Source organism: Sminthopsis crassicaudata, chromosome 3 (genome assembly GCF_048593235.1).
Source record: "Sminthopsis crassicaudata isolate SCR6 chromosome 3, ASM4859323v1, whole genome shotgun sequence".
NCBI lineage: Eukaryota > Metazoa > Chordata > Mammalia > Dasyuromorphia > Dasyuridae > Sminthopsis > Sminthopsis crassicaudata.
In genome coordinates this window covers 644,484,853-644,556,941 of record NC_133619.1, presented here as the reverse complement: position 1 = coordinate 644,556,941, position 72,089 = coordinate 644,484,853, and the positions used below count along the sequence as shown (strand labels likewise).

Sequence of the window (72,089 nt, the reverse complement as noted above, 5' to 3'; positions counted from 1 at the left end):
CCCTGTACAATTTTAATTGTAGCTTTAGCGTATTTGAATTTTTTGCTTGTTTCTTGAAAAATTGTCTTTGATCAGGGGATTTTGAAATTTGGCAATAATATTCCTATCTGTTTTCCACACAGGATCTCAATGAGGGTTGAGGGTGATTGGTGGATTTTTTTTTAACTTGCCCCTCATATTCTATCACTCCAAAACAATTACCTTGGATTATTTCTTGCATAACTGTGTCAAAGTTCTTTTTTTGGTCACAATTTTCAGGATGTCCAATTATTTTAAAATTATTTTCTTATTTATTGGTTCTCCAGATCTTTCATTTTTTCTTATAAGCTGTTTCACATTCTGTTGTAATTTTTTCCCATTCTTTATAATCTGTTTTGTTATTTTTTGTTCTCTAATTATTGGCTTCCCCTTACCCAATTCTAATTTTCAAAGACTTATTTTCATTTTTGAGATGCTGTATCTTTTTTTAGTTGATTAACTTTTTTTTCCCCCATAATCTTGTTTTTCTTGGATGGTTTTTATGTTGTTTTTTGTTTGTTTGTTTGTTTGTTTTTTACTTTTTTCTCAATGTCTGTCATTTGATTTTTAAATTCTTTTGTGAGTTCTTCTATAAAATCTTGCTGAGTGGGGAACCAATTCACATTACTCTTTGAGATAGAAAAAGCTCTTTTTACTTCACTATCCTCCTTTGAAAATGAATCCTGGTCTTCCCTATTCCCATAGTAAGTTCCTATGGTGGGGTTCTTTCTTTTTTGTTTTTGTTTTTTTAAATAAGAGATATTAGTGTAAGCATCTCTAATCATGGAGTCGGAGGTCGGTGTCTCTGACTTCACTCCAGCTCTTCACTCTGACCAGGAACCCCAAACTAAGTGTTCCATCCTCCAGCAAGTAATCACAGTCAGCAGGCTCCCTTCCTCCTGGTCTCTGCACTCCCAGTGTGCTGGTTCCTTCTTTCCCAAGGCCATTTCTGCAGCACAGCTGTTCTTTAACCTACTCAACCTTTAGGATTACATCAGTTTCTGGTTATATTAAATAGATGCTTCCTTGGTGCTTTATAATATGTAATATTGACTCTATTATGTTATGAAAAGAGTGCCTTTAATATTTCCTCTTTTCTACATTTGGTTGGGAGTTTTAATGCCCTAGTACATATTTGTAAATTTTCATGAGATGATATGTAAAGCCAAGAAAAAGGTATGCTTCTATTTTCATTTAGTTTTTTCCAGAAGTCTATCACAACTTATCCTAAGATTGTATCCGTCCCTTTAACTTCTTTCTTGTTCATTTTATGATTCCCTCCCTTCTGAGAGGGAAAAGATAATGTCCCCCATTATAATAGTTTTATTATTATTTCCTTTTCTCATGGTCTATTTTTATGCATTTAATTTTTTTTCTTTTCTTCCAATATAACTGAAATGAAAACTACACTACAATTCTGTAGTGTACCAAGTGTCTTTTTCAATTTACTGTATGCAATCTAACAACAAATTTGGTTATAATTTACCGGATATACATAAATGATTTAAGTAGTAAAAGAAGATTCACTTTCAAGAGAATTAGTTCATACCTTGAGGAAAAAATTACATTAAGAATAAAAAGCCAGGTCCAGGTTCTATGCAGTATATAAGTGAGCTATCCTCTAATAAAGAAGATTTAGGTGATTTTCATATCTATATCTATAGATATAGATATCTTTTTAATCTACATATATATGTGTATTTCTATAGGCATATCTACCAATTGTAAGCTATAGTTTTTTTTTTGTTTTTTTTTAAGAGGGTATAAATGGATGGAAAAATCTTTATACTATTTTTATATATTTACAAAGCAGAACATTTACATTTAAAATACTTTTTCATTTATATTATCTTTGCCTTACTATTTTCTTTGTTGGACCCCATCAAAATTACACTTACTCATTTCAGTCTAGAACAATGAAAATAGGACACAGTAAATTAAAATGTACACTATAGAATGTGCTTTTGTTTTGATTATAATTTGAAAGCAAGGGCTAATATAGATGGTTTGTTACTGATAATTTAAAATATTTAATAATTGATTGTCCATTGCTGTAATATTCTTCTCTAAAATATAATGTTCTCTGGAAGCAGATTTCTTTGGGGGCTTCTGGAGGTAGCCCCCAAGCCAGGTATTAAAGTCCAGATCCTATTAAAGTCTCCTTCAAAGTCTTGTCTCCTTCCTTGCGCCCAGTTAGCTTTCTTAGAGGCCTATCTCTCTCCTTGGTTCTGAGAGCTCCTACTGCTAGTCCTTTGCCTCTGCCAACTTCTGCCTCTAGCTCCCTCCAAATGAGCTTCTAGTGGGCTTCTCCTTCCTGTCCCTAACAGCTCCTCTTTATATGTTCCACACTGAGCATACACTAATCATTATATCTCTAGGAAAAAAACAACTTTTTTTGTGGTAAGATTAAATCGATGCTAAACTAGATTTAATCATTGTCTCCTCAATTCCACTTAGTACCTTGTTTCAAGTTCTGATCCATAAAGTCTCCTTGTAGGATCAGATCAATCATACTGAATCATGCTAAATTAGATAATTATTGTCTCTATCTATTCCATAGACTTAGCACCTTTTAGGAATCTTAACACACTGCCTTTTGTGTTATGACAAAATGGGCTTTATTCTTGGTCAAGTTGACATTTGATATTATTTGTTTAAGAATAGTCATCCAGAGAAAAAGTGTTTATATTCCTGAATATATTAGCTACAGACTACAAAAATTATTTCTTCAAAGTAATAATTTTACAACAGAAATGGAATTGACAGATTTCTTTGACTTGCTGACTGCCTGACTTTTTTACCTTCTGATCTTAGAGGGGGCACTGTTCACTTTCTAGGTCTTATTTTTTTAAATCAGTAATTTAGAAATGAAATTCATGAAATTTCAGAAAAGCTTCCAGCAGCCTCCAGGTCCCCATTTTTCCTCTCCCCTGTTAGGATTACTAGGTGAGAACTCAGGTTGTCTGGATAGTGACAAGGTGAGAATTCAGGTTGGACAATTACAAGGTGAGAACTCAGGTTGACTTGATAGAAGGAGCAAGCTCATTGGCTGAAGTGGTTCTTTCCAGAAGCCCTTGCATTATCCCACGCTCATTTTCTGGGAAGAGATCTGCTGTGTCAACTCAAATCTCTCCGTTTAGAACATATGTTCTAAATCAAAAGAAAGGGGGAGATGTTAGGATTACTAAGTGAGAACTCGGGTTGTCTGGATAGTGACAAGGTGAGAATTCAGGTTGGACAATTACAAGGTGAGAACTCAGGTTGACTTGATGGAAGGAGCAGGCTCATTGGCTGAGGTGGTTCTTCCCAGAAGCCCTTGCATTATACCACACCCATTCTCTGGGAGAATAAAAGAGAGGACTCCCAGAGATAGAAGAAGACTCTGCATTGCATCAGGCTTGACGGGGCTCCCTGCAGGAAGGGAAGTCACTTCTCTGGACAAGAGTTAACAGCAACTGCCTGGAGACAACAGTTCGTTACAGGAAGAAGAATCTGTCAGAGAGATTTGAGTAGAAGACACAGCAGATCTCTTCCCAGAGAGTGAGCGTGGGATAATGCAAGGGCTTCTGGGAAGAACCACTTCAGCCAATGAGCTTGCTCCTTCTATCAAGTCAACCTGAGTTCTCACCTTGTAATTGTCCAACCTGAATTCTCACCTTGTCACTATCCAGACAACCTGAGTTCTCACCTAGTAATCCTAACACTCCCCAACAGCTGGCCATCTAGTTAAAGCTTCCCCTCTCACAAAACCCACTCCATTCTGAGCAACTCAAATAAGTTTGTCCTCCCTCCCAGCCTAAATTCTCCTCTTTACATTTGGTACCCCTCCTCCTAGACATGTCCTCTGGGCCCAAAAAATACAAGTCTCCTTCCTCTCCCAGGCAATTGTTCCAGTTTCAACAGCCCTGTAAGAGAAACCTGGAAAACAGTCAAGAGTTGAAGTCAAATAAGGGCCAATCCTGCTCCAAGGAAGGGAGGGATGGAGGCTGAACTATGTCCAACAAAGACAGGAAATCAAGGCCAAGGAAAACTAGGCCCTGGGGCTGAAATTCTTCATGCCTAAATAGGCCCAAGCCGGCCATTTTCCAAAGAACCTTACTTAACAGCTTAAGGCTTTGCTATAACCCAAGTTACACAATTTTCATTATCACTGGTAATAAGTGAATTACATTTTTAAAATATAAGCTTCCTTATCTTCTGGCCCAATTCACACCATCTCATAAAATCTCCCATCTGTTAAGGACCTGGGTTTCAAGTCTGTGGAAGCTAGCTGTTTTAATCCTATTTATTTTAAATAAAATTTTAATTCCTACCTTTAGTTTTTATATTACCTAGACTGGTCAATGTGTCCCTTTCTCTTTCCCCAACCAGAAGCCATCCTTTACAACAAGGACTTTAAAGAAGACAAAACAGAAAAAGAATTATCTAAAGAGCATAAGTTGGGCTGTATTCCATACCCATAAGTCCTTACCTCTTAAAAGTGAAAGTGATTTTATTTCAAATATATGTTAACATTTCTTTCTTTCTTTTTTTTTTTTTTTTTTTTAATTTTTATTGCTGCTGTTCCATCATCTCCAACTTTTTGTTACTCCCTTTGGAGTTTTCTTGGCAGAGATACTGGAGTGGTTTGCCATTTTCTTCTCCAGCCCATTTTACAGATGAGAAAACTGAGGCAGACAATAAATATTAAGTGACTTCCCAAGGGTCACACAGCTAGTAAATGTTTGAGGCTGAAACTGAACTCAAGATGACTCTTCCTAAATTCCAGGTCCTGCTCTCTATCTACTATGCCCTCTTTCTTCCCTAATAATTCTTTCAGTTCCCTCCTTTTACACCAAGCCTAGGATCTAAGGGCATTCTGATATTCAAGAATGAGAAAAACAACAGAAACTCTCAAACTAGATGGCGGTTTGACTGAAATTCCTAGGAAAATTCTTCAATGGATCATTAATGAGGAGGAGGAGGAGGAGGAGGAAGAACAAGAAGAACAAGAACAAGAAGAAGAATAAGAAGAACAAGAACAACAAGAACAAGAAGAAAAAGAACAAGAACAAGAAAGAACAAAAACAAAACAAGAAGAACAAGAACAATAATAGAGAAAGAAACAAAAAAAGAAGAAAAAAGGGGAAAGGAGGAGGAGGAAGAGGAGAAGGAAAGAATATTTATTTAGCATTTACAATCTGCCAATTGTGTTAAGCACCTTATAATTATTATCTTATTTAATCCTCACATCCACCCTGGAAGATAGGTGCTATTATTATCCCCATTTTACAGTTGATGAAAATGAGAGAGATTAAAAAGTGACATGCCCAGGGCCAGCTAATTATCAAGTATCTGAGGCTAAATTTGAACCCATGTTTTCCTGACTCCAGACTCAGAGTTCTGTGTACTGTAGCACATTTAACTGCCGAAGATGGTTTATGAATACATGGAAAAGGCACAGCCAGCCAGGGGCCGATGGAGGCTCCTCCACAAAGAATCCTACCTGTGCCACTGAAGAAGGAGTCAGGGAGAAGGTGGCCTCTCAATGGGCTACCCTAGCAATGGGATGAGTGCAAGTATGGTGAAAGCCAACAAAGGAGGCAGGAACATGGTCTGAAACAAAAGTCCATGACAGAGAGGAAATATATCCCTTGGGGAAGACAACTCTAGCACATCTTAGGGAGGTAGCATGTCCCCCGGCCAGTGTCATGAGGGTAAAAGCCTGGCTGATTCATCCTAATTACATCTCCGATCTTTGACACTAAAGTGTGAGATGCTTGGAGGTTCACTGAAGCGTTGGTTGGACACAGAAAGGAAAGGAAGGGGCAGCCATGATTGGGATGTGGGGATAATTGGAGAATAGAGAAGCAGGGGCTTTGATGAGTCTATGAGTTTGATGAGGACTGAGCCTGTGGTACTGAGAGACAGCATGGAGGAAACAAAAGAGATGAAAGTGAAGGGAGAGGCTGGAGGGCTTGATTGATCGGTATGAGTGTTGGGGAGAAACCATTTTGCAAAAAGGCAAATGATTAGGAATTGCCTGGATGAAGATAGGAGGGAGCACCAGACTGAGCTGGAAGAGTTTTGATGGATTGCTCATCCTTAGAAAGCTGAGATGAGGGTGCTCCTACATTAGAGAAAATGTATCTCATTTAATTGAATTACTTGCTGTGCTAACAGTTTTCTGGAACTTGGCAAAACTGAGCAGGGGGGGGGGGGAGAAAGGAGGGAGGCAGGGAATATGGTCCCAAGTTCTGAGTCCCCCTTAATTAAATTGCTGACCTCGCCAGAACTAGGTTTTGCCTGAAGAGGAGCAATGGTAGAACTCTGCCAGCTCCCAGACCATGATGGAGCTCTCCTTCCCTGTATGTGCTGAAATCCCATCTTCAAGTAGCTGTCTCCCCACCTTCCTTCACCCTGAAGCTGAGATCTAATGAAGATCAGAAGATGCTCAGTGCTCCTGGCTGGGCCTGGCAGCGGTTAAAAAAAAAAATGTTCCTCCCTGTTCCACATAGAATTTATTTCAAAATTAGGACCATGTTGGTGTCCATCCATGTCTGAAGGCCGAGAAACAATTCCTTAGAGTGGAAAAAAATGGGGATTTCCTCTAGAGGGAGGCAATGAGTACATTTAAAAGGTGGACAGTATAAATATTAAGTGAATAAATAACATGTATAAAAAAGTGAACAATTACATGAGAAGGAGGGCACTAGTAATTGCGGAAAGGGAAGAGAAGAAGACAGGCAAGAGTTGTGGAAGAAGTAGAAACATCAAGATTTGGGAACTAGTCGAATCTATGGGATAAGAGACTGGGAGGAGTCCAGGCTAATGTTGAACTATTTTAATCTATAATGCTTTAAGCCACTAACATACAACTCTTCATCACCCTTTAGGTGATTTCTCAAGAGACTGTAGTATATATGACTCAAACTTGCAACATCACTAAAAATTATTCATACTCAAAAATTTATCCATATTTGTTTTTTTTTCTTTTTAAAATATATTTTATTTTTCATGAAATATTTCCCAATTACACATAAAAAATTAATATCCATTTTGTAAAATTTTAAGCAGCAAATTTTCTCCCTTCCATCCCTCCCTCACCCCTTAGGAAATCAAGCAATATATAATAACTATATATGTGAATCCATGCAGAAAATATTTCCATATTAACCATGTTGCAAAGAAAGAATACAAACACATACACACACCTCAAACAAGACAAATAATGAAAAAACATTTTTTAAATGTTTCAATCAGCACTGAGTTCATCAGTTCTCTCTCTAAAAGTAGATAGCATTTTTCATCATGGTTCTTTTGGAATTGTCTTGGATTCTTGTCTTGATCAGAATAGCAAATCTTTTTTCTATTTTTTTATGATCTTTTTGGGATACAGACCTAGTAATAGTATTGCTGGATCAAAGGGAATGCACAGTTTTACAGCCTATTGGGCATAGTCTCAAAATGCTCTCCAGGATGGTTGGATCATTTCACAACTCTACCAATAATGCATTAGTGTTCCAATTTTCCCACCTGCTCTTCATTTCATATGATACTTGCTGATGGTTTTATATAGGTACTTCTTTTCATTATAAGGAAAGCTCCATTTTCCTTTTTTGTCTTATTAGCCAATTTTATAAGTACAGGAAGTACCTCAGAGATATTTGAATTTGCATTTTTCAAATCAGTAATGATTTAGAACAATTCCTATATGACTATAGCTTTAATTTTCTTTTTTTTTTTTTTTTGTTTTTGCATGGTTTCTTTTTTTAATTATAACATTTTCTTTGACAGTACATATGCATAGGTAATTTTTTTTTTTACAACATTATCCCTTGTACTCCCTTCTGTTCCGAGTTTTTCCCCTCCTTCCCTCCACCCCCTCCCTTAGATGGCAGGCATTCCCATACATATTAAATATCTTATAGTATATCCTAGGTACAATATATATGTGCAGAACCATATTTTGTTGTTGTTGTTGTTGCAAAGGAAGGATTGTATTCGCAAGGTAAAAATAATCTGGGAAGAGAAACAAAACAAAACAAAACAAAACAAAACAAAAAACCAATGCTCTCAGTTTACACTCATTTCCCAGTGTTCCTTTTCTGGGTGTAGCTGATTCTGTCCATCACTGATCAATTGGAATTGGATTAGCTCTTCTCTATGTTGAAGATATCCACTTCCATCAGAATACATCCTCATACAGTATCATTGTTGAAGTGTATCCCCTAGTTCTACTTGTTTCACTCAGCATCAGTTGATATAAGTCTCTCCAAGCCTCTCTGTATTCCTCCAGTTGGTCATTTCTTACAGAACAATAATATTCCATAACATTCATATACCATAATTTACCCAACCATTCTCCAATTGATGGACATCCATTCATTTTCCAGTTTCTAGCCACTATGAAAAGGGCTGCCACAAACATTTTGGCACATACAGGTCCCTTTCCCTTCTTTAGTATTTCCTTGGGATATAAGCCCAGTAGTAGCACTGCTGGGTCAAAGGGTATGCACATTTTGATAACTTTTTGGGCATAATTCCAGATTGCTCTCCAGAATGGTTGGATTCTTTCACAACTCCACCAACAATGCATCAGTGCTCCAGTTTTCCCACATCCCCTCCAACATTCATCGTTATTAGTTCCTGTCATCTTAGCCAATCTGACAGGTGTGTAATGATATCTCAGAGTTGTCTTAATTTGCATTTCTCTGATCAATAGTGATTTGGAACACTCTTTCATATGAGTGGAAATAGTTTTAATTTCATCATCTGAAAATTGTCTGTTTATATCCTTTAACCATTTATCAATGGGAGAATGGCTTGATTTCTTACAAATTAAAGTCAATTCTCTGTATATTTTGGAGATGAGGCCTTTATCAGAACCTTTAACTGTAAAAATGTTTTCCCAATTAGTTACTAATCTTGTTTGCATTAGTTTTGTTTGTGCAGAAACTTTTTAATTTGGTGTAATCAAAATTTTCTATTTTGTGATCAATAATGGTCTCTAGTTCTCCCTTGGACACAAACTCCTTCCTCCTCCACAAGTCTGAGAGGTAAACCATCCCATGTTCCTCCAATTTATTTATGATTTCATTCTTTATGCCTAAAGATAGCTTTAATTTCTTCATCTGAAAATTTTCTATTCATACCCTCTATTTATCAGTTATGGAATGACTTGTATTCTTTTTTATTATAGCTTTTTATTTATAAGATATATGCATGGGTAATTTTTCAGCATTGACAATTGCAAAAGCTTTTGTTCCAATTTTTCCCCTCCTTCCCCCCCATACCCTTCCCCCAGATGGCAGGTTGACCAATACCTGTTAAATCTGTTAAAATATAAGTTAAATACAATATATGCATACATGAATAACTTGTATTTTTTATAAATTTGACTCAGTTGTCTTTATATTTTAGAAATGAGACCCTTATCAGAAACACTGACTATAAAAGTTGGTTCCCAGCTTTTTGTTTCCCTTCTAAGCAAAACCTTTTTAATTTAATGTAATCAAAATACTCCATTTTACATTTCATCATGTTTTCTGTCTCCTGTTTGATCATCACTGCTTCCCTTTTATCTAGCTCTGAAAGGCAAAGTATTTTGTGTTCTCCTAATTTGCTTATGGTATAACCCTTTATGTCTAAATCATGAACCCATTTTGACCTTATCCTCATATACCATATGATATGCCTAGTTTAAGCCATACTGTTTTCCAGTTTTTCCAGCAGTTTTTGTCAAATAGTGAATTCTTATCGAGAATCTGGAGTCTTTGGGTTTATCAAATAATAGACTACTACAGACTATTGTGTCTTGTATACTTAACCTGTTCCACTAATTTACAACTATATTTCTTAGCCAATATTAAATAGTTTATCACTTTATAATGTAGTTCTAGATCTGGTACAGTGAGATCATCTTCCTTTGCATTTTTAAAAATTACTTACCTTGATATTCTTGATCTTTTTTTCCTTCTAGATGAATTTTATTGTTTTTTCTAGTTCTATAAAATAATTTTTGGCATTTTAATTGGTATGGCACTTTATAAATAATTTAATTTAGGTAAAATTATTATTTTTATTATATTAGCTTGGCCTACCAATGAGCAATTAGTATTTGATATTTTTCCAATTATTTAATTTGACTTTATTTATGGGAAAGTGTTTTATAATTGTATTCATATAGACCCTGGGTTTGTTTTGGCAGATAAACTCCCAAATATTTTACATTGTCTACAATTACTTTAAATGGAATTTCTTTTTCTATCTCTTGCTGTTGGACTTTGTTAGTAATACATAGAAATAGTGATGATTTATGTGGGTTTATTTTATATCCTGCAACTTTGCTAAAATTGTTAATTATTTTAAGTAGTTTTTTTGTTGTTGTTGTTGTTGATTCTCTAAATATACCATCATTACATCTGCAGAGTGATAGTTTTGTTTCTTTGTTCCTATTCTAATTCTTTTAATTTCTTTTTCTTCTCTTGTTGCTAAAGTTAACATTTGTAGTACTATACTGAATAATAGTAGTGATAATAGACATCCTTTTTTTACCCTGATTTTATTGGGAATGCTTCTAGCTTATCTCCATTTCATATGATACTTGCTGATGATTTTATATAGGTACTGCTTTTAATTTTAAGGAAGGATCCATTTATTCCTATGCTTTCTAGTGTTTTTTTTTTTAAAAAAAACATGAATTGGTGCTATATTTTGTCAAAAATCATATCTGCATTTATTAAGATAAACACATGATTTGTTAGTTTTGTTATTGATATGGTCAAGTATGCTGATGGTTTTCCTAACGTTGAACCAGCCCTGCATTCCTGGTATAAATTCCACCTGGTAACAATATATTATTCTGATGATAAATTATAGTCTCTTTGCTAATATTTTAGTTAGAAAATTTTCACCAATATTGTTTCAAAAGATTGGTCTGTAATTTTCTTTCTCTGTTTTGGCTCTTCCTGGTTTAGGTATCAGCACCATGTTTATGTTATCAAAAGAATTTGGCAGTACTCCAGCTATTTTTTCAAATAGTTTGTATAGTATTTGAATTGATTGTTTTTTAAATGTCTGGTCGAATTTATTTGTAAATCCATCTGGCCCTAGATGTTTTTCCCCTCAGGCAGTTCATTGATAGCTTGTTTAATTCTTTTTTCCCCCCCTAAAATTGGATAATTTAAGCAATTTTTTCCTCCTCCATTAATCTGGGCAAATTATATTTTGGTAAATATTCATCCATTTCATTTAGATTGTCAGATTTATTGGCATACATTTGAGCAAAACAGTTCCTAATTATTATTTCAATTTCCTCTTCATTGGTGGAAAAGATGGGTCTCTCTTGATAATTGCTTCTAGTTCTAAGATTTTTGTCATTAAAATTGTATTTGCTAGTTGTTTTTTTAACTACCCTATTTAAGTTGCCTTGGCAACCATGGCATAGAGGATAAAGATCTGGCTTCAGAGTCATAAAGACCTAGATTTGAGTTCAGTTTCTGACATTCGCCAGTCTTGGGATCCTGGGAAAGTCACTCAATCTCTTAGATAGATAATCTGTATAAATCTCTTAGATAACTAGGCAACTATGTATGACCTCAAGTCACGGAAGGTGCTCCAACCTGTACTGGTAGAGGGAATTCCATCACGTGGACTTCACAGAAACCCAGACTCTAAGGCTTGGCAGAGACTTCAGTGGCTATTAAGCCCAAAATGTGCCAGGAAGGACGCCGCATTAGAATGTATTTAAGAGGTGATTGTCCAGTCTCCACATGAAGCCCTCCAAGGCAGTGGAGCCCACTAGCCCTGAGCCAGAACATTCCACACTGGGACAGCTCTGGGGGTAACTTGGAGCCAAAATTGGCCTCTTCATTAGTTCTCCCTTTGTTCATGGCTCTGCTCTTGGGGGCGCACCATGAGGGCAGTACTATTCCCTTCAGTTTTCTCTGTCATGGACATCCTAGTTCTTTCATCTGATGTTCATATGATATGTGTCCAGTCCCTTCCTCAGCCTAGTTAACCTCCTCAGATAGTCCCTAGCTTATGAACATCCTTCTTAAAATGTGGTACCCACACTAGATACATTGGCTAAGATGACAGGAAAAAATAATGATAAATATTAGAAGAGATGTGGGAAAACTGGGACACGACTACATTGTTAGTGGAGTTGTGAACTGATCCAACCATTCTGGAGAACAACTTGGAATTATGCCCAAAGTGCTATCAAACTGTGAATCTCCTTGGATCCAGCAATTTCTCTACTGGGCCTGTATCCCAAAGAAATCATAAAAAAGGGGGAAAGAACCACACTTGCAAAAATGCTTATAGCAGCTCTTTTTGTAGTGACAAGAAACTAGAAACTGAGTGGATGCCCATCAGTTGGAGAATGGCTGAATAAGTCACGACATATGAATGTTATGGAACATTATTGTTCCATAAGAAACGATCAGCGGGATGATTTCAGAGAGGGCTGGGGAGACTGACATGAACTGTTGCTGAGTGAAAAGAACATTGTACACAGTAACAAGAAGATTATATGATGATCAACTGTGATGGACATGGCTCTTTTCAACAATGAGACAATTCAGGCTAATTCTAATAGACTTGTGATGGAGAGAGACATCTGCATCTGGGGAGAGGACTAGGGGGACTGAATATGGATTACCACATAGTATTTTCCCTCTTTTTATTGTTTTATTGCTTTTATTCTTTCTAATTCCTTTGCTTTTTGATCTGATTGTTCTCGTGCAGCACAATACTTGTAGAAATATATGTAGAAGAATCGTTTCATATATATTGGATTACTTGCTGTCTAGGAAAGGAGGTAGGAGAGAAGGAAGGGATAAAAATTATCACAAGGTTTTGCATATATTTTGAAAATAAAAAGCTATTATTTAAAAAAAAAAAAAAAAAAAAAAAAAAAACGTGGTGCCCAGAGCACACAGTGTTCTAGGTCAGTGAGATCTCAGGAAGATGTATTTGGCACACAGTTTTAGGGAACCAGAGCAAACATTCTCTTTAAATTAATTAAAATTAATGGAAACTCTACTCTCTGTGCTATGAAGTCCAGATGGGAATCCCATGTGGAAAGGAGTGTGCTAACTTTGTTGTCTCTAGTTCATACAGAAGGAAACTAGGTGGGAGAGAGGGATTGACGGGAAATGGCCCAGCTTTGAGTTGGAAGAGCACCATACAAATGTGGGCTCTGCTGCTTCCTTCCTGGGTGACCTTGGACAAATTCTTTCCCTTTCAACTTCATTTTCCTTTACTGTGAAAGGAGGAAAATGCCCTAGAAGGCTGCCCTTCCATCTCTAAATCTATGAATCATTGGCATGGTCAAGGTCGTTTGGGCAGTAAGTATCAAAGCACTAAATAAGTCCCATCTCATGTTCTTTTCCTACAGGGCTCTGTCACATCTCCAAGAATAAAGCCATGTAGAGAGAGGAAGAGGGTGGGGAGGGCTGTCAGCAGGATTCCATCTGAAACAAACAAACCTTTAATCTCTAATCAGCTCTACTAAGCAGAAATCCTGGGAAGTCTGAACTGGAACAATAGCCAATCAGTTGTCAAGTCCTGTCAAATCTTCCTCAACAAAGTCTCTCTCATCTATTCCCTTCTTTCCCAGTCACCTGGGCCCTACCAGTGCAGTCTCTCTTCACCTTTCACCTTGACCTGTATAGCTGCCTCCTCCTCATTTTTCTCCCTGATTCCAGTTTCTTTTCTCTCCATTGTCCATTTAGCTATAAATTCATACCCCTAAAACTCCAATTTGACCATGTCTTCTTATTTTAAAATTTTTTTGGCTTTCTGTTGCTTTTTGGATAAGATGCACATCTTTAGTCTTGTCTTCAAAGCCTCCTAATCTGCCTTTCCAAATTTACATCTTATACTTCTCCTTCATGCATTCTCCAATCCAGGCAAAGTGACTGGAGAGCCATTATCCACATGGCAATCCATCTTCCTCCTTGTCTTTGTTCAGGTGACCCCTCTAACCCCACTGGGCTTGTAAGGCTTCCTATCTCACATCCATTACCTAGGATACCTGGCATCATTCAAAGACCATTAGAGAATTGTCTCTTCAAGGCTTTGCTTTTTTTTCTCATTTTGGGTCACTTTTTTCCTCTTGAAGTCCTTAAATTACTTTGTGTACACTCCATATTTAGCTCTCTGTCTCTCTATCTCTTCCTCTCTTCCTTTCTCTCTCTCTCTCTCTTCCTCTTTCCCTCTCTCTCTCCCCCTTCCTCCCTCCTTTCTTCCCCCCCTCCCTCTTTCCCTCCTTATCTCCTTCCCTTCTTCTCTCCTTTTCTCCCTTTCTTCTTCTCTCCTCCCTCCTGTCCCCTTCTGTCTCTCTCTGTCTCTCTTCCTTTCTGTTTCTCTCTCCTCTCCCCCTCTCTCTCAATCTAAAATGTCTATTTTCTGAAAGCACAGAAGAGAACAAAAGAAAATTCAAAAGGAAGAATGAATAGGATAGTTTTGAAGGTGCTTAATATAATTAATTGTGTATTTTAAAAAGTATATATTTATTTAAAACAAATATAAAAGAAAAAAAAAGAAAAAATTATCATGTGCACAGGAGAAGATAAGAAAGGATTCAAATAAAAAAGACTATGCAATGTATTCAAAGCAGTTCATCTTTTATTTCCTTTTAGGTTTTCTTTTGTTTTCTGCTATTCAATTTTTACTTTTTTCTTCTACCCCTTTTGTTAGGTTCTTACTAAGTGCTAAATGCTGTCTGGAGACAAAGGCTCTCTACAGGAAGAAGAATCTGTCCAAGAGATTTGAGTTGACACAGCAGATCTCCTCCCAGAGAGGGATTGATCGGCAGTTTCTGGAGACAACAGCACATTACATATTGGCGCCCAACGTGGGGCACCAATTTGTAACGCACTGTTGTCTCCAGAAACTGCCAATTGCTCTCTGGTCTAGAAGAATTTGGAATAACAAGAGAGGAAGCTAGGAGCATAGTAAAAAGCTGTACAGCTTGTCTTCCTTTCCATGCTCCTACACTCCCTCTAGGGAAGAATCCTAGTGGTTTGAGACCCAATGAAATCTGGCAAATGGATGTGACCCATAATAAATCTTTTGGTCATCTGTCTTTCATCCACGTCGTAGTAGATACCTTTTCAGGATTCACATTTGCAGTGCCAACAGCAAAAAAGACAGCCTGAATGCTCACTGAATTCCTTATCCAAGCATTTGCAATTATGGGTGTGCCACAAGAAATAAAAACAGATAATGGACCTGTATATAGTTCTAAACATTTTGCGTACTTTTGCATGCAGTATAAGATTTTACACACTACTGGAATACCTTTTAATCCACAAGGTCAGGCAATAGTAGAGAGAAGAAACAGAGACATTAAGACACTCCTCCAAAAACAAAAGAAAGGGGGAACCACAGGTAGCCCTAGGGAACTTCTAAATTTAGTTCTCTATACCATTAATTTTCTAATTTTTGACAAAGATGCACTGCCTCCAGCAGACAGGTTTTATAACCCACCAGAAGGGCAGTGTCCAGTGCGAGCAGCTCCACTGTCCTTAGATAATCGCGAGGTGATGTGGAGAAACCCAGAAAGTGGTGAATGGAAGGGACCAAATAGGTTAACTGCCTGGGGGAGAGGGTTTGCTTGTATTTCTTCAGATGGAGAAGGAATCAGATGGGTGCCAACGAGTTGTATTTGCCTTGTCCATCAGAGAGAGAGACAGAAAAAGAGAAAGACCTCAAAACAAAGGAGAAAATCTAAAAAACATCTGACACCGAAAGAGCATGGCTAATAAGAAGACTGTTAAAGAACTTTAAAACCAACAGGAATCATTGGATTTCCTAAGACTAGATGAGACTAATGGACAATGGTCTTATGGACATTTATAAATTCTCAATTTATGATTATTTGATCATGTTATTTGTTACATACTTCTAGTATGTATTATGTTTATATGTTACTATATTACTATGTGTTTATGTAATCTATGTAATTATGTGTAATGCTTCCCATATCGATGGATTTATGTTTTAAGGTTGTGACCACCCTATGTTCTAAATCAAAAGAAAGGGGGAGATGTTAGGTTCTTACTAAGTGCTAATGAGATAATGAGATATTAGGTTTTTACTAAGTGCTAAGTCGATACTTAACAATTCTCTAGTTCTGGCCTTTATTGGGAGTTTTACTTGTGAACTCCTGGGGAGGAGCAAGTTCATTGGTTGAAGTAATTTTTCCCAGAAGCCCTTGCATTATCCCATGCCCATTCTCTGGGAGGATAAAAAAGGGTGGCACTCGAGAGATAGAGAGTCTCTTGTCTGGGCCAGACTTGAGGCGGCTCTCTGGAGGAAGAAGAAGTCACTACTCTGGACCAGAGTTGGCAGCAACTGTCTGGAGACAAGAGCTCTCTACAGGAAGAAGAATCTGTCCAAGAGATTTGAGTTGACACAGCAGATCTCCTCCTAGAGAGTGAGACAACAGCATGTTACACCCTTTCCTTTCCCTTACCTTTCTCAAGAAGGTTAAAATTAAGCTTGGATGTTTGTATGTATGTATATATACAAACATACATTTACACAGATATCTATAATTATTCAAATATTTACATACCTACATTCATATACATCTACATGCTTGTTTGTCCTGTTTCTCTGAAGGTGGATAACATCATTTTTCATAAGTCCAAGTCTTTTCATTTCTTCTAAATCCACTAACTCTTCTTTTCCTACACCACAGCAATATTCTAACTTTGCATCATCTCATTATTTTAAATAGTCTAAAACAATATTGATTAATATAGCTGACATATAAAATAGTTTCTCAATTTTTCTCTTTTGATTCAATCTATTTTAGCTTTAACTTTCTCTGAGATAATGATTACAAGCCATGGTTTTTTTCTAATCAATTCTACTCCTGATCATTATTTTGTTTGTGTATAGCTCTTATTTTCTAACCCCGCTGGCTCTTTTGCTTTATTTCTATGCACTACCTTGCTTTGCTATTAACATACTCGCTTCCTAGGATCCCTCCCTTATTTACTCCTTCTACCTTTTCCCTCCCTCTTTATCCCATTCCCATTAATCTACATACTCTTCCATAACCCCACTTTATCCACTTCCCTCCCCTGTTATTTCTTTATAAATTTAGAAGACTTTTATCCCCATCTAAATACATACATACATACATGTATGTATGTATGTTTATGTGTATTGTTCCCTCTTTAATCCATCCCCAATGCGAACAGGGTTTTAGATCAGCCCTCCTCTCCCATTTAATTTTTCTGTGTCAGTCTTTTCTCTTGCACTTTATTTGTATAATATAATTCCTCTTTTTATTTTTTTCCTATGCAGTTTTGCTTTTTAAAATCTCATCATACTCAGCTCTTTCCTAATATTTCTTTCAAACTACCCAATTACTAATGACAGTCTTAGACATATGGTATATATTTCCACATATAAAATATAAACAGTTTGTCCTTACAGAAAATCCCTTGAAATTAGTCTTTGATGTTTATCTTATATTTCTCTTGGATCTTATATGTCAAATTTTCTATTAAGTTTAGGTATTTTTTACAACAAAATGCTGAATGTCTGGCAATTTATTGAATGTCCCTTTTTCACTGAGCATTGTGCTTAACTTTACTGGTATGATATTATTGGCTACAACCCTAGTTCTTTTGGTCTTTTATGTATAGGGTGCCAAGACCTGCTGTCTTTAATGCAGCCACAGCTAGGTCTTGGATGATTCTGATTGTGGCTCTGCTGTGTTTGGATTATTTGTGAGATTGTTTTCTCCTTATTGCTTGTAATATTTTCTTCTTGACCTGGAGGTTTCAATATTTGGCTATGATGTTCCTGCAGGTTTTCCTCAGAGGATCTCTTTCAGGTGTTTTTTTTTTTTTTTTTTTACATTTCTACTTCCCCTTCTTGTTCTAACACTTCAGTACAAGTTTATTTAATCATTATTGCACCAAGATTCTTTTTTTTTTCATCATAGCTTTTAGATAGTCCCATTATTCTTGTGTTTTCTCTCCTTGACCTTTTCTCCATGTCAATTGTTTTTCTTCTGAGATGTCTCCTATTTGCTTCTACTTTTTCATGCTTTATATTTTGTTTAGTATTTCTTGGTCTCATAACTTCACTGGCTTCCCCTTGTCCAATTCTAGTTTTCAAGAAATCATTTTCTTCCTTAAGATTCTGGATCTTCTTTTCCAGCTACTTAATTTTCTTTTCACAATCTTGTTTTTCTTGAATTGTCTTTTTTTTTTTTTTATTTTCTTCTCAGCGTCTCTAATTTATTTTGAAAGGCAGTTCAACAAATTGTAATATCTAGTACAAACAAGAAAAGTTCCAAGATAGTTCCCCAAATGAGACAAGTCAAAAAGATTTTACATGCACAATTCATCAGTCTTTGCTCAGCCACACTTTCAATGTTCCTGGATCAGTCTCTACTGCCCACTTCTTTGGCTCATCCATGGGACCTTTGACTCGAGTGTGATGTGTCCAACCTTTCTTTTTGTTGCATATTGCTGTATCTCAAGTCAACAGGATCTGGAACAGTCCTTTCCAGCTCAGGGTCAGCTTGTCCTCCTTCCATGTCCGAACCAGGACCCCGTCTCCAAGCTAGAACTTATGCACTGTGAATCCTAAGGGAGGAGTGTGAGCAATAAGCCCTTTTAGGTGTAAAGTTTTTAGATATTGCAATAAAGACATGACATATTTTCCTAAAAACAAATCCTTGGTCTCAAACATTGGATCCAAGGAGGAATTTTGAATCCCTTTTAGATAAGGGTGACCATACAATAATTCATAAGGTGATAATCCCACATCCCTTTGGAGTTTTGTTCTAATTCTTAATGAGACAAGGGGAAAGCATTTGGTCCAGGGCAATTGTGTCTCTAACTCCAATTTAGTCAGTGGCTATTTAATTTCCTTATCCATCCTTTTCACTTTACCTGATGAGGGCAGATGCCATGGGGTATATAAGTCCCATGATAAGGCCACAGATTGGAGGATCTTAGCCATGAAACGGGTGCCTTGGTACGAATCTATCTGCTCCACCATCCTATACCCTGGAATGATATGCTCAAGGAGTACTTTTACAACTGCTGAGGCAGTTGCCCAGGCAAGGGGAAAGGCCTCCACCCATAAGGTCAGATGGTCCACTACGACCAGCAGATGTTTGAGACACCCCACTGATGGCAGCTCGGTAAAGTTCACCTGTATGCTTTGGAAAGGCCTGATACCAGGGGGCTTTCCTCCTTTTTGGACTTGTCATCAGGCCGCACTATTCATCCTCTGACAAACAGGGTACCTGTTGACCAATTGCCTGCTATTGTGTACAAGCCAATGCCACAAACTTAGCACTATGTCACACAGGCCTTGGACACCCCAATGACTGCCCTGATGTAAATGTTGGAGTACATATCTCATATTTGTTTTTGGGTTCCCTGCTTCTCTTCTGGGATAAGGGAAGGTGGAGGCATTGGAAGCAGAAATGCCAGAATTACTATCATCTCCTCCATACTTACAGATTCCTCTTCTCCAGGACGTTTCACCTCCTTATCTGCAAAGCAGTTTCTCCTTTTCTCAAATGAATCTCCTCTTTGGTGTCCCTGCACATGAATCACTGAAATATTCTTAGGCAACATAAGATTAGTTAAAATTTCAGTGACCAATGCCCTCTGTGCCAATCCCTTTCCTTTGCTATTTACCATTCCCCTTTCTTCCCATATTTCCCAAATATATGAACAATTCTCCAAGCATATTTTGAATCCGTGCTTCAAGCAATTTTAGGGCTTGCTTTATTGCATATAATTCACAAATTTTGAGCTGACCACTCTTTTGGCAAGAATCCAGCTTGAACCAGAGTCAAATCTTTCCCATTAACAATAGCATATCCATTTTTCCTTTTCCCATTAACTATTCATGAGGAACCATTTATGAACTATTCAGTGCCTTTCAACAAAGGGACCTCCTACAAATCTTCCCTAATCTTAGTTTGGTAATCAATCACATTTGGACAATCATGTTCAAGGGACACATGTTCCCCAGGGGAAGCAGATAAGAACATGGCTGGATTAAAGTTATGGTCTGGTGAGAGTACCAAATCATCTCTTTCCAATAATATTGCTTCATGTTTTAAAATCCTTGAATAAGTTAGCCATCTCCTGGCCCCTTTGATTCAGAATTGATTGAACCTGGTGCAGGACACTCACTATTAAACTACCCCCAAAGGTTAATTTCTAACTTTTCTTCTACCAAAAGTGCTGTGGCTGCCCCCCCCCCCTTAATTGTGCTAATACTCCTAAAGCCACATTGTTTACTGTATTTACATATAAATGAAAAGCCTTTTCCAGTGATGGCAAAAGTAACACAGGGGCTTGACATTTCAAAACTTTGTTCCTCTTTTGAATCCCATTGAACTATATCAAGCTTCTCTTCCAATAAATAAATAAATGAAGTAATGCATATTCATCAATCCAGGTTCTACAATACCCCACCAATCCTAGAAATCTCTGGAGACTCTTTTTCATTCTAGGCTTAGTAATTTGAAGAATCCCCTCCACCCATACAGGGTCTAGTTTCTTTTTCCCTAAGCTTATAAAGTGGCCTAAATATTTTTCCTCACATTTCACAAAAAGCCATTCGTCTTGAGAAACTCTTAATCCCTGTGCCCCTAGATTACTTAACAGACTGATAGTAACTTGGGCAAGGTCACTCTTTTTCCTCCCTGCCACAAGAGGATCATCTACATATTGTAAGACTTTTAACAGTAAGAAATCTATCCCAGAATGTTCACACAATTCTTACATACCCAACTAGATGTTTCATAAGTTGAACATTATACCAATTATTTTGCTTTTAAAATACCCAATACACAGAAAAATCCCAAACTACATATTGCCATAACAAAAACATTTTCAAAAAGACAAAGGCAAAAACTATTATACTTAGAGTCCCTTTGAATAATTGGCATCAATACAATTAATTAAAACTTCCTATTTTCACATAAAAAAACCTGAAAAGTTCTTTAAAACATCACATTTCTGATCATATTCTTTAAACAAAAAAACCATTATGTTTCAAAGAAACAAATATTCAGTCAATTAACATCTTGTGAGAGCAGCCTGTCTCCCCCCACACTCAACTTTACCAGTTTGGCGGGAACCAGAAACAAAGGTAACTTTCCACTACGGCCCTTCCCCCCACTCAATTTCCTACAAAGAAATTCTTCTCAAGATTTAGGCAATCAGTTAATTTCCTTTCTTTTTCCAACTGATTCCTTCTTGATATCATTCAAGTTTCCAATTTACTCCTATAAATCAATCCTTCATAAATCTCCGGCATTCTCCTCTCCAGTTCCCTTCAGAATTTTTAAGATTCACAATACCTAGATAACTCCATAAAACATAACAATGTTAACAAATTACCCAACATGTTTCAGAAGGTAACATACTGAATCAAACTAATACACCTGCTTTTAAAAGTTTTCTTTCTTTTTCTTTTGTCTGAGTGTTCTTCTAACAGTATTAGCAGCTCTTTCTCATGGGTCCAGGCAGCTTTTATGACCTCTTCTGCCTGCATTTTGATCAGATAAGGTTTTATTGCAGGTCTAGCAGGCTCTGAAAACTGCTTTAAGAGAAAAACTCTCCCACCAGTTTAAAATAGTCAAGTTCCATTTACTTACAAATTAGTACATCAGGTTAAAAAGATTTAAAATCATGAGCAAATTTTCAAATAACCAATTTCCAAATTTATTAACATTGTTCTTACAACTTAACAGGGCTTTTAAATCAGCAAAACAGACTAGGGGCTTTTCCCAGGACCTCTGCCCCTGGAGAGAATGTTTCACCTTGAACATTCTTCCCTCCCAGAATCCAAACTGAGTTTCTCTAAACTTCCAAGCCCATTTAGTGCATCTCTCTGCCTTCCCAGAGAATGCCTAGATATTCCATGATTTAAGACCAATGCATTCTGAGCCACTCTGACTGAATCCCAACTCCCAGCAATTCAGCCTGCTATTTCTCTAAGCCTGCAATACAGAGGCTGAACTCTTATCTCTTACAAACTTGGTAACTTTTAACACAGGACAAAAACAATACAAAGCAGACTAACATACATACACAGACATAAGTAGAGCTCTTATTTTCACCTTTTACATTTCTTTTTATACCTAGCTACCATCCTGACAAATTCTTTTGACTGCTTCTATCCCATTTTTCCAACTTTGTCTCAAATCAAATTGTCAGCGAAGACCAATTGTCTTGCTGCGTGGTCACACCAGAGAGAATCATCTTAGGAAATCCTTCCCTTGGGGTCAAAGAAGCAGTCTGAACAAAGCAATTTTTAGGAGGGCTAATCCCTCGGGTCTCCCTTGACCCAGCCAATAGGCCCCCAGATTTCTAAGCTCACCTGGAGAAACACGTGTTTGCTTAGACCACCGCCGGCTTGTCAGGACTCTATTTCTCCTTTTTTTCTTCAATTCTGCTTTTCACTGAGTATCTCTGCCTTGGGTCTTTTGTCAGAGAGGGAGGGAGGCTACACACTCAGAGCCAGAGAACACGTAAAAAAACTATCCGTGGATGTGCCTATCCCCGTTCGGGATGTGCAGCCATCTCCCCCAAAGACTCATCCCAGATGAGCCCCCAAACTGTGAAAATCCTATCCAAAAATGACTACTCAGAGATCACTCATAGAAAAGCAGAATGATTTATTAGAATCTTGAGAAGCAGACCCCATTCTGGTCTGTAAGCCAGATTCACAGCAGGAGAGAGCCACTCCCTTGAAGATGCTCATGACTTTTATACATTTCAGACAAAGAACCTCCAAAATCCCACCCTTCATAGATTGTGATTGGTCATATTTGGTCAGTGGAATGCAGCTGGCAATGTGATTTATAGCTTCTTCAGTCATGTATAGGTTAATCCCTTTTTGGGCAAAGGAATGCAGCCTAGGTCTTCACGTGACTAGGGCCTATAGGCCTGATTTTACATTAGCTAGCAGTCTCTAATCAATATGTGCTTAATCTGTAAGTTCTTCACCATACCTTACTCCACACATTGGGAAGGTCATACAGGGATTGGTGTTTTGTCCATAGTATCCCTTGGTCAAAAGTACGTGAGGAAGACCTCCAGTTTGTTGGCTACTGCTCCTGAGGTGAACCTATGGAAGAACATGAGTCAGAATCACCCAGACCATGTGGGTATGGATAGACTGTCATATTTCTTCCAAATCCGTGAAATAACAGAACCATCAAGTCAATGCTAAGTTCAGTTGGATCTCTATAAGTGCCCCTCTGCATTGTGGTATCCTGGGGCAAAGGACAAGGGTTCACCTTAGTTACAACCCACGGGATGGCTGCAGAAAAGCCACTGGGCTTGCTTAACCAATAGATTTCAGGGAGACATATGCAACAATTCCCAGAAGGCAATCCTAAGCTCATCTTTTCCCTGGTGCACCAAGGAAACATGTGGTGTTTACCTCCATGGGCATAATGTTCCTGGTGGCAAGCCCACTGCAAAAAGGGTTCTACAGACCAGATGGTAGATTAAGGAATTCAAATCAAATTAAACTGATAAATATTTAAATCCCTCCTCCACATAAAATGCTGCTCTTGGACACAGAGCTAGAAAGACATCATCAAAGCAAAATCCCATTACCGGCCATTGAGGGTCTGTTAGTTTCAGTTTTCTCTCATAGAAGGAGAAAAGTTTTAGAAAGAAAAAGCCTCAGAACTTCCCAGTGAGAGCCGGCAGCCTCCGCCTACTGCTAACATATTCTGGAGGGCTGAGGAGCTCCGTCCTCTCTGCCGGCTTCTGTGCCAAGAACGCACACACATCCATTTCATGAGCACCATTGCTCAAGTCCTTAGGTGAACTCAAGAAATTCATGGATTCTACTAATTTCCCTTTTCATCATATTTTTTCGTGTATCCCAAAGAAATAAAAAGCAAAATAGAAAAATATCTATTTGTGCAAAATATATCTACAACCTTTCTGTAAAGCATTAGAAATGGAGGAATCGCCCCTCAGAGGGGCAGCTCCAGTTGTGATCCATGACTAGGTTGAAAGGGCATTCATTTCTAAAAGGGGACAAACAGATTTCAGAAACCCTCAGAAAGGCTTCCGGGAACCGGCGCACAGCAGAGCGAGCAGAAACAGAACTTTGGCCACAGTCACAGCGATTTGGTCCAATGATCAATTCGTAACAAGTTGCCTCTTCTCAGCAGTGGAGAGATCCAGGACGATTCCAAAGGACTCTGGATGAAAGAACCTATCCCCTCTAGAGGAACAACCAAACCAAACCAAAAAAACAGATGAAAAATGAAGGAGAATCAGGCAGACTTTTTAAAAACTCATTTCTTTCTCTGGGGTTGAGGTGGGAGGAGGGTAAAGTACCTGCTTAACAAGCAGGTACTTAAGGAAGTGCTCAGTCCTGGAAAATCCCTCAAGATGTAAACTCTTGGCACAGTTTTCAGAACACTCCTGGAACACTTGTTCCTAGTCCCAAAACACTGCTTAGAAAATAAAAAACCTTTTGTCACCACTAAAAAGCCAAAAAAAAAAAAATCACTTTTTTTTTTAATTAGTTTATTTATTGATTGCTATAGACTTGGTAATAGTATTGCTGAATCAAAGGGTTTGCCGTTTTACAGCTTTTTGGGCACAGAGCCAAAGTAATCAACAGACTGGTACGAACAATATACACCTTCCAGGACTTTGCCCTAGGTACTTGGCCTTAGGTACTTTGCTCCAAGCATATAAAGCGTGGTTCTGCCTGCCCGCCACTCATTCCTTCCCTGCACCAGTTAGGTGAGGGACGTGTTCTCTCCGTCTCTCTTCTGTTCAATTAAATTCAACTCAATTCTGTAAATATTTATGAAGAGCTTGAATGTCCTGGTCCTGAAGTGGTCAGGCAGGTAGAAAACAACTTGACTAAGACCAAGCCCATGTCTTCTGAGTCACAGCCCTCCTAATGCTTCTGCACATATCTCCCAGATGTACTATTCAATGCAAGGAAATGCAAAAAGCCAGAGAACCTGGATTCCAGTCCTGGTCTATCAGTGCCTAGCTCTGTACCCCTGGACAAGCTGCCTCTTTCTCCCTCTTCCTCCTCCTCCTCCACCATCACCTCTACTTTCCCTCCAACCATCTCCTCCTGCTCTACATCTCTTCCTCCTTCTCCACCATCATCTCCTCCTCCTGCATCACTATCTCCTCCTTCTCCTCCACTATGTCCTCCTCCTCCACTATCTCCTCCTTGTCCACCATCTCCTCCTCCTCCTTCCTCTTGTTTTACTCCTCCTCATTTTCCAGCATCTCCTCCTCCAGGAGGAAGAGGAGGAGGAGGAGGAAAAGGAGGAGGAGGAGTATATGGAAGAGGAGGAGGTGACGGTAGAGGAGGAGATGCTGGAGCAGGAAGTGGAGGAAGAGGTGGTGGTGGAGGAGGAGGAGGAAATGATGGAGGAAAAGGAGGAGGAGGAGGAGGAGGAGGACATGGAGGAGGAGAATGAGGAGGAGATGGTAAAGGAGGAGAATGTGACAAAAAAGTTATAATAAAAAATAAAAAAACTATTGATTCTCCTCCAACAACATCTCCCATAGAGAGTCTTTTCTTTCTTCTTACTGCTTCATCAGTCTAAGCTCCCATGTCATGTCTTCTCCCCTCCACATGATCAAAAATATTCCAACCAAAGTTGTTGGTGCTAAAATTGCAGATGGACATGGGTTCCAATGCAGGTGGAGATGGAACCTGATGATTCTCCTCCTCAGGGATCCTTTGGTTCCATTGGTCTATGAATCTCATTACTGGGAGCCTGGAAATGATCAAGGAGCCAATGATGGGCTAAGGGAAGCAGGCTGCATGAGAAAGACTTTCCAGGGGTGACACTGGTCTTGAAAGGCTGGACAATCTTGGAATAAGCAGAGAAGAGGGGAGGCCATGGGCGGAGCATCAAGGAAATTCATTAGTGCATCACTTTCTCACAAACAAATTTTTATAACCTTCCTTTCAAATTCCATCACTTTCCCAAATGCCATGCCCCATCTTCTAGATTAGGGACATAGTTCCTTGGACAAATTTAGACGCTCAACATTTGCTCTATTTTGGGGCATCTGAGTCTCAAAACTTGGTGGAGATGAGAATTACAACTGAAATAGAACAACTAATTTTTAGGAATAAACACGGGTTTCTATTTCTGTTTCTGCTTCATTTTAAAAAATGATCATATCCTAAGGAAAGTCCTCAGAGAAGTCTGCAGATGCTCTGAGGTGGGGAGATAAGGTCCCTCACACTCACAACCAATCCTAGCCCAAGGCTAGCACAAGGACAGCTGAAGGATGTATACCTCCAAACCTGGGGGTGCAAGCAAAGCCTTTTTCCCTTCAACTCATCCCTGGTACCTGACGATAAAGCAGTCCCTGGGTTCTCTTGCTGCTTCACTAGGCTGGTGCTGTCCTAGCTGTCCTTGGAACATTTGAAGGGATGGGATGGCCCAGGATTTGGGCACAGGAAGAGTGTTTGAAAATTCAGGAAGGAAATAGAGCTGTCAAGAGGAATATATATCCATGAAGCAAGTGATGGCAAAGGCGCTCCCATTTAAGAAAGGCGATTGGATGCCACCTTGTGAAGACAAAATGAGAATGTTGGGACACCTGCTTTGCTGGAGGAAGGGAGATCAACTTCCTATGCAAGGGGGAAGGAGAGAGGGAGACCCTGAGACTAGACTGCCCATGTGAGGCTGGTATTGAGGAGTAGAGAGGAGCAGGGCACCATCTTGATATGGGGGGATTATGAGACCACTGCAATGCAAGACCACTGTCAGAGAGGCTGAGCTGAAGACAAGAATAGAGGACATTTATTCTTATAACTTTGGGCTGAGCTTTGGTGCAGAATTTCTGAATTACTGCATGATAATAAGAGCTGGCAGAGATCTCTCAATCTGGCTTTCTGTTACAGAGTTCTGGCTAGCAAGCCTTGGTTATGGCCCCAGGGAGAGGAAACAAGGACACAGTGAGGACTCCGATCTTGAGATACAACAACATATCTATCACTACTTATTACCCTTGTGGCCTGAACTTAGGCACCGAGACACCCCAAAAGGCCATTTCCTCACCTGTAAAACAGATATTAATGTCCATGGTATTCCTTTAAGAACTTGTAATGATCTAGGGAGAGAACAAACAGAAAGTGTTTTATGGAGCAGAAAGAGCTCTAGTCACGTGATCCATTGCTAAGAAAACACCACAAAAGGTGGCAAGTTCTTTCCTGTACCACTATCTGGAACACTCAGGAGCTTAATAAATGCTGGTGAATGGAATAAAAGTCAACATTATTTGCCAGAATTCAATAGAATCAAATAGAATGGGATGGGATGGGATAATTCTAGAAAACCCTTCAGAATTAACAAGCAAGAACTTGAAGATGAAGAAGCCACAGCTCTCTTGCACACTAAATCAGAGAATCTCTGAGATATAAATGTGCTGAAAACACTTTCATCTTCCACCAGAGCAGAAATCTGCCACCTAACATTCTCAATAATTGGCTCTGGTCCAGAGCTAAGGACCAGCAACGAGGTAGAAGAGTAAGGGCTTCTTTTTAAGGCAATCCATTCCAATTTTGGAATACCTCTAATTATTGAGAATTTTCCCCTGACCTTGAAGCTAATTTGTCTCTTTGCAGCTCCCCTTCCTACTGGGTCTGTTCTCTGAAGCCAATCAGAACAAGGGAAACACCCCTGCCATATTACAGCTCTTCAGGTATGGAAGTATCTGATTAACCAATTTCTTAAGGATTTTTCAAGCTCTCACCATGCTCCAACTCCTGTCAGAACACTTGAAACAAGGACAATGAGGCCTTTATTCTTCTCTTCTCCAGAATAACCATCCCCAGCTCCTCTAACTGATTCTCCCAGATCATAGATTCCACAGAGGGTTCCTCATAGTGGTGGCTAGACATTTTCCAACTTATTGACATCCTTTTTCAATCATCAAACATCGCATCCCATCATATGATGCCTGATGAGGGCATAACACCAGAGGAATAATTGTTATCTCCCTCATCCTCAACCCCAAGGTGCCCCTCATGAAGCTTTGTTCTCATTAGCCTGGCCAGTCTTCCTAAGCTGCTCCATCACCAAGGTAGTACATGGGGCATTTGCAGTCCTCCCTGGCTGCATGGTTGTATGTTTCCAAAAAGGACCCATATTCTGGCTGACTGATACTATCTGCAAACATGGACAAGGCACCATGTTTATAAGACTTACTTTTTCCCTCATGTCATGAGTGGGTTGGACTAGACAAGGTCCAGATTAATTTGAGCATCTAGGTGGCACAGTAGACAGAGTACTGGACCTAGAGTCAGGAGGATTAATTTTTCTGAGTTCAAATTCAGCAGTAGGCATGTACTGTGTGATCCTAGGCAAGTCACTTTGCCTTATTCGCCTCAGTTTCCTCATCAGTAAAATGAGCTAGAAAAGTAAATGGCAAATTACTCTAGTATATTACCCCAAATGGAGCTACAGAGAGTCCAACATCACTGAAAATGATGGAACAAAGAGTGAATTCCAGCTTCAAATATTGTGTTCCTCTTAGGATTCCTCCCAGAGTGACTGAGCACTTTTTCATCAGTGAATGAAAATCAGAGAAGGAAGTCTAAGATTATAGTGTTGTAGCATGAGTCAGGTTATCAAGAGCCCCATTAGGGTTCAGTTACATTTGTCTCCCATACCCAAGCCCATAAGTCAGCAAGTCATCAGTTTCCATTCGTATAGAAGAACGTCCAACAAAGGATACTGAGAAATAATGCCCTGGGGAGTGGATACTCTGAGGTCCTGGGTGCTTCACTCTGCAGTGAGCTAAATTTTGGGTCGGTTCCTGTTCCAGTCTGGGAGAGAAATCTGGGCCTGTCCTGTTCACAACTGGTGGTGCAGTGCCAAGAGTGCTAGACTTGGAGTCAGCACCCACCTCCAGGCTTGGGCGAGGATCAAATGAGATGATATTTGTAAATCACTTAGCACAGTGGGGGGCACACAGCAGGCACTTAATAAGTACTTATTCTCCTCTCCTTCTGCATGAACATTGGAGTGCCTGCTGATTAGATACCAGTGTCCTCATCAGTGGCTCTCCTTTTCTATTTTGAATCACAGTTATTTATGGCTCCCATGACATCCTCCTTTGATATCTTAGCATAGAGAGCACCTTGGGCCAGTGGAGTAGAACCTCTAGCAGGTCCAATTGAGCTGGAAAGCTTTGAAGTATAGACCCAGAAATGGACTTGAGGCCATCCAGGAGAAGGATGCCTTGTCACAAATGGCTCAGCTCCAGAAGCCCTGATGAGCTCAATGCCAGAAGGATAGAGAGCTCACCACCAGGGGCAGACACTCAAAACCATAGGGTCCTAGAGAAGGAGGTAAGTGCCAGTAGGTACAGTGAGCTCAGCACCAGAGGGATGGAAAGCTCACCACCAGGGGGAGATGCTCAGAACCATAGAGCCTTAGTGGAGGAGGTGAGTACCAGTACCTACACAGTGCTAGGTGAAGGATTATTTTTTTTTAGGCACAGCAATACTCAAAACCATTTAACTGATGCTGAAAGAAAGCGTAACTTTATGGGTATGGGAGGAAAGCCAAGCTAAAGGGGATTTTTACCCTCAAATTTCATTCTTAGGACCAGGGTACATCTCATCCAACCCCTGATTGTATAAAGGAATAAATAGAGGAATGAAGAGATTTATATACAGCATCCCAAAAATCCTAATTCAGCTTTGGGCTTTTATAATATCAGAAGTAAAAATGCTACAAATATATATAAAATATAATTAGACATTTTAATTATTTTTATACTTATTTCATTTCATACATTTTGAATAACATTTTAGGGTTTTTTAGAGAATTCTTGGGGCCTCAGTTTCCTCATCTGTAATCATAATAGCTTACCTTTATATAGTATTTTAATATTTGCAGAACATTTTACAAATTATCTTCCGATGTATAAAAAGTTCGAGAAACAGTTTCTGGGTAATAAAATGGGTCAGTGAGACTCTTGAATGGGGGTTCCTGAGGGTGGCAATAAACTTTGATTTGTTAACAGATAAAGAGAGAGTTGAATATTATAATAAAAGGTGCATCTATTTTAATGAGAGGCTGAGGGACATGACTTTGATCACTCAGTTTGAGTCAAAGAGACTTATCTATACCCTAATCACCCATCTGACAAAAGGGAGAATCCACATGATCCCAGAGCTGCAGAATAAAACACAATGGGCTCAATTTTCCTTTTGAACAGATCTGAGTTTTTCCTCTTAGTATTTACTCAGCAGTTCAAAGGCTGAATGAATAAGTTACAGGCGCTAATTTCTGAGTGACAAAATAGAAAAGGGGAAAATCTTGATCCTAATTCGATAATTGGTTATTAATACAAGCAAGAAATAATTTCTCTCAATCTAATTTAATCTTTAAAAATAACACTATAAGTTAGGTATATTTTATTATCCCCATTTTACAGAAAGGCAAACCAAAAGTGAGTAAATTTCTGCCTTTGGCTTTCATCTTCAGTCTAAGATCATTCTGAACTTCAGCATTATTGACATTAAGCAGATAGGACTTATATCACCTCCTAAAATACATCCTTTGTTACTTGCTCATGGTTCTGCCATATACCGGTATATGTGTGCATGTGTATGTATATATATATATGTGTGTGTGTGTGTGTGTTTGTGTATGTATATATCTATGTGTGTGTATACAAATATGTCATTAAGCATATATATATATATCTTCTAGATGTGTCTATGGATATATGGCTATGTGCCTATGTGTATATATGTGTGTATGTGTATGGAAATCAAAATTGTTTGATGAATTCTCTAGACATAAGTTCCTAAAGTTTTCTCTTCATCAGAATTTTTTCCTCTTGTTTCTTCAGAATTTGAATCATATTGAGAATTTCCCATCTTTTCTCAGCTGATTTCCCCCATATAATTTTGGCCCCAAGATCCCATCTCTCTTTGAAATCTGCTCCCCCCAAAGCAACATCATACACTGGGCTCTGCCTCCATTTCTCTGCCCTGACACAGTTTCTGGGATGATAAGCCCTGCTGGCTTATCAGTACTTCCATGAAGTCCCCAGTTCCTTCCTGTTAATGAGAATTAGGCCCAGTGTCAAATTTATCCTTCATCTTTTGAAGGATAAAATTGTCATTAAGGCAAGTGGAGCATTTGCTGGCTGCTCTGCTTTGGGGAGACAGAGTCGCAGTCAAAATCTGGAAAATTCAATTACCTCATCGCAGCAATATTGTTTCTCCATGCCAGGCTACTGATCTATTCCCTGGATTACTCATCCATCTTCTTTCTGTCCAGTTGGTCTATATGGATAGACCCTGCTGAGCAAATCTGTTTGGTTTTGTTTCTGCCCCCACTGTCTTCCAAAAAAAGGCTCCTCCCTCTCCTTGCTCATTTCTATCCAGGCTGCGCTCATCTGGACTGCTCCATCATGCCCCAGAAACTCCCTGGAGCCTTGGAATCCCCACCCCAGACATATCCTCTGATATTTCAGCCTACTTCTGATGGGAGGGCTCTTCCCAGAACTTCCAAATAAGGAGGGTATTCAGGAGAGCAGGGCCTGCCTTTATCAGGAGACCCAGGCTGCCCTCACCCAGACTTCATCCACATCCCACCCTCAACTTTTTCTCAGGTCCTTGTATAACTGGGCTTCTTCCATTCCAAATGTGAGTTCCTTGGGGGCAGGGGTGGTCCTCCTCTGGGCTTTTGTGTGCACCCCCAGTGTTTAGAACTTAGGAAGCACTTAATAAATACTTGTCGACTGGCTGCTGATTGACTTTGGTTCCAGCATTTTCTCCTATGAATATATCTTTGTACCAGATTACCAGAATTTACTAATATTACCCACTGATCCTGCTTGTTTCTTTTTTGAACAAGGCATGACCGTTCAGACCTATTTCATCCCACTATAGTTCACTGATGCCTTTTGGGTCAAATTTCCCCCCTTTTACTAGGACATTTAATTTCTCTTGTTTCTTATCTCAACATTGGCCTTTTAAAAATCTACACCTCTGGGGCAGCTAGGTGGCTCAGTGGATAGAGCACCAGCCCTGAAGTCAGGAGGACCTGAGTTCCAATCTGGCCTCAGACACTTAACACTTCCCAGCTGTGGGACCCTGGGCAAGACAACCCCCAATTGCCTCAGGAAAAAATAATCATCTACAACTCTGGATTTTATTCCTTTCAATTAACAAAAATATTGATTAAACACCTACTATGTGTCAGTTACTATACCAGGTGCTAGAACTACATACACAAATGTGAAAATAGGGCCCTGTTCTCCAGGAATTCAGAGACAGTAAGAGAAACAATATTAAAACAAAGACAAGGGGAAGGAGAAGGAAGGGAGGCACTAGTTTCTGAGGGGAATCAGGAAAGGCCTCAAGTAGAAGAGTTTGGAAGGACCTTTTTTTTTTTTTTTTTTTTTTTTGGCCATCTCTAATTGTTCATGACCCCAATGGGGATTTTTCTTGACAGAGATATTGGAGTGGTTTGCCATTTCCTTCTCCAGCTGGATCTGAACTCAGGAACATGAGTCATCCTGACTCTGGGCCCGGGGCTTTATCACTACACCACCTACTTGCCCCTTTAAAGAAACTAGAGTCTCTGAAAAATGAATGTGAGGAGGGAGTTGATCAAAGGTGGGGGCTGGGAAGATAATCAATGCAAAGCAATTTAAATGGGAAATATTCATCTTTAGAACAGTAGAACGTATGGTCAATTTTGTGGATGGGGGGTATTAGGTCATTTAAAACAGAAAGACTAAAAATCAATGAAATTAATATAAATAGGTTAATAATTTCTTCAAATCGATACCTTTCAATTAAAAATATAAGCTCTTTAAGAACAGATTCTTCCTTTCTTGTTCTGTTTACTCCCTCTCTGTCTGTCTCCCTCCTTTCCTCCCTTCCTCTTTCTCTCCCTCCGTCCCCCCAATCCCCTTCTCTGTCTTTGTCTCTTTCTGTTTCTTTGTGTGTGTGTCTCTCTGAGTCTGTCCCTCTCGATGTGTGTTTCTGTCTCTCTGTCTGTCTCTCTCTCTCTTTCTCTCCCTCTCTCCTTCCCTTCTTTCCTTTCTTCCTTCCCACTTGCCAGTTCCTGATACATAGTATAAGTTGCTTAATAAATTTTTGTTGATTAAGTAAAAAAGACTAGTAAAAGAAAAGCTGCCAGCTTGTGATGGGCACCAAATCCTACACAAAGGATTATTCGATCCAAGAGGTAGTAGGTAGCCCTTGAAGTTTATTGAGCAGGGGAATGCCATAGTCAGATTTGTGCTTAAAGAAAATTACTTTGTAAGCTACGTGGAACATGGATAATATACAGGAGAGACTTAAAGAGGGGTCAATAGCCAATTAAGAAGCTATTAAAACAGTCCAGTTGCTGACATGTTGTCTTCCATGTTAGAATGGAAGCTTCTTGAGAGCAGGGACAGATTTTTCCTTCTTTTCATGTCCTACATATTGACACAGAGCCTCTTCCTTTTCTAAATGCCTGTTGCTTTGACCCAACCAATGGTAAAGGGAGAGAAAGGCTTGGGATGAGCTGAGGATGATGGAGTAATTTTAATTGTAGCTTTGGGGGCACGGAGGGTTCTCAGGAAATAAAGAAAATAAAATGGAACAAAAGAAAACCTACCAGGAAGCAAAGAAATGCTGGACAGCTCCCGAACCATGGATAGCATTTATTATGTAGATTTGTTTTCTATCAAATCTGCTGTTATGTTTTGCTGGTTGTCTGAATTTTTTTTTCTTCTCTTATTTGTATTTAGGGTTAAAATAAATTATATAGGGGTCAAAAGATGGCACAGTGGATAGAGCACAGGCCCTGAGTTCAAATTAGAACACTTAACACTTAGTAGTTGTGTGGCCCTGGGCAAAGTCACTTCACCACAATTGCCTCAGGGAAAAAATATTATAATAATAGTGAAAAATGGCAAAGGGAAGGGATTCAGAGAGATTTAGGAAGATCTGTGTGGCCTGAGGAAGCTAGAGCTGAGCAGCAGAAGGACAATTTCTGCTCTACTCCCAGCCAGGGAAAGGACAAGAGCAGGGGAAGCTTCCAGGGTTCTGCTCCAGACAACAGGGTCAAGGGTTTCCAGGAAAGTCAATGGGTATAAGAAGGAGCATGGCCACAGGACCCAGAGAGTGTTTTGATTGTGTGTGTGTGTAGAGGGGAGATGGTTCTGGATCAAAGCAAAGACATGATACCTATAAGATAAATACTAACAAGTGAAGAGGTCATCCTAGTCAGTGACCTATATTGAAGAAAAATTTAAACAAACATGTGGGGGCAGCAACTGGGGGAAGGACATTAGTGCTCAAGATGCTAAAGGGACAATGAATCAGTTCTAAACATAGCAGAGAGGTGGGCAATGTTGTTATTACTGCATTCACTTTCCTGCCCATTTTCTTAAAGTAAGCATCCACAGATAAGAGATGGTCAGCCTCACAGACCACCTTGCAGATCCATGGAAATGGCCTCTTGGGCTGATGTTGCCATATCTGTGGGCAGAATACACTCACCTGGGGTGGGGCTCTGCTGCTCTCAGGGGCCATTCCCTCTGGCTCCAGGCTCCCTGCTTGGACCAGGCTTTTGTCCTCTACAGGCTATTGGCGGGGAGTGGAAGGAGATGATAATAACTGAACCGACGTTATTCCCTTCTTTTCCTGGACAGCGGACTAGCCTACAAGAAATTATATAGGGTGAAGTTCCAGGAGAGTTACCAAGCCTGGGAAATTAGGAAAAAAAACCACAACAAAATAAAAAATCTCTCACAATAGAACATTATTGTAATCAAAGGGAAGGTCAAAATACAAACTCGAAAGAAGAGAAGATCAAAATGACTCCAATGTGAAATCTCTAGAATAAAAATTAAGAAAAGGAATGAGAATGGAACTAGAGAATGATGGGGGGAGGGAGGGAGAAAGTCACCAGTTTGGTTTAAGGAAAGCACAAAAATCCAGTACAGAAAACAACTCCTTTAAAAGAATTGTCCAAATGAAAAAGAAGGTACACTGAAGAAAATAATTTGTTAACAATTTGAAAGGTAATATAAATAAAATATACATGGAAAGATTCCACTGATCACCTGAAAGAGATAACAAAAAGAAAACTGCTAGGAACAGTATAGCCAAATTGCAGAACTCCCAGGTTAAGAAAAAAATTTTAAAGCAGCCAGAAGCAACTCATATATTGTTCTGGCACAGTCAGGACGGCAATATGATATTCCAGAGGGTAAAGAAGCATGAATTACAGCCAAAAAATAACATAAACTACCCAACAAAACTAAACATCTTTCACAAAGGAAAACATTCAATGAAAAAGGGAATTTTCAAACATTTTTGATGAAAAGGCCAGAGCAGAACAGAGACTTCCAATTTTAAAAGACTCTGGAGCAGCATCAAAAAGGAAAGAAGAAAGAAAAAGAAAAACTAAATTGCATGGTGAGGTGCAAAGTCCCCAGCTTCACTTCCGCCTCCAGAGCCACCTGGCTCCAGTGGCCAGATATAGATCAGGATGACTGGACATGGCCCTGGAAACAGGGGAGACCTAGACCTTAACCTAAGAGGTCAGACTGGAGGAGGCCACACCCACAGAGGCAATAAAGCCTGAGGGCTGGAAGAATAGACAGCAGGTAACACTGTAACCTTCCTCTCTGAATTGTAGAGGAAACAATGTATTCATCAGGAAGAAGGTAGAAGTCTTCTAAATATATAGAGATGAGAAAAGTGGGGGGTTGGGTGGAGCAGGGACTTTAAACTGGATTAGTATTGAGAGTGGAAGAGAAGATAGTCACAGGGATAGGGTAAAAGGAGGCTTGAGAAAGAAAATGGGGAGTAAAAATAAGATGGAAATGATGGGGGAGAACCCCCATCTCTGACAGAGACCCCGCCTTCAGGGCAGTAAGGGGTCTCATTCAGTGCAGATCTGGCCAGAGAGGTGGCCTCTATTGAGTTGAGCCCCTCCCAGTAGTTCAACTCCCAAGATAAGCCAATCTCTTTTGAGAGGCCTGGGACCACTGACACCATAGAAGGAATCTCATTCAATGGAAGCCCAAGTCTTAGACCACTGATAAAAGGTGATTCTGAACCCCAAATCTTTGAAGTGTGAAACAGGATTATCCGTTGCCAAAGTAACTGTATTGGCCTCCAGGACTCCTGCCCTCTGTGAAGATATTCTCTTCTCAGTGTTAACCTTTGCTATTTCCCTGACAGGACCTTTGCCACTAAGAAGAAGGTCTTCCTCACAAGCTGGCTTCTCAAGTGCCATCGGGTTTGTGAATTCTTGCACATTGGACCTGCACCTCTGATCAGAGGGATTCCCCACCCCAATTCTCCCACTTCATCACAACTACCACCAGACCGCATCAGAAGGACATTCACTTGTTTGGATGGGATGTTCAAAGTGGCTCTTTCCCACTTTGAAAATGAATTTTTTTTTTTTTTTTTTTTTTGAAGAAGAAGAAGAAGAAATTGCAGTGATCCCCATCAATCAGAAATCCCTGAACAAGTTTGTGGTGTTTGGTTGTGATGGAGACTCCTGGGCTGTGAGAAGTGAGCTCAGTGGTCTTAGAAAGACAAAAAAGACTTCAAATGAAGAGTGAAATGAGCAGAATCAAGAGAACACTGTAGGCAGCAGGGAGGAGCAGGCCTGGAAGTGAAAATGATGGGAACAGGAAAATGACTCCCCTCTCTCATCCAGTAACAGAGACCCGGGAGGCAGAGAAGCCTTTGGGATCCCAGCTGGGATGAGTGTCAGAGCTCTGCCTGCCATTGGTACTCTGCCATCCCATCTTCCTGACTCACCACAGCCTGACTGCTTGATCCAGGAAGAAGGGAGCTAATAAATGTTGAGGATGGAAGGATGGCTCCAGATGGAGGCACAGAGGGAGCCTAGGATCAAATTCCCTGATATAGGGAGAGGGAGAGAGGAGGTCTGAGTGCTCTAAAAGGGGGAAGGTGGACAGGGAAGCTGGAGGCTTGGGAAAGGAGAGCCAGGTTAAGGTTTGGGAGAAAGATGTCAGCTCCTGACAGGAAGATCAGGGACGCTGCAGTGACAGAAGGCTCCTGGGGGACAGAACCTGGGAAAGCAGCATGACTGTGTCCTGAAGTCTACTTAGGACCTGGGGAGACGGCTGGGACCTTCTGGTAGAGTTTAGGCTTGGTGACCCTGAAGGGAGCCTGGACACAGCAAGCCAGGGCGAGGGTCTGATAGAGCAGCAGCCCAAGAGCCTGAAGGATAGGAGAGAGAGCCAGGCAAGAGTTTTGGGGCCCACATCCAGAGTGGGTCCTCAGGGCAGAGAGAACTCTTGAATCTATCAGGGGCCTAAGTGGGAAGGCAGAAGGACCACATTTCTAATCAGCATCCAGGAACAAGGCAGGACTCCTGGGTCTTTATGGGCAAAATCTAACATTTGAAAAATGTGAATCAGTGATAAATCCGGGGGCAGTAACCAAATTAAAAAAAAAAAAAAAAAAAGAACCTGTCGGCTTGTACCAGGAGACGCCTCCGAGCGCTCAGCTGGAGTCCGCGTCTTCAAGAACCCCACAAAACTAAACTCCCTTCTGCTGGAAGCGCTGGCTTTCCGGGAAATCTCCAGACTGCCTCCTCCAGGCCGGCCCCGGCCCCGCGACGAGAGTCCCCAACCTTGGGGGCAGCGCTGAGAGATGATCAGCCAGGGGGTGTGGCCCAGGTGGGATCGGAGCCTTGGGAAGGAGTCCTGAAGCCGGAGGGGGGGAGGGGAGAAGCGGCCATGGCAGTGGCCAAGGCGTCCCACGTGAGGGGGCAGGGCTTGGGGAGCAGTGGGCGGGACCTGAGGTGCTGGTCGTGGGCGTAATGGGAGGAAACCGGGCCTCGGGGTAGGTGGGGCTTCGGGGAGCAGGAGGCCCCGCCCGGGGGGGCTGGGATCCCTCTCCCTGCCTCCCTGGCAGGGGTTAGACAGAAGCCCCAATTATGTTTTCTCGAAAGCGGGAGAGAGACTGAAGGACGCAGCCCCCCGCCCCCAGAAGGGAGTCCCCCGGTAGAGGCCGGAGGAAGCCTTTCTAGGTTTCCCCCCTGCCCGGTTCCTCTCCCACTTAACCTACCATTGGCCAAAGGAACAATTCCCGGGACGTCCCAGGACCGCCTTCTTCCCCGCCCCACGGGGCCTAGGTTTTTGTCACCGCTCCGCCCCAGGGAACAGATCCTGGGCTAGAGCCCCGCTCTAGAGCAAGTTCCGCTACACCGGCTGCTTTAAGGCGGTTTCCAGCCTGGAAGCCCTTCTCAGAATTCCGCCCCGGGTCCGTTTGTGCTCCGGCAGCCCATTGCTCAGATCCCCCCTTACTTGGAGGCTCGCCCCGTTCCGTAGGGACTCGGCTTGTCCCCGTTGCTCCTCGTGTGCTCTTGGCTTCTGAGAAATTGCTCTTCAACTGCTCTGGGAACTTGCCCCCGGCTTGTCTCCCACAGGTGGAGACTCTGCCTTAAGCTGAGGTCTGATTTCCTTCTGGGTAGCCGCGATCGCTCTGCCTCCTTCCCCGGAGCTGCGGCCTCTCTGCCTCCTTCCCCGGAGCTGCGGCCTCTCTGCCTCCTTCCCCGGAGCTGCGGCCTCTCTGCCTCCTTCCCCGGAGCTGCGGCCTCTCTGCCTCCTTCCCCGGAGCTGCGGCCTCTCTGCCTCCTTCCCCGGAGCTGCGGCCTCTGTGCTTTCCTTCAGATCTCTCGGCCTCTTCCCTGGATCTGAGATTTCTGGGAGCTAGCTGTGCAAGTGCAATCCCAGGTAGGTCTGAGCCAGCCTCCAACCCCAGCCTCCCCCTCCCGCCCCTCTCCCCTCCCCATCAGGTTGTGCTGGCTGCTCTGGCCCTTCAGCCTCCTCATCTCACCACATGGTCGGAGCTTCCTGGTTTAGTCCTCCCTCCCAAGCCTGGCTGTTGGACGACGTGTGTCCTGCTAACAACTCCTTGGCAGACTCGCAATCACCTCCAAACGTTCAGGGTCCCCCTTCCCAAAGTACAAACTACTTCCTGCCCCCAGCTTTTGGTGAAAGGTTCTGTTGTTCTGACTTGAGGCAGCCCCTCCTAAGACCCCCGTCCTGCCTGCCCCGAGGACCCGCTTTGGCTGCGGGCACCGAAGCTCCTGGTAGCCCCTGTCTGGCCCCTCAGTTCTTGGGCTGCTGCCCTACCAGACCCCAGTCCTGGCTCCCTCTGCCCAGGCCCCCTCTAGGGACTCCAAGGTGAGCTCTGCCAGGGGGTCCCAGGCGTCCCAGGCAGACTTCGGGACCGGCGGCGCTGCTTTCCCAGGCTCCAGGGCCTCCTGGAGCTCGCTGTCAGTGCGGTGTCCCCGCCCTCTGGCCATGAGCTGTGTCAGACCCTACCTGGGCTCCAGATCTCCTGCTTCCCTGCCCCCTCTTCTCTCAGAGCCCTCGGGCTCCCTGCCACGGGGCTGCGTCCCACACTGGACTTTTTCTCCCAGCCCCAGGCATTCCCTGCTCTTTCCCCAGTGGCTGTGACCCAGATCCCTGAGCATCCTCAACCTTCCCTGCCTCCTGGTCCAGCTGGCAGTTTGTTGTCTAGAGAAGTAGTGTTTGTGAGGGGGAGGGGGACAGGGAGGAAGTCAGAGAAGGAGAGAGAGAGGGAGAGGGAGAGGGAGAGAGTGAGGAGTGAAAGCAAGAGAGAGGGGGAGAGAGTGAGGAGTGAAAATGGGAGGGAGGGGGAAAGAGAGTGAGGAGTGAAAGCAAGAGAGAGGGGGAGAGAGTGAGGAGTGAAAGTGGGAGGGAGGGGGAGAGAGAGTGAGGAGTGAAAGAAAGAGAGAGGGGGAGAGAGTGAGGAGTGAAAGTGGGAGGGAGGGGAGGAGAGAGTGAAGAGTGAAAGTGGGAGGGAGGGGGAGAGAGAGTGAGGAGTGAAAGTGGGAGGGAGGGGGAGAGAGTGAGGAGTGAAAGCGGGAGGGAGAGAGAGTGAGGAGTAAAAGCGGGAGAGAGGGGGAGAGAGTGAAGCGTGAGAGAGAGAGCTAGAGAGAGACATACACAGAGAGTTGGGGGTAGGGGAGACAGGGAGGGCAGAAGACATATGGGAGGAGGAATCTCTGACTCATGGACTATGGAGGCTCTGACTGGTCTCATCCCATCTGGGATCCCAAACCCCTTCTTCCTCCTGGGTCTCTGAAAGAGGAAGAGGAAGAGGAAGGGCAAGGAGAATGTATAGTCTTGTCATTTCCAACCCTGCCCCTCCCTGCTGCCTCCCTCCTTCTCTTTGCTGTGTGTGAGGGATGGAGAAGACCCTTACCCAAAATGACTTCTCAGAGATTCTTAGGTTCTTACTAAGTGCTAATGAGATAATGAGATATTAGGTTCTTACTAAGTGCTAAGTCGGTACTTGACAATTCTCTAGTTCCGGCCTTTCCTGGGGAAGAGCTTGCATGCTTAGGAGGAGCAAGTTCATTGGTTGAAGTAATTCTTCCCAGAAGCCCTTGAATTATCCCACGCCCATTCTCTGGGAGGATAAAGAGGGCAGCTCTGGAGGAAAAAGGGAGTCTCTGCTCTAGACCAGACTTGAGGCAGCTCTCTGCAGGAAGGGAAATCACTTCTCTGGACGAGAGAGAGTTAACGGCAACTGTCTGGAGACAATGGTTCTCTACAGGAAGAAGAATCTGTCACAGAGATTTGAGTTGACACAGCAAATCTCCTCCCAGAGAGCGATCGGCAGGTTCTGGAGACAACTGCATGTTACAAATTGGCGTCGGCAACGTGGGCAAGGACTTTTGCTTATCCTGACAAGGACTTGTTATGAGCCCTTCAGAGGAGCTAGACTGGACCATAGCAATTTGGCGCCCGAACAGGGACAGACACAATCCTGATTCCAGTGGAAAAGCCTCTGATCCAGATCTCAATCTCTCTGACCCAGAACCATGAGTAACAAGGAAACTTTGTTAAAGATTAAGTGAACGTTCTAATAGATAAATAAGGAACTTGTTAAGTGCTAAACCAGCAATCTCATAGCTGAAATGGGGCAGATGTTAGGTAAAGACAATCCCTCGACCTCAGCTGACTCAGTACCAGCCCCAGCGGCAGCCTCAGCTCCACCCCCATTCAGGAGTGGTACTATAGAGAATATAATTAAGATAATTGAGGAGCAGAGTTTGCTTGTAACCTGGGTACAGATTCCTAAACTCTTGGCTGCATTAAGACGCACATCCCCTTAGTTCTTAGAGGAAGAAAAAAATAGATGTAGATAACTGGAAGCTAGTGGAATTTGAAATGAAAGAATTTCATGCACAAATGGGCCTCATTCAATTTCTGCAGAAATATTTTATATCTACAGCATAGTTCAATTAGCCTTAAACTATCAAGCAAGTTGTAGGAGAAAGAAAAGTTTTAAAAATGAACAGAGGAGGAAGTGTGAGGAAAAAAGGAAAGATCAAGATCTTGCCCAAGAGCAAAGGGATTTAAATGAGGAATTAGGGTTTGATGACTCTAATTCTCTTGAAGAAGCTTCAACCCCACCTAGAGAGCAGATTATTGACCGGCCCACATCAACTCCACCTTCAGAGGTGAAGGAAGAAGGAGGAGGGGAAGAGGCAGAAACACAAACAGAATTGCCTGTGAAGCAGCCTAAGCCTATGACAAGATTAGAAAAAGCATTGGTTAAAGCTAAGAGAGAAGGGCAGGATATAAGTGATTTTATACATGCCTATCCTGTGATTGAAGATATTAACTCTGTAGGTCATAAAAAGGAGAAAACATGCCCCTTTAGATTTGAATAAAATTAAAGATTTGAAAAAAGGTTGTACCCTTTATGGGGCTACATAAGCTTATGTTAAAATGTTAATAGATGGTTTGTCTTGTGAAGTCCTAACCCCAAATGATTGGAAATCCATAGCAAGGACATGCCTACAACCTGGAGAAAATTTGTTATGGCTTGCGGAATTTCATGAATTATGTAAAATCCAAGTCAGATGCAATTTGGAAATAGAAGTTAACACAAAATTCACTTTTGAGCACTTAGCTGGTGAAAGTCAGTATGGAGAGAATTCAGAACAGATTAATTATACCATGACAATATATGAGCAAATTGCTAAGGCTACAATAAAAGCTTGGGGTGTCCTCCCTGGACAGAAATATTGCAGGGAGGCTTTCACTAAAATAGAGCAAGGTCCCAATGAACCTTTTGCAGATTTTGGGGGCGTTTGCAAACTGCTGTCAAAAGAACTATTGGAGAAAATGCAGCAACAGAAATAATGACCAGACACCTGGCTAAGGAAAATGCCAATGAGATTTGCAAAAGAATTATATGGGGATTAGACAAAGATGCTCCTTTAGAGGAGATCATAAGACGCTGTGCTACAGTGGGAACAATGCTTTTTACACCCAGACAATGATGAACGTGGAAAGACAGGGTCCCTCCTGGCAAGGGACTTCTAGAGAAACTCAGCGATGTTTTCAATGTGGAAAAATTGGACATCTAAGAGCTCAGTGTAAATATGGAAATAGAGTGAGAAGACAGGGTGAAAGAAGACCTAAAACCCCATGTCCAAAATGCAACAGAGGACTCCATTGGGCATCAGAATGTAGAATAATTCAGGGAAATGGGATGAGGGGCCCAGGTCCAGGGCTCCAGGCAAAAAAGACTTGGGGGATGATGGCAGCTGATGTTACACCGAAAGAGCCTTTAGAAGGTCAGGACTCTGATGTGATCAACCAGCAGAAAAGCAATCACATGGCAGAAAGGGATTACCTGATAAGTCAGCCAAAAGGCAATCAGATTGCAAAAATGGATTACACTTGGGTAGAGTACAGGCCTTTTAAACCAACAGGGCTGTGTCCAGTGCAAACAACTCCAATGTAATTGCCAGATGATGAGAAGAGATTTACAAAGTGGTAAATAGAAGGTAATTAGATAGGTTAACTGCCTGGGAGAGAGGGTTTGCTTGTATTTCTTCAGAAGGAGAAGGAATCAGATGGGTGCCAACAACTCGTATTCGCCTTGTCCATCAGAGAGAGACAGAAAAAGAGAAAGAACTCAAAACAAAGGAGAAAATCTAAGAAACATCTGACACTGAAAGAGCATGGCTAATAAGAAGGCTGTTAAAGAACTTTAAAAACCAGCAGGAATCATTGGATTTCCTAACACAAGATGAGACTAATGGACAATGGACTTATGGACATTTATAAATTCTCAATTTATGATTATTTGATCATGTTATTTGTTACATACTTCTAGTATGTATTATGTTTATATGTTACTATGTGTTTATGTAATCTATGTAATTATGTGTAATGCCTCCCATATTGATGGATTTATGTTTTAAGGTTATGACCACCCTATGTTCTAAATCAAAAGAAAGGGGGAGATGTTAGGTTCTTACTAAGTGCTAATGAGATAATGAGATAATAGGTTCTTACTAATTGCTAAGTTGGTACTTGACAATTCTCTAGTTCTGGCCTTTCCTGGGGAAGAGCTTGCATGCTTAGGAGGAGCAAGTTCATTGGTTGAAGTAATTCTTCCCAGAAGCCCTTGAATTATCCCACGCCCATTTTCTGGGAGGATAAAGAGGGCAGCTCTGGAGGAAAAAGGGAGTCTCTGCTCTAGACCAGGCTTGAGGCAGCTCTCTGCAGGAAGGCAAATCACTTCTCTGGACGAGAGAGAGTTAACAGCAACTGTCTGGAGACAACGGTTCTCTACAGGAAGAAGAATCTGTCACAGAGATTTGAGTTGACACAGCAGATCTCCTCCCAGAGAGCGATCGGCAGGTTCTGGAGACAACAGCACTTTACAAGAGATCACTCAGTAAAAAGCAGAAAAGTTGTTTATTGAAAACTTCCAGAGGATGAGCCCTCCCATGGCTATAAGAAAGAGAAAGCTCTTGGTAGGAGGGCTAAAGAAGTAGTAAAGATACACAGCTTTTATACAAGAGATTACATCACAAGGAAGATAGCATTGAGAAGGGGAGGGAGAGGAACCTATGGGTTGATATTATTGGGAGAGATTGGAATGGAAGCTTTCTGTTACAAAGGATTACATCTTAAGTTGGGGAGCATTGAAAAATAGGTGCCCTCTCCCCTGATTGAATGTTAGACATGGGTGCCAGAGGCAGATTAGAACAGGATGCTTTGTTTCCCTGATTCGGAGAGGAATCATCAGTCAGACATTCAAACTTCAGATTACTGAGCTGACGGCATTTAATAATCTAAATATTGATACCATTGAACAAGGATAAATGTCATCATTTCTGGTTAAGTAACTCTATCTAAAGTTTTAAGTCAATATTGGCTTGCACACACTGTACTTATGTAGGTCACAGAGACATAGAAATAATAGAAAATTACAGAAAAAGAATTTAAACATTCCTGTAAGTTATTCACCTTCTCTCTCCATTCCCCACATGTGGGACCTCACCCTTCATTAACCCCTCAGCCCAGCCTTCTGCCCCAGGAAGACAAGGAAAAGTTGTCCAGAGGACAAGGTCTGCCCAAGGAGGGCCCCGGAGCCAGAGGGGATGGCCGGTGGGAGCCACACCTCCTCACCTCAGGTGAGTGTCCTGCCCACAGACTCCATGACTTCCTAGAGGCCTTTCCCATAGACAGGTTGGGCTGTCTCTGACACTGGCGATGCCTTCCCTTTGGATTGTTTCTTTACAAAAATTGTCAGGAGATTGAATGTAGCCCAAATGACACTGCCCTGCTCTCTCCCTCTGGGTTTCAAACCGATCTGCAGCACTTCAGTCAGCATCAGCAGCACTAACTCCCCTCTTGCCCTGATTCCCCCAGCCTACTTGCTGCCCTCCTTCCTCTGGATTTCTGAGTCACCCACGTGAGAAATAACCCACTGGACTTGGGAGGGATGAAGTTCAAGTCCTCAATTACACAACTGAGGGATGTCCTATAGGGACAGTTGGCATCAATGTGTGTCTTTTTTATTGTTGAAATAATCCCCCCACCCACTGAGTACCACTGAGGGCACAACCTATCCAGAGCATATAATCCCTGTACTCTCAGTTACGTCATTACTCCCTCCCCTCCCACCCCAGTGCAAATTCTTCCCTTCATTTCCCATCCCTGATTATATTTTACAATCTTTTTTTCTTTTCAGGCCCCACCTCTCTGAGTTCATTTCATTCTTGTTTTCCAGTCTGAGTCCCCCAGCCATATTACATTATCCTTTTATTAGTATTGCTCTTAGCCTCCATTTTTTAAGTTTCAATTTTTATTTCCTAATTTAGGTTTTATTTCTCTAGTCTCTGTAACTCTGGAAACTAAAAACTCCCATCCAGTTCTCACCCAAGGACGACCACTTCACTCCATCTCTGTTCTGAAGGGTTGGGGTCATTGCTCACTTTATGCACACCCAGCATCCTCCCTCACAATCTAGAACTGCACCCCTCCCCTTTGTTCCCCTTTGCCCAAACTTCTGTGCCAGATCTTGAAACCAGAGTACCCTGCTTATTCTCAAGGCTCCAGGTGCACAGTTGATCCACCTGGTGCACTCTGGCTGGCCCCTGTCTTGGAGTTGGTCCTCTCTAGGGCTCACTCAGAGAGCAGGGAGGGTGATAGGAGGAAATACTGTGTAAATGGGCTTCCTGCTTATCCCACATCCATCTGGAGAATACAGCAACCCAAGAAAACCAGGTGAAGTTGGCTTCTTGGTCACACTAAAGACACTGAATTATTGGGATCAGGCCAAAGAGAGTGTCTTTTTTTTTTTTTTTAAATAGCAGTTAATTAGCAGTTTTTCAGGCCCTCAGCCTTCCCTTGTTAGAGAGAATTCAGGGAAAGGGCTAAGTTTAGGAGACTATTCAAAGTACTTGGGAGTTTTCTTTTCCAATGGAAACTGGGATGCACTGAAAGAGACCCTCAGGTCTTGTCAAAAATGCATCAAAGAAGGATTAGATGAAGCCTCCATGTTGTTTTGGTTCACATTTTTCTTGTTTGAAGCATTTTCCACATGGTTGGCAGTTCTTCCTTTGAAAATTCCTTCTTCGTGTCCTTTGACCATTCATCTAGTGGGGAATGATTTTGTTGTTATATTTGTTGTTTCAGTCATGTCTGACTCTTTTTGATACTTTTTTTTTAATAGTAATTAAAATTTTCACACTTACATATTAGAAATATAAAACATTTTAAATATTTTTCCTTTGAATTCTCAATTCAATGCCTTCTTCCCTCCCCTGACATCTTCCAGAAATGGTCAGCAATCTGAGATAGGTTATGTATATGCAATTGTGTAAAAACATATTTCTGAAATAATAATTTTGTGGACAAATTCTTGAATAAGAAGGTAAGACAGGAAAGAAAAAAAGAAAAGATCTAGCTTTTGATCTGCATTCATTCTCTAGTATTTCTTTCTCTGGAGTGGGATAGTATTTTTCATGAATCCTTTGGGTTTGTGTTAAATCATTCTATTGTGAGCATATCCAAGTCATTCACAGTTATTGGTTATTCTGATCTTCTGGTTCTACTTGTTTTACTCTGCATCAGTTCTTGTAAGCCCTTCTAGGTTTTTCTGAAATCATCCTGCTTGTCATTTCTTATAGCACAATTATATTCCACTGTAATCACAGAAGACAATTTGTTAAGACATTCATCCCCCAGTTGTTTCCCTCAATGTCCAATTTTTTTGCTACCATGAAAAGAGCTATTATAAATTACCTTGTAGAAAAAGATTTTTCACTTTTTAAAATCTCTTTGGCATACACACTTAGTAGTAGTAGTGTTTCTTGGGTTAAAGGGTACATAGTTTGATAGCCCTTTGGGGACAGTTCCAAATTGTTCTCCAGAATGGTTGAATCAGTTCATACCTCCATCAGTGGGTTAGCATCCCAATTTTCCCACATCTCATCTGACATTTATCATTTTCCTTTTCTATCTTATTAGCCAATTTGATAGGTGTGATAATTTCTTTAAATGGGGGTAGAATTTACTGGTAATTTAAAGCGATCCTGGGGAGCTCATAAATGGCTTGTTCAATTTCTTTTTCTAAGATTGTATTATTTCAGTACTCCATTTTCTCTTCTGTTAATCTGGGAAATTTGTATTTCTGTAAATATTAATCCACTACATTTAGGTTGTCAGATTTATTGGCCAATATTTCCTTTAAAATAGAGGGAATGTTGGTGAATGACTTTCTATTTGCAGATGCCTGTGTACTAAATTAAATCTCTGAGCTGAGATATAGAAGAGTTTGAATTGATTCCTTTCTAATTGTGCTAATTTTGACATAACAGTTAATACCAAGAAAATGCAGGTGATGCACCAGCCAGCATTGGTTACAGCAAATGGAAATGTCTTGAGTGCTCTTGTTAAATTCATTCACTTTGACAATATACTTTCTGAGGATATCCATAGTGATAATGAGGTTGGCATATGTATTACCAGAGCTAGCTCAGTATTTGGGAGACTCTGAAGGAAAATGTGGGATAGGAGAGGGATTCGACTGACTCCAAAATGGAAGTTCTACCGAATCCATGTGCCGGCCTTACGGTTATATGCCTATGAAACCCAGATAGTCCATCAACACCACCCCTAGAAACTGAATCACTTCCATTTGAATTGTCTTAGGAAGATTCTGAAGATCACCTAAAAGGATCAGGTACCAGACACTGGGGTCCTTTCTGCAACTAAATTGCTGAGCGTTCCAGCTCTACTGCAGAAAGCACAATTTTGGGGGGCTAGCACATTGTTTAAATACCCAATGGACATTAGCCCAAAGATGAATTTTATGAAAAGTTCACACAGGGCAGACGCTCACAAGCTGGTCAGAAAAAGTGATACAAGTTTGTTCTCAAGGTTTCTCTGAAGAACTCTAGAATTGATTGTATGATGTGGGAGAAGCTGGCAGCACAACATGGTGCACTCTCATCAGAAAAGGAGCCCTGCTCTGTGAGCAAAGAGCAACTGAATGAACTCAATAGAAATGTGAGTTGTGCAAGGTATGAAAATCTATCTGATCTGAAATGTTCCCATCTACTGTATGTGCCCAAGTTGTGGTAGAGGCTCGCAAGGTCTTATTGGTCTGATCAGCCACAGTTGTAACTTGAATATATTAGAATGATGTTCCTCTTTGAACATGAAGCACAATAACCACCCATATAGTTGACAAAATAATGCCAATTATTGTTTTAATTTCCTCTTCATTTCTTTCATTTTTGATACTGGTAATTTGGTTTGTCTTTTTTTTTTCCTTTTTAAAATCAAATTAAGTAATAGTTTATTTATATTATTGCCTTTTTTTTCTTTCCTAAAACCAGTGCCTTAGTTTTATTTATTCAATGGTTTTCTTATTTTCAATTTTATTATTTCCTTTGATTTTTAGGATTTTCAAATTGGTTTTTAATGGGGGATTTTTAATTTGTTCTTTTTCTAATTGTTTTGGTTGCATGATCACTCCAGTGAGAAATGATACATTTCTCTATTTTATTGATGTACATGTTTTGATTTATTCATTGGAAAACTGCCTGTTCATATCCTTTGATGTTCAAGTGGGGAATGACTGATATTCTTATAGATTTTACAAAGTTTTTATGTATTTGAGATAAGAGACCTTTCTCTGAGAAACTGAAAATTTTCTGCTTTCCTTCTGATCTTCGTGGTCTTTGTTTTCTTTATATGAAAATCTTTTAATTTAATGTAATTAAAACAATTCATTTTGCACCTAACTGTGCTTTTCATTTCTTGGTTATTCATAAGCTGTTCACCTATCCATAAGTCTGATAAGTGATATTTCCCATTTTCTGATTTTCTTGTAATCTCTCTCTTTATCATTATACATTTTGACTGTATCTTGGTAAATGATGTAAGATATGTATCTATGCCCAGTTTCTGCCATACTGCTTTCCAGTTTTCACAATTTTAAATCAAATAATGAATTCTTATCCCAAATTTTTAGTCTTTACACTTGTAAAATATAAGATTATTATATGTATTTGCTGCTGTAAATTTTATATCTACTCTGTTCCATTGATCTACTTTTTTTTTTCCTATTTCTTAGCCAGTAGCAGATAGTTTTGGTGATTGCTGCCTTATAATAAAGCTTAAGATCTTTCTTTGTATTTTTCATTAACTCCTTTAATTTTTTTTTCCTCAGCCAATTGGGGTTAAGTGACTTGCCTGGGGTCATACAGCTAGGAAGTATTAAGTGTCTGAGACCAGATGTGAACTCAGGTCCTCCTGATTTCAAGACTGGTGCTCTATCCACTACACCACTAGCTGTTCCCCTCCTTTGATATTCTTAATTTTTTTTCTTCCAAATGAATTTTTCCCCCTAATTCTTTAAAAAAAATCATTATTTGACTATTTAATTGGAATGATATTGAATATATAAATTACTATAGGTAAAATTATAATTTTTATTGTATTGATCCTGTCTACCCATTAACAATGAATATTTCTCCAAATATTTGTCTGATTTTATTTGTTCAATGTGTGTGTGTGTGTGTAATTTGTTTTTAGGCATTTGTTTTAGGCAGATTTATTCCCAGTCATTTTATTCTGTCTAAAGTTATTTTAAATGGGATATCTTTTACTATCTCTTCTTGCAGGGTGTTGTTTGTTATAAATAGGAACCCTTATATTTATAGACTGCTACTTTGCTAATGTTACTGTTTTAACTAACTTTTTAGTTGAATCTTTTGGATTTTCCAAGTATGTCATCATATCATCTTAAAAAAAAAAAGAGAGTTTTATGGCCTCATTCCCTATTCTGATTTTTTTCTATTTTTTTCTCTTCCTCTTATTGCTTTATTTATTTATTATATTGAATAATATTGGAAAAAGTCAACATCCTTGTTTCATACCTGATGTTACTGAGATGGTTTCCAACAAATAATGCTTGTTTTAAGTTTTAAATGAATACTTTCAAGTGTTTTTCTTTTTTTTTTTTAAAGTAGAATTAAGTACTGTACTTTATCAAAAGCTTTCCCTGCATCTATTGATGTAATCATTTTTTAAACTTTCATTTTTGACATAATCAATTTTGTTAACTGTTTTTCTTTCATTAAGCCATTTCTGCATTCTTTATATAAATCTCACTTGATCATAATATATAATTTTTGCAATATATTGTTGTGATGTTTTCACTAATATTTTATTTAAGACTTTTGCATCCATATTTATTAATAAAAGTGGTCTATAATTGTCTTCCTGTTTTTATTCTTCCTGGCTTTGGTATCAGTATCATATTTATTTCATACAAAAAATTTGGTAAGGGCCTTTCTTTGTCTATCATTCCAAATTATTTAATATTGTAATTAGTTGATCTTTAAATGTTGGATAGAATTCATTTGTACATCCATCTGATCATGTTTTTTTCTTAGGAAGCTCATGTATGGCCTGTTTAATTTCTTTTTCTAAAATGTTTGTATTTATATAACTTATTTTCTCTTTTGCTAATCTAAACGATTTATATTTTGTAACTATTCTTTCATTTCACATAAGTTATTTTTACTCACTGTGTTTTTTCTCAACCTCTCTTTTAACCCAGTCCCTCTTATCTTCTCCTTTCCCTCTCTTATTCCATTTACACCCCTTCTCTTAATTTACTCTATTGTTGTTTGTTCCTGACTTCAGGAATGTGATGCCTTGACATGTAAGTGACTTGAATTTAAGTGAGGGAGGGCTGTGCAAGGTCACCTGCCTTACTTTCGCCTCCAGAGCCATCTGAGTCCAGTGGCCAGATATAGATCAAGAGACTGGAGATGGCCCTGGATGAAATGGGAGATCTTGACCTTTTTAAGGTTAGGTCTTCTACAGTCTCAGTTTGACTAAGGCCACACCTATACAATATTAAGTCTAGGAAGAAATGAAGGCAAATAATCTCCTCCTTCATCTAGTCCAAAAAATCTAAATAAATTTTTACAAAAATGAATGAATGAATTCTGGGTGGGGAAGACTCTTAGGGTTTCTAGCCAAAGCAGAAATGGCTGTTATTTACATTCAATCTGAGTTAATCAGGATCCAAATAATGACCAAATGGGGCTTGGTCTGAGAACTATTTGTGGCCAATTTGAATCAGATTGTTTTTGGTTTATACCTAAGTCTAAATACCTCCCTACTCTATCCCCCAGTTTTCCCTCCTCTTTATAATTTCAAAAACTTCTATACTCTCCAAAATGTACATATTGTTTTCTCTTCAACCCAGAGAAGATTGTTTCCAACATTACCAGCCTTCACCCTGTTTTCTCTACTAGTTCTTCCTTTCAGGCGCCATTTTCATGAAATAATTTCTCTAAAAGCATATTCTGATTCTTAATCCATTCTGCTGTTTCTACTTTATGAGTGAATTCATCCCATTCACATTTAAAATCATGATAACTATTTGTGAATTTCTCTCCATCTTATTTTTTACGCACTGTGTTTTTTCTCAACCTCTCTTTTAACCCTGTCCCTCTTGTCTTCTCCCTTCCCTCTCTTTTTCCATATTTTACACCCCCCCTCTTAATTTACTCTCTTGTTGTTTTTTCTACTCAGTTTGATTTTATTAGAATCACTCCATCATACAAAAGTCTTCCCTATGCTTTCTTTCAAACTGCCTTAGTAACAATAGCAGTTTTTAGACTACTGCTAACATTATCATATATGGTAACTGAACAGTTTGATTTTAATATGTATCTTATAATTAGATTCATGCTTTCCTTATGTTTCCTCTGGATCTTTTATATTGAATTTTCTATTAAGTTCTGGCCTTTTTGTTAAATACTTAAAAGTCTTTCTGTTGGTCGAGTGTTTATTTTTTTTTTTAATTCAGGGTTATACTTCAACTTTTCTCGGATGCAACCCCTACTCTTCTGCTCTTCAAAATATAATGTCCCAAAGCCTAGGATCTTTTAGGGAAGAAACTGCTAAAAGATACATTCAATGGTAGTTGAGATGTCACAACATTCTAACCATATTATGCCCTGTTCATCTCTTCTTTGGTTGTTACATTTGCCAGATTTCCTTTTTCAATTTTATTTCCTTATTTACTTTTAGGAACAGGTTGTACTAGTCTTTCTATTGTTACTCTGTGGCCACCCCTCCTAGATTCTGTTGTTTAGGATGTTCAAGAAACAAGTAATTTGTACAAGTGAAATTCATAACCTTATCCAACCCATGGAGGTGAAAGCTGGATGTGGGAGGCTTGAAAAGGAAAGAGGTTTGTAAGAGCTTCTGCTGGGTATGAGTCAAGGAATCAATAAGAGATCAATTAGCTATCAATAAAAGGAATGCTTTTCTTATTAGAAAGGCTACATAATGAATTCTGTGCAGTGAAGCATGTCACTTGAGACTCTAGTGAAAAAAAGATTTACAAATTCTTGGGAATCTCCAAAAGTATAAGAGATCAATAAATAACCTTAATTATTCCAAAATAGTAGAATAAAGACATTGAAAGTTGCGTTAAAATAGACCAATGAAAAGGCAATTTTATGCATATGATGACTTGTTTCCAAATATCAGAATCTCCAATAAAGTACATCTTGTACTTATGATGGATATGGAAGGCTACCAAATGTCAAGTACATTGGCCAACTATACATTATGCATTTAGCAGACTGTGAATAGGGATGATGGCTCCCAAGTATCAGGATATTTTCAGACTGTCAAATCCTCCTGTATATGAGCAAGTGGTCTTGACTTTTGTTGTCCCATCCTATTTTTCATGAATTACCTGAAATGTAATCCTCATCAATTGAATTTAGCTTTTTTAATATATGAAGGAAAACTTCTTTCTCTACCAGAGTTACTCTTATATCCATGTGACTATATAGCAGATCGTCTCTCACTGGTTACAGCAAATGGAAAAATTCTCAATCCTGTGAACAGATCTATTTACCATGGCCATTCTAAAGCACAAAGCAGGGGCACCCCTGGTGGTCAGAAGCAGCACTGCAAGGACATTCCCAAGACCTCTCTGAAGAACTTTTCATCACCAGTAGTGAGACATGAGAATCCCTGGCCTGGGCCCCGCCATGACACATGCACATGAGAGAATGTGCCCTGTTGTGTGAGACAGAATTGCAAGAGCTCAAAGAGTGGTGAGATGTCCAAATGTGCATCCACTTCCCCTGCAATTACTCATCTGGGCTCTTGGTGCCCAAGGTGTTACAAAGTGTTCTGAGCTTAGATCGGTCTGATCAGCCATGGCCAGATGTTCTGAACCTCAGCTCTGAGATGTCATTTTGGTCCTGTTTAACCATGAATCTAAAAACATCAACCAAGAGTGTAATAAAATATTACAGTTAAGAACTCTATGATATTGACAAATGGAAGCAAGCATAAAGCAAAGCATGGCCATGAGACTTCCAGCCAAGGTAGCCTGGAGCCCTCCATAGATACATAAAGAATTTCTTTTAGGTGGCTGGGAAGTCTCGGGCCCCAAAGTTCAGTAATCAATATCTCTTTGGAATTCTCTGTGTTTTGTTTACATGAGACTTTATTTCAATGTCTCTGGAAATAACCAAGATTTTTTTTTCCCCACTCTCTATTCTGTGACCACGCATCTGTTCCTTCACCATCACCCTAGAATACACAGTACCTCCCATCTTCTTGCAGCTTCACAAAATTTTCTTTTTCTTTTTTTTTTTTTTTTTTTAGGTTTCAGGTTCTTCTTCCACAGGATTATATATACATACATAGCAATTTATTTGCAAGATATATGCATGGATAATTTTTCAGCACTGACAATTGCAAAACCTTTTGTTCCAAATTTTGTTCCTCTTCTTCCCCCACCCCCTCCCCCAGTTGGCAAGTTGACCAATACATGTTAACTATGTTAATACACTATATGTATACATGTCCATACAGTTATTTCACTGTACAAAAAGAATTGGACTTTGAAATAGTCTACAATTAGCCTGTGAAGGAAATCAAAAATGCCGGCGGACAAAAATAGGGGGATTGGGAATTCTCTGTAGAGGTTCATAGTCATGTCTCAGAGTTCTTTGGCTGGGTGTGGCTAGTTCAATTCATTACTGCTCTATTGGAACTGATTTGGTTCATCTCATTGTTGGAGAGGGCCACGTCCATCAGAATTGATCATCATATAGTATTGTTGTTGAAGTATACAATGATCTCCTGGTCCTGATCATTTCACTCAGCATCAGTTCCTGTAAGTCTCTCCAGGCCTTTTTGAAATCATCCTGCTGGTCATTTCTTACAAAACAATAATAGCCCATAACATTCATATGCCATATTCAGCCATTGTCCAGCTGATGGGCATCCACGTAGTTTACAGTTTCTGGTTACCTCAAAGAGGGCTGCCACAAACATTCTTGCACATGCAGGTCCCTTTCCCTTCTTTAAAATTGAAGAACAATTTTGTTTATAAGCTATAAACTATGTCAATTCTGAGAAAGGAAGAACTTTCATGTCTTCTGTCCTTCTCTTCCACAGATCCACACAGGTCTCAGATAAAACACTCATTTTGTCCCAGATTCCATAGGGAGACACATTCCGCAATAAGACATTTCTTTGCTTGCTTTTAACTGACCAGAGCACGTGCTTTTCTCAATATTTCTTTGACTTCTTACTGTGGCTTAGAGTCTTGGCTCTGGCCCTCATCAAGGATAGGACCTTTGAGTAAATTCCCTTTCTGTTCTTCAGTAGCCTCACCTCTGATGTTGAGGGTTGGACTAGATGAGCCCAGAAGTCCCTTTTAGCTCTAAGCCCTCTGACTTTTGGTGCTGCAGGAGTTGGTGACTTTCCAGGATGTGGCCGTGGACTTCACCCCAGAGGAGTGGAGCCTCTTGGACCCTTCTCAGAAGGAGCTGTACAAGGAGGTCATGCTGGAGAACACTTGGAACCTGCTGTCCGTGGGTAAGGACACTTCTGGCCACTCTGAATACTGCTATCAAAAGGAATATCTTTGTTCTATGTTGGTTTTGGAGCATTTATCTATGTTACTAGAAAGGGAAACGTGCTGGTCTCTTATGCTCCAGACTTGGGGTCCTCTTGCTCCTGGTTTTCCTATAAAAGGGCAATACATTGGTGAAGAAAAGCTGGAGATCTCCCAGTTGCTCCTGAAGCTCCCCAATTCTAGGTGGCTTGAGGTCAAAGATCAGATCAGTGCTGGAGCATCTCAGATGTGGAACTAATCTCACAGGCTAATTGGGCCAGTCTCTCCCTGGACATGACTTTGTCTGGCAAAACCAGGAAAACGCTCAGATAGTTTTTCCCTCCAGCCCTTTCCTCTTTCAGATGGGCCTAATATGTGAAACATTCTTTTCTTTTTTTTTTTTTTTTTAAAGAAGCGTCAGCTGGCAGCTGACAGCTCTTCCTTGTGCCCAGTAGAACCCATTAGTCGCCAGCTTTCCTTTACATTGCCCCCAAACTCCAGCATGGATGGTGCAGCTGGAAGGATGAGAACAAGCCTTGATATTCACAGCCTATTCCCCAGAAAGTGCTTTCTTCACCACATTGGGCCATTAAGTGATTTCATTATCCCCATTTTACAGTTGAGAAAACTGAAGCAGACAGTTTAAGTGGCTTGGCCAGGAGCACACATTGAAATCCTGGCATTGCTGACCCAACCCCAGGCCCTTGGCACTGAACTCTCAGATGTCTCTATTTCTGGGTAATGGAAACTACACAGTGAGTCCCTCCTTCCATGAAGAAGGGGCACCAAGATTTGAGTTTTCTGGTTCCAAACCAGCTCCCTGATCTTCCCCAATTCTCCCCAAAGCTCCCTAAAGTAAATGCTATGGAACCCACCTTAGGAGATCTGGGAACCACCTCAAGCTCTTGCTTGCTTGCTCCCATCAATGGCAGGAACAACAGACTGGCCAAGAATCAGAATGGGACTAACTAAGGTTCCTTGAGTTCAGCAGCAGGAGAATCTCCCCCTGTGGCAGAGAGCCGTGGATGAACAAACCTAAGTTTTTTATAGATTTCAGTGAGGGGGGAACTGGGAAGGGGGCAGGGCAAAGGGTGATTCAGCAAGGTCTCCTTTGCTGGGGCTCAAGGATGATCTAGCATGTCCCATTTGGGGGATTGTATTACAAGTGCTGATGGAAGGAAACAGCCAGATGTGTGAACCCAATGGAGTGATTCTCAGAAAGGAGCAGCTTTGCATGCACACTCTTCCCTAAAGAGGACTAAGTTTGTGTCTCTCCATCCTCACCCTTCATTCTCCATGTCCAGGCTTGCCAGCTCCCAGAGATGTCATCTCTCATCTTGAGCAAAGGGAAACACTGGAGCAAGAAGTCCAGGGGAGCTGCTGCCCAGGTGAGAGAGATGGAAATAGGTAGATGAGAGCTGTGCTTACAAGAGGGTTCTAGGTGTTGTGTCAAGAGCTAGAACTGGGGGCAGCAGGACCTCACTTGGAGTTCTTTTCAGACACTTTATCAAAATAACATTGTGGATATGGAGCCTCAGTTTCCCCATCTGTAAAATGAGGGAGTTGCATTCCTTGTCCTTTAATTTCCCTTCCAGAGGTAAATCTACAATCCTACAAAAATCCATCATGGAGAATTTAGGGGTGTGAAGGTCTCCTCAAAGTGCAAAAGGGGCTTAGGCTTTCCAAGCTGAGCTCCTTTTTAACTTTCTTCAAATCAATAAACATTTATTAAGTGGCTTCTTTGTTCCAGATCCTCTGCTGAGCACCAGGGAGACAAGAGATACAAGCAATCTCCCCTGCTCATGGTGAGCTCACAGACTTGTGGGACAAATACCCACAATTGTGTGAGGCAGGGAGGAGTGCTTGAGACTTCATTTGTGAGCTTGCACTTCTTGGAGGAGACCTTGGAGAGCCTTAGGAAAGATGGAAGATAGGAGAGCTAGGGAAGGAGAATGAGCTTGCATTGGAGTGCAGTAGAAGGAGACCCAGGGCAGGCACTTCACTCAAACCCAGTGAGAGGGAAAAGGGGTGATTGGTGGACTTAAAGCAACAGAGAAGCCAGGAGGGATGAGGATGAAAAAACGGCCATTGGATTTAGCAAGTTTGAGATCTGGGGTAATGTTGGAGATAGGGATTTTAGGTGAGCAATGAAATCAGGAGCTAGAACACAGAGTCTTTCTGAGAAAGCAGAGGAGAGCACTTGGACCCACCTGTTCTCAATGGCATCTAGGGCTGTTTAGTTGTGAAAGGGAATAAAGAGACTGGGAAATTTCTCATGGAGATGAAGGGATTAAGGGTTTTAGGATTAGAGAGACATGGCTTTATTGGAGTCACTAGTTAAAGGTGGGAAACACTGAAAAGTGGTGAGAAAATGGAGATGCTAGAGAGGCAGTATACTGAGGAACGCATTGGACCCAATGAATCAGAAAGAGGTTTGCTTTGGGTGGCAGGAGAACTGTTTCATCTGATCCTTGTGCCAAAAAGGAAAAGTAGGCTCCTGATTTATGAGGGTGAGGAGGAAAAAATGGCAAGGGATAAATGTTCATTTTTTCCAGAGCAATGTAAGGCTAAGTAGCTCTGATGGGAAGAACATATGGGAACATATGAAAGGATTGGGAAACCTTCTGTGGTGAATAGGATAGGGAGTCAGCCAAGTTATATTTGGTCATTTCAGTTATTTTTGACTCTTCATGACCATATTTGGGGTTTCTTGCCAAAGATACTGAAATAGTTTGGATTTATTACCTTTTCTATCTCATTTTACAAGTGAGAAAACTGAGGCAAACAAGGGGGAGTGACTTAGCCAGGGTTATAGAACTAGTAAGTATCTGAAACTAGGTTGGAACTTGCATGTTCTTGATCCTAGATCTACCTATTGCATCACTTATTTGCCCCAAGGAAGTTAGGGAGATGTCAAAGGATAGCCTTGCCACAGTGAGAGTCACACTAAGATTTTTGTGGCCTAAATTTATACTGGAACCTGGTTTCTTGATTTTCTCCCTCCATTCAGCAGCATGTAAGTAGCAATTAAGACTGCTGCCTTACTCAGAATTAATTTAAGGCTATGTTTTACAGAAGTCATCACCATCATTTCTCCCTGATATCTAAGTTTCTAATTTTGGCCCTTTCTTGGAGACTCATTGGCCAGATTCATGGGGCTCCCTCTCAGTTTAGGGAGATGAGAGGTAGAGGCTCCCAGGTTTACCATATTATGAGTTGTTTCCAGAGCTTAGAAAGGGGCCTCTGTGATCTTCACCATGGGTTTAGTCAGGTCCCAACAGAGTTAGAGACAGACCAAGGTCACTCAATGTAGGGTAATAAAACACAGAAACTGGGTTGAGGCCAGAACATGAGAGTGCTGAAGCTGCCTTTGTCATAGGTTTGATTTGAGAATCGTGAGGCCTAAAATTGTTCAGTCTACAAGAAAAACTACTTTGTTAAAGGTTGCATGGATTCCTCCACTAAGTGTACTTAGATGTTCCTGAGATGGCCCTGCTCCCTAGGGTTTGATAAGTGGACACTCTAGAAAGATGAAACAAAGTATAAACCCCCATTGCTTGGTAGACCTTGTTTTGAGGGCCAACAATGATACATCAGCTAAAAATTTATCAGCAGAGAGGTAGGGTTATCTCTGCTGACATAAGAAGGATGGGTTCCTCCTCAAGAAGATATGGCAAAAATAGTACTGAGATACCAAAAACAAATTGGGGGCTTACTATATTGTGTCACCCATGCAAGTGTAGACTTGGAATTTGAGAAAAACAGAATGTAGCTACATTAGATCCCAGGAGATATGATTCATTACAACCCCGATTCCATTCCAAATAGTATTAATCAGTTTTGTAATTTACATAAACCACAGATACATTTTTATAGGAAGTCTTTATAGTATAAAGCCTGAAACTTTAATGGAACATTTATCCCTTGTTTACCAGATATAAAGACTATTGGAGCCTCCACAAGAATCCTGTATCTACATACTGGAGAGAAACCTTACAAATGTAATCAGTGTGAAAAAGCCTACAAAAAGAAGGCTTTTCTTATTGTACATCAGAGAATCCACACTGGAGAGAAACCTTATGAATGTGATCAGTGTGGAAAGGCTTACAGACAGAAAGTTTATCTTACGAGACATCAGGGAAGCCACACTGGGGAGAAACCTTATGAATGTGATCAGTGTGGAAAGGCTTACAGACAAAAAGCTAATCTTATTATACATCAGAGAATCCACACTGGAGAAAAACCTTATGAATGTAATCAGTGTGGAAAGGCTTACACACAGAAAGCTTATCTTAATATACATCAGAGAATTCACACTGGAGAAAAACCTTATGAATGTGATCAGTGTGGAAAGGCTTACACACAGAAAGCTCATCTTAATATACATCAGACAATCCATACTGGAGAGAAACCTTATGAATGTGATCAGTGTGGAAAGGCTTACAGACAGAAGGTTTGTCTTATTGTACATCAGAGAATCCACACTGGAGAGAAACCTTATGAATGTGATCAGTGTGGAAAGACTTTCAGATCCAACTCACACTTTCTTGTACATCAGGGAGTCCACACTGAAGTGAAACAATATAAATGTAATGAATGTGGGAAGGCTTACAAAAACCACCATGGTTTAGTTGTACATCAGAGAATCCACACTGGGGAGAAACCTTATGAATGTCATCAATGTGGAAAGTCTTTTAGGTGCAGCTTCAGTCTTACTGTACATCTGAGAGTCCACACTGGAGAGAAACCTTATAGGTGTCACGAATGTGGAAAGGCTTACAAACAGAAGACTTGACTTACTATACATCAGAGAATCCACACTGGAGAAAAACCTTATCAGTGTCAAGAATGTGAAAAGACTTTTAGAAAAAGTAATAATCTTGTTAAACACCAGAGAGTTCACACTGGAGAGAAACCTTATGAATGTGATCAATGTGGAAAGGCTTATAAACAGAAGTCTTGTCTTAGTATACATCAGAGAATTCACACTGGTGAGAAACCTTATTAATACAATCAACATGGAAATGCTTTCATATGAATCATGATTTAACTGCATATCAGGAACCTTATGAGTGTGATCAACGTGCAAAGAATTTGCAACAACATAACAAATTTTCTGCCCATCAGAGAATGCACACTGGAGAGAAACTTTTGGAATATTATTCCATGAGGAAATGCTCCTAGATATCCTTCTGATATTATCTCCCTTAGAGAAGCCACAGTGAAGAAGAGTCTAGAATGTAGTAAGGTTTTTTATATGCTCTCTTCCCCAACATAAATAAAAGAATCCATACCAGAGGACAAACATCATTAATGTAGCCACATGGAAAAACATTTAGGTTAAAATCATCACTTATTTCCCATCAGAGAAGGGGAAGTAAAAGGACATAGAAATTGCATCCCTGTAACAAATGTGGAAAGGCAATACAGATTAGAAAACAGAGCTTGTTAGGCATCACAGTATTCATCTTGGGAACATGCCCTGCCTGGATTGAACATGGGAAGATCTTCAGCCAGAGACCTTCTCTTATTTTATATCAAAGACTCTCAGTGAAGGAAGGACTTCGGAATCTGCTCAATGATGACCCGCCTTCCCCTACAAAATGGAGGTCATTAGACAATGTATTTCTGTGTACAATGGAAAAATCTTCATGTAGATAAAACGTATGGAGCTAATTAGAGAAGGTTTTTATCCACAGCACAGATTTCAGTAGAAACCATACATTTCATCCATGCTTGAAGCCATGAAAATGGGCAGTAATTCTCAGAAATCTTACAAGTTTTGACTTCTGGGAGTCAAGAGGGCAGAATAAACAGGAAATTGCCCAGACTCTCCCATATTCACCTCTAAACAATTATAAAATTATGCCCCAAAAGAATTCTGGAATTGTAGAACCAGGAAAAAAGAAAGGCTCAGACAAATCTTTTAGCCCAAAGAAAGTGGGAAAGTTGTCAGGTAAGGTCTCCTAAAGGTCTACAAAAGAGGAGTGTGGTCCAGGACAGAAAGCATAGCAGTAAAATTCCCTGCTTCAGCAAAACAGCAAGATGCCCTAAGTCCCAATGCAGTGCCTGACAAGCAGGCAGACAACATTGGATCCCACCACATGTCTCAGTATGTCTCAGATGAACAGGCAGAGACCAGTCAGGAATCCCTTCTCTCCATGTGCCTTATTTACCAACTTTTCAAGGTGATCTTGCCTCTTCAGATGGGGAAAAGTGCCAGCCACTTACCTCCCTGACCTGGACAGCCATAGCAAGGATCGCACAGTCCTGGTGCAGCACAGGGGTCTCCCACGTGCCTCAGTGTAGTGCCAGGTAATATGGTGGGATTTGTATTATTTTGTTCATTTTCGCTCCTACAGAACGATACGCCCACACAGAAATACAAATAATGCATTTTAACATCAGCAATTAATAGGAGTGCAAGTAGTATTGCAGCAACAATATCCAATGTATTGGATAATTATGCACAGGAAAGCAAAAGAAAGTGAAAGAGGGGAAATCCATCCCTGCTTTGGGGGAGCACCAACTTGTGATTTTCTTGCCTGGAGAATCCTCATCAGAGTCTTAATCAGAACCAACTTAGCAGACCCCCTCCCCCAGATGGCAGATAGACCAATACATGTTAAATGTTAAAATATATGTTAAATACAATATATGCATACATGTCCATACAGTTATATTGCTGCACAAAAAGAATCGGACTTTGAAATAGTGTACAATTAATCTGTGAAGGAAATTAAAAATGCAGGAGGACAAAAAATAAAGGGATTGGGAATTCTATGTAGTGGCTTATACTCATCTTCCAGAGTTCTTTCACTGGAAATACACAATATTCTTGATCAAACCTGAAAACACAAACCTGAAAATTAAAAAAAAAAAAAAATTCTTGTCTTAGTGCTCTAGTAGTTCAATACTAAAAAAGGGATGATAATGTACATGTTTGTTTCATCCTTGATCTTATTGAGAAGGTGTCGATTTTATGCCTATTATCATTAATTTTGGTTTTAGATAGATATTACATATCATTTTAAGCAAGATTCCATTTACTCCTGTACTGTCCTAATGTTTTTCATAGAAACAGGTGTATTTTGACAAGAACAGATCAATGTAACAACCAATAAATTTCTTAAAAGAATGTGACAGTAATGCAAATTGGCCAATATTACAAGTCAGAACTTGATGTTTTGTTGAATGTCTTATGGAAAAAAACAATATCCATCTCCATAAGTTATGGCCAAGATTCCTCACCTATGGAAAAAGGAAGGTTTTGAGAGATTCTCAGGTTAGACTGAGGAGAGAAGGAAGAGTCTAATACACAGTGAGACTGTGGCCACCAGTGTCTTTGAAATCTGCAGCTCCAGTTAACAAGATTATGGGAGGTTATGGGTAAATGATAAAGCTTAGCATTGTGTGGCTTTCTTAAATAAAGGCACTGGTGGGAAGAATAGAAGGGCCCTGTCAGGACCTCCCTCACAGGGTGGGACTCTCAGAAGATCAGATGTATGAAATGCCTTAAAAAACCTTTATTGATATACAAATGCCAGCTAGATAGCATTGAGAAGATGAAGTGCACCATGGGGATGAGCTCTGGACCAAGAAGCAATGTCAGAAAAAGAACAGGAGTAAAAAAGCTTTGTGGAAGTCCTTGAATGGGAGGGAAGCTGACTTGGTCATCTGGTAATTTACTGCAGGTGGTATTCCTGCAATGTCAGGGGGAGCGTGCTGGGGACCACCTGTGATGAATTAGATGAAGCCCTGCCGTGAGTTATACAGAATAAGCTGTCTTGGAGGGGCTGCAATCTGCAGTAGGGGAGGAAATTCCCAAAGTGATGAGGTCACAGATGCATATTTTTTTAGTGTAAGAAAAGATTTTCCTTTTATTAATGGGGGTGATATGCTTATTGCCCAGAGCAATAGACTAAGGTTTAGAAAGGAAGAATGGATGGCCCAAAGCTCACCACTAATGAGCTTCTCACACCCAGCCTTCTGGACCTGGAGTCCAGAGCTCTCCACTTCCCACTGGGAGAGAGCATCCTTCACTAATACTGATGAATCAACCTCAAGGTCCTATATCCTTCCTCATGTGCACTAGGACTTCCTTAATCAAGCCCATCTCAGGAGAAGCCCATTGGAGAGGAAAGATTGGGAGGATTGGGAGGCTCACTGAGACCCACTGTCCAGGATACCTCAAGCAGCATGGCTCCCACTGCTCAGTGCTCAGCTTGGCCATGTCAGAAGCTGACAACACATCTCCCCAAGTCCCCAGCTGCTGGCTGAGCACTCTCATAACTTAGCCCCCTAATTGCTAATCAGGATTGGCTCCAGGGTCAATGTTCCTCACACACTCAGGAGGCATCATGGACTCCCTACTCAAATGGTGCCATTTCTGTCATTGACATGATAATCACATCTCTAAGGGGAGATGAGCTCAGAATTCAGAACCTATAACAGTAGCAGGGACTGTCTCCTTTGTGCTCTGATAGATGAAACGCAGGTATCTTCAGCTGCACAGCAGGCAGTCAGGTGAGTGTAATGTCTCTCTCAGGCTTGCATCCAGGGAGTGGCCATTGTCCTCAGCCTGTGGGTCAGGCAGGTGGGGATGGAATCCTGGTCAGTTCTCTGTGTGTGCAGAAATGAGCAGAGAAGTCTCAACCAGGGGTCCTAATTGGCAAGAGAGTTTTCTTCATGCCAGAGAATTTTCTCAGCCTCTGTGCTGAGATCATGGCTCTGCCATTAGTTAGTTATATGTTGACATTGAGAGATCTCTAGTTTGTGAGACTTCACTTCAAACAGGACACCCTAATCACAGTTTTCTGTCTTGAGGGCAAAGGAGTCTCTTGAAACAAGGAAATGCCACTGAGTCCCCTTTGATTTCAGGAAGTCATTTTCCAAAATCAGGAATGAGAGATAAAGGAAGAATTATCCAGTTAAGTGGATTTGGAAGAGGGAGATAATGGGGACCAAAGAGCCCCCCAAAAAACAGTGGAAGCTAAGTTGGATGCAGGTTTTCAATCTTGCAATATATTTCCAATACTGATAATACCATGTAGTTAGTGCTCTAAAAAGAGGATGTTGTCAGAGAGAGACCTATAGAGACTGAATGGGGATCAAAGTAGAATATTTTCACCTTTTTTTGTTGTTTGTTTGTTTTTTTCATGGTTTTTCCCCTTTTGATCTGATTTTTTTTTTTTGTACAACATGACAAATATGGAAATATATTTAGAAGAATTGGACATGTTTAACCTATATCTGATTGCTTGCTTTTGGGGGGAGGTAGAAGGAGAGAGGGAGGAAGAAAAAATTGAAACACAAAGTTTTGCAAGAATAATGTTGAAAACTATCTTTGCATGTATTTGGAAAAATAAAATACTATTTAAAAAAGTTCCCCCAGCCCAGAAGAATATTGCTTAATCATATTTGGTTGAGCTTATGAGCTCTTTCACAAAATAAATGGCACTTTTGTGACCTGTTAAAAAAGAAAAGAAATGAAAGAGGATGTTAGAACCCAGTTCTTCCCTGCTTTCATGACTAATGCTCTCTCCATTAAACATACTATACCTCATGGAGTAGAAGAACAGCCTGGTTCTCTCTGCTCCCAAAGGCAGAACAGATCTTACACTTTTCATAATCATGCTCAGACAATCCATGAGATAAAATTTGCATCTATGTTAGAAGCAAACTTGTTTCTTGAGAAGTTTTTAGGTCTTAGGGGAGGGGTTTTAAATGCAGAAAAGATTTTTTACATTCTTGCAAGAATTGCAGAAGGAGTTCTGGGGTGGAGCCAAGATGGCAGAGAGGACACATATTTCTTTCTGATCTTCTCTTACAATCCTCAGACTAATGAGCAAACTCAGACTTTCAATTAGTTCTGTATGGCAGAATCCACCAATATTGGGAGTGCAACAAATTGCCAGCAGAAAATAATTTCAAAGATTGACAGAAAAGGTCTGTTTTAATTGGAAACAAGAAAGAGGCACCCAAGCACAAGCAAAATGAGTACAGATGCCAGCTCAGAGTCCTGTAATAATGTGGACTCCATGGGGCAGTGCAGACTCTGCATGGCTAAAAATCAATTGGGAGGAATCCACACCAGTGTTGGCGACTCTTTCCTGGTTGCAAGCCAACAGATCAGCAGAGAAGTTAGAAAATATCCAACACAAACCCAAAAGATAAATAGTGAACCTCCAAAACGCCAGTTTCACAGTACACGCACCCAGCACTGGAAGTAAGTCAGCACTGAACCAGCACAGCTGCAGTCTCTTATACCAGAAGCTGCTGCTTCTAGAGGAAGCTTGGAAAACTTCCCCTGTCCTAAAAGCAGACTTTAACATTTTTTAAAAATGAGTAAAAATCGAAGAGAACTCTGAACATAGTTATTATGATTAAAGAACATAGATTTCAAACCCTGAGGAGACAAAAAGCAGATCATCTCCACATAAAGCCCCAAAAGCTGATGTAACCTGCTACCCTTCATACAAGGCTCTCCTAGAAGAAATTTTAAAGTATCTTAAAAGAGTATCTTAGAAAAATGGGCAAAGGAAATGAAAACATCACAAGAGGTTTGGAAAAGACATATAACTCATTAAAAGATAGATTTGATAAAATGGAAAAGGAAAACAACTCCCAGAAAAAGATAATTTGTGAAACACAAAAAGAGAGCAACTCCCTAAAAAACAGAATTTGTGAAATGAGAAAAAAAAAATCAAGAATAAACTACCCCACTAAACTGAGCATTTTCTTTCAGGGAAGAAGATGGACATTCAGTGAAACAGGTGAATTCCATTTATTTCAGATGAAAAGACCAGAGCTAAAGAATATACATGTATAACCAGGAAAAATAAATAAATTAATTAAAAAAAAAAAAAAAACAAAAAAAAACAGAGCTAAACAAAAATTTTGACCTCCAAATATAGAACACAAGAGAAGCATAAAAAAGGTAAAAAGAAAAGAACTCTTGAGACCTGTATTTCTGTTATGAGGATACATAGAAAGATTTTACTATTATAATATAAAAAAGAAACTAGAGGTGGAAGAAGGAATGTACCAGAAAAAAAAAGGGAAAAATGGACTTAAATGAGGGGAAATTACATCTCATGAAGAAGACAAAGGAAACCAATTATAATTGAGGGAAAGGAGGGAGGGTGATGAACAATGTGCGACTCTTACTCTCATCAGATTTGGCTCAAAGAATATTAGATATATTTGGTTTCACCAAGAAATTTCTCTCACATTATACAAAAGTGGGAGGGGAAAGGTGCAAAGGGAAGGAGTAGGCTAAATAGAAGGGAAAACAGAAATAGTAGGGCGTAGTGTTCTGTTGCCTCTAGATTGTAATCGTTCTCTAGGAGGAGATCTCTTGGGGAGCTTCTGTGAAAGCAGCCTTAGTTTTAGTTCCAGTACCAGTAATCCCCAAAATGTAGCCAGGAGTTAAAGTCCAGATCCTCTACTGTGTCCTTCAAAGTCTTGAATCTTTTCCTGTCAGAATTTCTCCAGCCAGCTTCAGTCTCTGGCTCCCTCTGAATCCAAAGCCTCCAGCCAGCACGAAGGTAGATGTGGGAATGAATCAAACTCTGCCTCCAAGAGTGTGGGATTGTGGGTTTCCCAGAATTCAATCCTAGATGTGAATCTCCCAGAAGTCCATGAGCAGGTTTTTCCTTTAGACTTGTGAATCTGCTGGACTTGCAATTCCACTGAATCCTAGCTCTGAATCTCCTCAAGCTTCCCCAAAGTTCTCCCCTTGACTCACTCCAGACTCCTTCCAGACTGACTCTCCCCACTGAGTCTTGGCTCCTTTTATCCTCCCAGAGAATGGGCTTGTGGATACTCCATGGGCTTGTTGGAAACTCCTTACAGAACCAATCGAGTGAGCTAAACTCCTTTAAAGGTTTGAACTCCTTTAAAAGTGTGAACTTTGAATTAGAGAATTGTTAAGTACTGATTTAGCACCTGGTAAGGATCCTAACAATAGGGGAAAGGTATAAGAAAGGAATAGGGTCTCTAAATCGGGAGGACTGCTTGAGGCAAGTAGTGCTCATAAGTAAAATACTAGGAAGGAGGGAAAAGGGAAAAGGAAAGAGAAAAGTCTAATTTGGGGTTAATAAGATGGCAGGAAATGCTGAATTTATAGTTAAAACTACAAATGTGAATGGGGTGGACTCTCCCATAAAGCACAGGAGGATAGCAGATGAGATTAAAAGCTAGAATTTTCCGATATGTTGTTTACATGAACCACATTTCAAGCAGAGTGATACAAACAGAGAGTAAAGGGAAAAGACTGGAACAGAATCTATTATGCTCCAGGTGAAATAAAAGGAAAAAAAAAGCAGGGATAACCATCCTCATCTCAGATTAAGCAAAAGCAAAAAAAAAAAAATAATCTAATTAAAAGAGATAAGGAAGGAAACTATATCTTGCTAATGTGTACTATAGATAATAAAGCAATATCAATATTAAACATATATGCTCCAAATGGTGTAGTACCTAAATTCCTAAAGGAGAAATTAAAAGAGTTTCAAGAAGAAATAAGACAGCAAAACTATAATAGTGGGAGATCTCAACCTTGCCCTCTCAGAATTGGATAAATCAGACCACAACATGAATAAGAAAGAAGTTAAAGAGGTAGAACACTAGAAAAGTTAGGTATGACAAATCTTTGGAGAAAACTAAATGGAGAGAGAAAAAAAGTACTTTCTTCTCAGCAGTTCATGGAACCCATACAAATATTGACCATATATTAAGACATAAAAACCTAAAAATCAAATGAAGAATGCCAGAAACAATAAATCCATTTTTCAGATCATGATGCAATAAAAATTACTTTCAATAAAAGTCCAGGGGAGAATAGACCAAAAAGTAATTGGAAACTAAATAATCTCATCCTAAAGAATTAATGGCTGAAGCAGCAAATCATCTTATCCAGTCAGTAATTTCATCCAAGAGAATGACAATAATGAGACAACATACCAAAATTTGTGGGATGCAGTCAAAGCAGTAATAAGGAGAAATTTTACATCTCTAAATGCTTATTTGCATAAGAGAGAAAAAGAAATTCAATGAATTGGGTTTGCAACTAAAAATGCTGGGAAAAGAACAAATTAGAAACCCTCAATCAAATACCAAACTTGAAATTCTAAAAATAAAAGGAGAGATCAATAAAATTGAAAGTAAAAACACTTATGAATTAATAAATAAAACTAAGAGTTGGCTTAATGAAAAAAGCCAACAAAATAGATAAACCTTTAATTTGATTAGAAAAAGGAAAGAGAAAAATCAAATTGTTAGTCTAAAAAATGAAAAGGAAAAACTATCCACCAATGAAGAGGAAATTAGAGCAATAATTAAGACTTACTTTGCCCAACTTTATACCAGTAAATTTGACAACCTAAGTAAAATGGAGGAATAGTTACAAAAATATAGATTGCCCAGATTAATAAAAGAGGAAATAAAATACTTAAATAGTCCCATTTTAGAAAAGAAAATAGAATAAGCTATTATTTAACTCCCTAAGAAAAAATCCCCAGGACCAGATGAATTTACATGTGAATTCCACAAAACATTTAAATAACAATTAACTCTAAGACCATTATTATATAGTATATAACTAGTAAATATAAACTATTTGAAAAAGTAGGGAAAGGACTCCTACCTAATACCTTTTTTGACACAGACATGGTACTGATACCTAAACCAGGTAGGATGAAAACAGAAAAAGAAAATTATAGACCAACCTCCCTAATGAATACTGATGCAAAAATCTTAAAACATTAACAAAGATTACAGAAAATCATCCCCAGAGTAATACACCTATGATCAAGTAGGATTTATACCAGGAATACAAGGCTGGTTCAATATTAGGAAAACTATTAGCATAACTGACTATATCAATAACCAAATTAACAAAAACCATTTGATCATCTCAATAGAAGCAGAAAAATATTTCATAAAATCCAACACTCATTTCTTTTAAAAACACTAGCGAGTGTAGGAATAAATGGACTTTTCCTTAAAACAGTAGCATCTATTTAAAAACATCAGCAAGCATCATATGTAATGGGGATAAACTGGAACCATTCCCAATAAGATCAGGGTGAAACAAGGTTGCCCACTATCACCATTACTATTCCATATTGTATTAGAAATGCTTGGCGGCTTTGACAATAAGAGAAGAAAAAGTGGTACCTATTCCTACCCACATGGTGCTGAATATTGACAGAGAAAATCATGAAACTGGGCTGTTTGGGTCCACTACAAATTTAGGTGACATAATATCAAGTGGGCTTTCACTATGGCAAGGCAATCTTTTGACTCCCTATTCCACTCACCACAGAAGTTTTTCCACATCTTTTCATGCCTTCTAATGCTTTTTGTTTGCTTCTACCCACTCATTCAGCTGACCACTTGGCTTCATATTTTACTAAAAGAAATTGGACCATTCCCAAGTTCTCTTATTTCCTCCTCATCTCACATTGATCAAATGCCTTTTGTTCCTTCCAGTGCCATTGGTCTTTTATTAAGAGGTGGCTCTTCTTGTACAATAGACATATCCTGTTATATGTATAAATGATCCCCTTTCCCACCATATATATTCTTATATCATCTCCATGTTTTTTTTCAATTTTCATTCTTTCCTTGTCTATTGGCTCCTTCCCTATTGCCAATTATGCCCTTTTCCTTGACCCTCTCTTCTTTCTAGCTTTTCTGACAATATTTTCTCCTGGTTTTTCTCTTAAAATGGAGTCCAAAACAAAACTATTTCTGCCCCCCCCCCAAAAAAATTTTATTTTTAACTTCCTACTATTAGCCAGAATACCCTCCCAATTGTCCAATCTCATAACCTAGATATCATGTACATTTCATCATCTCTCACATATCCATACCCCACCCCACTCCCACTTCAACCTATGGAAAATCCTATTAATTCTGCCTTTTAATATCTCATATCCACCCACTTATTTCTCAATTTTATCCCCAATCGCTTCATATACCAAGTACAAGAAGATTCTGGATGACCTGCCCATATCAAGTCACATCCCCATTGACTCTGTTCTCTATCCAAATGTCAAATTCATCTTTCTAAAATGACTTCTTTTCCTGTCATTGACAATTCAATAAGCTTTTCTTATCACCAGGATCAAACAGAATCCTCTACTTGACTCTTAAAGCCCTTCATTATCTGTCCCTCTCCCATACCCTTAGTCTTCTTTCACCTTACCTCCCCTCCATATATGTAGCATCCACTGGGACAACTCCCCTTTTGGTTCTTGGACCAGGACACTATCTCCTGACTCCATTTTTACATTGACTGCCCCTCAGGCTCACTCTGATTTCCCTAAACTCCCCCATGAATCCCCTTCTTCTACATTTTTTAGTTAATTACCACTATTTTCAATATGCTATTTTATTAGTGAGACTGAAATATCCAACTTCCAAAATAATTCACTATAGAGATGATATTTTATATATCAGTAAAGATATAAACAATCTCAATTTCTTAATGCATGATTTAGAACAAGCTTATATTCATGAGGCTTAGCAATGACTCCTGAAAAATTTCAGAGACAATCCTCTTTTTTACATCTCAGCTATCTGATGGATTTTCAAATTATCTAACCCCATAAACTTGAGACAAAAAGAGATTCATTACAAAATCTTCATGATTTTCAAAAATTGTTAGGTGATATTGACTTTGACCCATGCTACAGATCCCCACATACCAACTTTCCCATTTATTCTCTACTTTATAAGGAGATCCTTCATTAAAACTCTTCTGTTACTCTTATGCCATATTCCACAATGGTAATATATCTAATGAATAAACGAACATCTCCAACTCAGCTCTCCTCCTTGTTAATCAGACATCAACCATATTCAAAATCTCAAATAAGGTTTTGAATGCTTCAGAATGGAGTGACTACAAGGTGTAATTTTTATTTACAGTGGTAAGATAATCATAAACCTTCTACAAAAGTACACATTTTTTTTTGGTGGAAAAAAAATCAATGAAAAAATATTCCCAAAGATAATAAAGAATTATCCTATTGATTCTGTACTTACTGCATTTACAGATGGCTTTATTTCAGGACAATCAGGATACTATATAAATAAGAAATGTAATGTATACAAACTGCCTATACCATCACAGAAGGCTGAAATCTTAGTAATAATCCTCCAACTAACCATGTTGCTCAACCCCTCAATATTCTTTCAGAAGTACACAGTGCATGCAAGTTCCCATTCTTGGCTTTTGGTTTTTACAGAGGCAATTGTAGTTAAGTGGCTTGCCCAGGGTCACACAGCTGGGAAGTGATAAGTGTCTGAGGCCAGATTATAACTTAGGTCCTCCTGACATCTAGACTGTACTCTATCCACTGCACCTTCTAGCTGCCTCTGTTACCATTGTTTAAAGTGATTCTGAGAATAGTCTATGCCTTTGTCTCTTTGAACATGTTTAATAACTGAACATTGTTTTTCCTAGGCAATACACAACTTGAAATTGTTTTTTACTATTTATTTCTAAAACTTTGTCTTTGGTTATTGTTTATTAGCTATCTTAAAACAAAATCATTTGTGTAATGTTGAACATAAAGCCATCTAGTCAGATATGAACATAAGCTGTGAACATTCAGGGATGAATCTTTTTTTTCCCCTGAGGTGATTGGTGTTAAGTGACTTGCCCAGGGTCACACAGCTAGGAAGTGTTAAGTGTCTGAGACCAGATTTAAACTCAAGTCCTCCTGATTTCAGAGATGGTGCTCTATCCACTGTCACATAGCTGCTCCAAGGTATTAATCTCTTACTGTTAGATATGCAATACTTATTTCTTGGGATTATAACTAATATTTTTTGGAATTTTGAATTAAATTATTATTGTCTACTAAATCAAGTCAACAATCCACCATCTAAGAGGCCTTCATCCATTGAACATATGGCAGATGAATGTTACTCTGGATCCATGTTTTGGATATCTTCACTATATGCTATTGTTAAGAGACAACAAAGATATTAAAATTCTCCTTATCAAACACACAAAAGGGTGAATAGGAAATAGGGTAAGAAGTTTGGCTCAGGTAATACATATCATAGATTTTTTTTTTTTTTTCTAACTTTAGATAAGCATGTACTCCTGCTCAAAAACACTTGCAGGACAAAGGAACAGGTTGTCAGACAAACAACCAGACTTCACGGTCATGTGGAAACATCCAGTGATGGGTCATTGATCTGGTCCAGCCAAATTACTAATATAGGGTTGATGTTATGCTTGTGCTCTTCCAGAAAATGCA

The 72,089-nt window shown here is 39.9% G+C and overlaps 2 protein-coding genes and 1 long non-coding RNA gene across 4 annotated transcripts in view; 1 reads left to right on the top strand and 2 right to left on the bottom strand.

Moving 5' to 3' along the window:
- Positions 1–14,294: 14,294 nt before the first annotated feature.
- On the bottom strand, positions 14,295–37,752 carry LOC141564958 (uncharacterized). 2 transcript variants are annotated; one of them, XR_012488821.1, is made up of 6 exons: positions 37,521–37,752; positions 34,561–34,721; positions 27,095–27,146; positions 23,027–23,142; positions 19,509–19,616; positions 14,295–18,623 (listed from the first exon to the last, which is right to left on the bottom strand). It is a non-coding gene; the product is annotated as an uncharacterized LOC141564958 (long non-coding RNA). The 2 variants fall into 2 exon arrangements; XR_012488822.1 differs by lacking the exon at positions 27,095–27,146.
- A 113-nt stretch (positions 37,753–37,865) lies between these two features.
- LOC141564957 (uncharacterized) lies at positions 37,866–65,688 on the top strand. The gene is made up of 5 exons (XM_074307842.1): positions 37,866–38,789; positions 44,419–44,533; positions 54,662–54,788; positions 56,112–56,195; positions 58,743–65,688. The coding sequence occupies exons 2-5, from the start codon at positions 44,501–44,503 to the stop codon at positions 59,600–59,602; spliced, it is 1,104 nt and encodes a 367-aa protein (XP_074163943.1). The 5' UTR covers positions 37,866–38,789; positions 44,419–44,500; the 3' UTR covers positions 59,603–65,688.
- Positions 65,689–70,712: 5,024 nt separating this feature from the next.
- Positions 70,713–72,089, bottom strand: part of LOC141564943 (uncharacterized) — a 15,534-nt gene continuing 14,157 nt past the window's right edge. Inside the window, exon 5 of the mRNA XM_074307807.1 lies at positions 70,713–72,089. This exon is cut by the window's right edge and continues 3,179 nt beyond it. The gene's annotated coding sequence lies outside the window, so the exon portion shown is untranslated.

Excerpts from the sequence above, each read along its gene's own strand:
- LOC141564957 (XM_074307842.1), top strand. The coding sequence starts at position 44,501 with ATGGCCGGTGGGAGCCACACCTCCTCACCTCAG. Across the intron at positions 44,534-54,661 it reads GCCACACCTCCTCACCTCAG|GAGTTGGTGACTTTCCAGGA; the intron begins GTGAGTGTCCTG and ends TTGGTGCTGCAG. Across the intron at positions 56,196-58,742 it reads CCAGGGGAGCTGCTGCCCAG|ATATAAAGACTATTGGAGCC; the intron begins GTGAGAGAGATG and ends CTTGTTTACCAG.